This window comes from Gymnoscopelus braueri, assembly GCF_963280865.1.
Source record: "Gymnoscopelus braueri genome assembly, chromosome: 24".
In the NCBI taxonomy this organism is placed as follows: Eukaryota; Metazoa; Chordata; class Actinopteri; order Myctophiformes; family Myctophidae; genus Gymnoscopelus; species Gymnoscopelus braueri.
The window spans coordinates 36,971,694-37,043,782 of record NC_137626.1 but is presented as its reverse complement, the minus strand read 5'-3'; the positions used below and the strand labels follow the sequence as shown (position 1 = coordinate 37,043,782).

The 72,089-nt window shown below is 41.4% G+C and overlaps 2 protein-coding genes across 2 annotated transcripts in view; both read right to left on the bottom strand.

Moving 5' to 3' along the window:
• The window catches only part of LOC308080344 (tripartite motif-containing protein 16-like), a 12,180-nt gene extending 984 nt beyond the window's left edge, over window positions 1-11,196 (bottom strand). Inside the window, exons 1-7 of the mRNA XM_080422165.1 lie at window positions 10,950-11,196; window positions 9,553-9,771; window positions 5,792-5,887; window positions 4,348-4,578; window positions 3,810-3,969; window positions 2,659-2,721; window positions 1-228 (exon numbers count right to left, since the gene is read on the bottom strand). The exon at window positions 1-228 is cut by the window's left edge and continues 984 nt beyond it. Of these exons, the coding sequence (XP_080278291.1) occupies window positions 1-228; window positions 2,659-2,721; window positions 3,810-3,969; window positions 4,348-4,578; window positions 5,792-5,887; window positions 9,553-9,771; window positions 10,950-11,186 (1,234 nt within the window). The 5' untranslated portion in view covers window positions 11,187-11,196. The remainder of the gene's footprint in view (window positions 229-2,658; window positions 2,722-3,809; window positions 3,970-4,347; window positions 4,579-5,791; window positions 5,888-9,552; window positions 9,772-10,949) is intronic.
• Window positions 11,197-24,023: 12,827 nt separating this feature from the next.
• LOC308080613 (tripartite motif-containing protein 16-like) lies at window positions 24,024-65,451 on the bottom strand (the record flags this gene model as incomplete). Its single annotated transcript, XM_080422506.1, has 7 exons — window positions 24,024-25,261; window positions 57,731-57,793; window positions 59,356-59,515; window positions 59,894-60,124; window positions 61,511-61,606; window positions 64,073-64,092; window positions 65,427-65,451. 7 exons carry the CDS (start codon window positions 65,449-65,451, stop codon window positions 24,705-24,707), a joined length of 1,152 nt encoding a protein of 383 aa, XP_080278632.1. The 3' UTR covers window positions 24,024-24,704.
• Between the last annotated feature and the right edge of the window lie 6,638 nt (window positions 65,452-72,089).

Genomic DNA, 72,089 nt, shown 5'->3' with positions numbered 1-72,089 from the left:
TGAATTCTCTGTAAATCACTGCTATGTCAACTGTTCCACTCCACTCTACCTCCCAGTAACAGCATCCAGTCAGACCCTTCGTACACATAACATATGTCTTGTCATCAAACCTGTCACGATGAGCAGGATACGACTGAGCCTGTCTCACCCATGTCACCTTTCTGTTGTTCTCAGACAGACGGAGGTTTCTGTGTGTTGTGTTTGTGTCCAGTGTGAGAGGATGGAAATCTGTTGAGAGAACAAGACAGTAAACATTTAAAACATCATTCACTGAGTGACACTCGCACGCACACACGCAATGGATCCATCATCCAATCATCATCAATATCACCATCATTCTATCATCTCAAAAACATCTCAAAACTCCGCCCCCTTCTAACCCTGTCAGATGCAGAGAAGCTTGTCCATGCCATTATCTCCTCTAGACTGGACTACTGCAACACACTCTTCATTGGGATTCCTGGCAAAAATATTCAGAAGCTGCAATACATCCAAAACAGCGCTGCCAGGATCCTAATGAGAGTGCGTAAGCATGATCATATAACACCGGTCCTATTCTCACTGCACTGGCTCCCCGTCTCAGCCAGAATCGACAACAAGGTCCTGCTGATCACCCACAACTGCATAAATGGACATGCCCCTCCCTACCTACAGAAATTAATTAGGCCCCCACAGAATTCCACCCGCACCCTCAGATCTACGAGCAGATTCCTCCTCGATGTCCCTGGTACAAATCTACGTACTATGGGGGACCGGGCCTTCTGCTCGGCAGTGCCGCACCTGTGGAACAGCCTTCCTATTGATCTGAGAGCACCACAGACCCTGGACTCTTTTAAAAAGTTTCAGAGGGCATTTTCGTGTTGAATTGTCTGTTTTTAAACCCTGCTTTTTTAACTTTATATGATTGATGATGTTTTACCATGTGGCACTCTGAGATTCCTTGTGAATGAAAAGTGTATTACAAATAAAATGTATTATTATTATTATCATCATCATCAACATCATCATCATCATCAACCTTTAACTGACCAAACAAATTCATGAAAGAAAACAATGTGACACGTGAGCCTGTAGATCAGCTATTTTTGCTATTTTTGAAATATAGCCGATCTACAATGCATCATGATGTAACACTGTAGGACGGCTATTTTTTAAGTACTAGATTTTCAGTCCACTACGCAGCCTTCAAATCCATATTGAGCTGATCAGAGCAATGGTCACCGAGTTATGGACATTTAAATGTTAGACACTGCTGTAACTGCTATAGTGTCCCATATGTGTGCAATTTAGTTTTTTTTTGGTGTGACACTTGTCATGGTATAGACCCCTGAACAGCATTTGTGCCAAGTTTGGTGAGGATTGGAGCAATGGTGTGCCTGTGGCCTCTGGGGGCCATATGGCCCCTGGTGAGACTATTGTTATGGCAGACCCCTGAACAGTGTTTGTGCCAAGTTTGGTGCAGATCAGAGCAACGGTGCGCCTCGCAAGTCTGCATGTTACGTTTGTGACATCCACCACTGTCGACCCACCCTCTAGGCAATTTTAAACGGATTGCTAGCTTAGCCTTGTAAACCCCCCTTCTCATTCTCATTTGTATTTGATTTCAGGAATTTGGTCTGGACTGAGAGCTTATCTGGGCGTTTCTGTGTCGTCCACAAAATGGAAATATAGTCGATCTACAAGCTCACAATGCATCAAAATGTTACACATCGTGGGCTTGTAGATTGGCAATTTTTACGTTTGAAATATAGTCGATCTACAAGCTCACAATGTTTTGCAATGCGACATGTTATGAGCTTGTAGATCTCATATTTGTTGCTATTTTTGAAATATAGCCGATCTACAAGCTCAAAACGTTGTGTGATGAGACACGCGTTGAGCTTGCAGATCGGCTATTTTTAAAATACTGCCAATCTACAAGCTCACAACCAGTCACAATGCAATGTGTTACAGTATGAGCTTGTAGATTGGCTATTTTTAAATATTTTAGATCTACAACCCATTACAATGATTGTGAGGTTGTAGATTGTCGTTGTGAGGTTGCAGATTGGCTAGTTTGGAAATATACCTGATCTACAAGGTCACCACACATTACGATGCAACGTGCTGAGAGCTTGTAGATCGGCTCTATTGCTATGTTTGAAATGTAGCCAATCTTAAAGCTCAATGTGAGCTTTAAGATTGGCTACTTTTGCAGTATAGCAGATCTACAGGCTCACAACTCACCATGATGTGACGCGTTGTGAGCTTGTAGGTCTTCTATTTTTGCTTTATATTAAATAATATATACGTGCGTGTGTGTGCGTGTGCGTGTGCGTGTGTGTGTGTGTGTTCTGCAGTCATCACTACACTACGGGGCGGCAGTGGCTCAGGGGTAGAGTGGCCGGGTAGAGTGAACTGGAAACCGCAAGGTTCCCAGTTCGATCTCGGCCTGGGGGGCTCCCCCAGAGTTAGTGTCGAAGTGTCCCTGAGCAAGACGCTGAACCCCTAATTGCTCCGGATGAGCAGGTTGGTGCCTTGCATGGTTTCCTCCGCCATCGGTGTATGAATGTGTGTGTGAATGGGTGAATGTAATGCACAATCTATGTAAAGCGCTTTGGATAAAAGCGCTACACAAATGCACCATTTACCATTTACTACTGATCCATATGTACTCACATTGTAAAAAGTCCTTTCTGGTCTGAGGCTTCAGTGAGTCAGCTTGCCACCTCGAAAGTACACCTGTGTTCAAAGAAGAACTCACATTAATAAAAACATTATCACACTGCCATTTCCTTTATATACATGCTTGAAAAGGCAACACTTCATGAAACAAATTTTACAGGGGAAATCTTAAACATTGTGTACATCATGTCATGGTTTTAATTTGTTTTGGTAAAATAGTCTTTAGCAATATATTAGAAAATGAAGTGTTTATTCTACACAAACTAAGAACTATAAATAAACTATTCTTGTTGTCTAACCCATACAATAATGTGTGCTGGGCTATGTTGTCAAGCTATTAGTCAATGTCAAATTTGATCATACGATGAGATGACACAGTAGGCATGCATAATCTGAATGTCAAAGGTCTACATTGACAAGCTGAGCAGTGAGCACATTTGCAAGCAGAGCGATCATGCCTTTTTCTGAAGAGTTTTATCACAACTATAAAAGCTGGTATAACAACTTCTGGATTTGGTACACTCTGATATTGGATTGTGCTTGCTGTGAGCAATGTTGCAGTCTGCAGTCCACCCAATGAATGAGGATTTTGCACAATACAAGGCTTGTTGAATGCAGTTCAACATGTTCTTTTTCCCATAACAGCTATAATTATATAATAAATCATTTAGGCCGTTTATTTGATTGGCCGTGATCTATTTACTGTATGTTACTGTGTGTCAGAGCACTATCCAAGACGCTGAATTCTAATCTCTCTACCCCTCTGACTCACGCAATACAATAGCCTACTGTAAGTAACTCATTCAAATTTGACTGTAACATCTAACTCAATGTTGGTCAAATATAGGTAAGCCTAATGGTTAGTGTGCATGTACTTGCGCACTCGTGAGCTTCATAACTAGTTACTAGCATAGCACTGAGAAGGTGGGGGCTTATCATAAATAACCTGCACTGGGGCATGCTGTAACTAAATTAGGCCACTGGATGTATTATATAGGGGTACTTAAGTTGAAACTTTGAGACAGAAGATGTTCAGCACAACAACAAAAAATTGACCCTTTGGCAGCAAATTAATTGTGACTTTTGCCACTGTTTAGTACGATGACTGGTGGACCTATACAGACACAGAACATGTTCATCTCCACCTCTGTCTGATATCTGTGGCCAAGTTGTCTTCAGGATGTCTTCTAGTTCGTCTCTTAGACCAGACACAGCATCACTCACATCTATGAAGGACGCCAGAGGACGCAGAACGATACTGGGCAAGACTGGAGATACAGTGGACATAGAGAGAGACCGGAAGCTCTGGAGAGAGACAAGCAGAGAGACACAAAGAAGAGTACAGACAGGATGGAAGAGATCAATAAGTCATAAGTGTCTACTGTCTTGTAACCTGTGCTTCGTGCATAGCCGCGGGAAGACCTTTTAGGTTAAGGGTGCGGTAGCGCACGCATGTGGACCCCCCGCGCGCGTCACGAGGGGGGTCCGTGAATTTTTCACGGTTCTGGGCGGATTGGGTTTGTTTTTTTCCCAGTTTTTGGTTTCTTTATTTCGGTTTTAGGGTTAGGATTAGGGTTAGGTTAGAGTTATGTTATTTAATTCTTATTTTTGCCTGATTTTACCGATTAATTATTTTGTTAGTTTGTGTGTGGGTTATGATTGACAAAAAAAAAAGAGTTGAACCTGAATGAAATGGACATCATCAGTGCTGGACAACTCCTCCAGCTCAGCATTTCTCCTCTCCAGCTGGGCTATCTGCTCCTCCAGCTGCCTCTGGAGTCCCTCAGCATGAGCCACTGCAGTCTGCCCCTGATCTCTGATCAGGTCTTTAACCTCACTGCGCCTTCTCTCCACTGAAGCGATCATCGCACAGAAGATCTCGTCACTGGCATCCACTGCTGCTTCTGCAGAACTCTAGTTGACACAGCGAGTTACAGAAATTACACATACACATGCACGCATACACACACAAACAGACACACACAAACACACACACACACACACACACACAGACACATTATAGGCGCTCGGGAGGCACAGTGGTAAAGTCCCTACCCACCACCACAGAGGTTCTGGGTTCGAATCCACCGTAGTACATCTGGCTCGGTCGGGCGTTTATGGGAACACAATTGGCCCGTGTTCGGGAGAGGGAAGCCGGGCAGGGTGATATTTGTCACTGCATGTATCCCTGCAGGCTGGGGGCAGCACCTGCCAGAAGGGAGTGTTGGGAGGGAAGAGTAGGACGAAGGCCCTACGTGGTGAAACATGTATCCAACCCTAGTGATGACGCTGCACAAAAGTAGGCCTAGAATTGCCCTGGCCATGACAGGTAAGCAAGCTACAGTGAGTCTTAAAGAGGTGGTACCATGGTTTTGCACTTTTTCTGTTTTTCATGTGTCTATGCCCCCTGGTGGTGTTTTTATGGTGTTTTATGTCTTCTCTGACTATTTTGAGTTTCTACCTGGAGGCTGAAACCTTGAGGGTCAAACGTGCCAATAGAAAAACAGCCCTTTAGTGACATAGTAAAAATATACCCCCCCCTCATTATCATAACACAACAGGTGTGGGCATGAGGAGGAGGAGGGACTAGGACAGGTGGGTGGTGCTAAGGTGGTGGAGGAGGTGCTAAGGTGAGAACCAGGTATACTTAATGAACTGGAGGCGTGTCCACATAAAAACATAATTTTAACAATTTCTGTACACTTTTTTGAAAAAAAATCTTCCTCCTAGTATAACCATAATACCTGATGATTATGTTTTAGGGGGGGGGGGATCACTGAAAATCACGGCACCCCGTCTTTAAACAATACTCAGCAAGTGCCCGGTAGCCTACAAAACAAGTGGTGATTTATCAGATATTAACATTATTTCTCACGGTTTAGTATGGCTTGTGAGAACTTGAGGAAACTCAGTCTCTAGCCAAAGCTATGGCATGATATGCAAGAGATTCTTTAGGGTGATTCTGGGTACTTTTACTGTTTCTGGTGACACTGGGTATAGTGTCTCATCCTAGCATCACCATCTTTCCTCCAGCCACAGTAAATTACACAATGTCAGGAACTATAAGCTTTCAGCATCTTCAGGGTCTCGGACCGGCTCAGATATTTCAGTTCCTTCATGAACTCACCTTCAGAGTCTCTATGGACGGTCTCAGGTTGTTCAGTTCCTTCTTTCTCTCCTGGATCTTCTGCTGGACTTTCTGCTGACTCGTCACCACCTGTTTCTGCAAGGAATCAATGTAAGAAGAGTTTGATTTCTACCTTTTTAAATAAACTTTATTGAAATTATTCAGGGTTTACAATATATTGACATTTACATTACATGGTAATAAGCATCTAAATACAAACAATATAGCAAAAAGCGTGTTCTGTAATTGACTGACCACAGTACACACAACAGACCAATGGAACTCCTGATCCATGGTAGACATTCTTTCAAAAGCCCCATAAATTGCAACATTATATGTGTAATTTACATTAAAACCGATTTGTGTCATCTCCCCCAAACGTACTGTGACCTCTGACAGTCTACAAGCATAAAGTTTGATTTCCATCCACGCATCATCTGAAGTCAACATACTAACTTAACCAAAATAAATGTAAAAAAGGTCTGGGACATGAAATGTGATTTACATCACATTCTCTTTGGCTTTTCAGTGGGTCCAAAATCCCTATACTTCAACCGTAAGTATTTATATATATATATATATTATTTTTTTTTACGTCATTGTTCTGCATGAGTCTAGCCATCTACTGTATGAGAGGGGTGTCTGTTTGTGTCTCTCTGTCTGTGTGTCTCTCTGTCTGTGAGCTAATCTCACTAACCGCTGGACCGATCACAACCAAATTCATTGTGCACACTGCCAGTAGGCTAATTTACTAACTCCACTAATTATATATTTATTTCACATAATGTTTCATACAAACACTTTAATTTCATAAATAAATGGGGCTCCGATTGGGCTGGGGCTCCGATTGGGCTGGGGCTCCGATTGGGCTGAAACTGTTGAGTCATATGTCATAGATGACCAACAGTGGTGGACAGTAACAGAGTAAATGTACTTGAGTACTGTACTTAAGTACAGATTCTGAGGATCTGTACTTCATTTGAGTATTAGATTTTTTTGATACTTACTGTATTACCTACTTGAGTACATTTCCGAGACAAATATTTTACTTTTACTCAAGTACATTTCTAACAAGGCTGTAAAGTACTGACTGCTTTTAGTTTGGCTGTTTCTTTTTTTCCACACTTCTGCTCTCACACTAGCATGTTTCTGGCTTCCCTCTCCGCTCGCCTCTTTGTTACATATTGTATGGTTGTATAGGAGTAAAAGTATTTAGTTCTGGTTCCTCAGTCATTTCTATTTTCATTTTTATAGGTGTTTCTGCAGGCTTTGTATAACGTAGTGGTTCTACAAGCACATCAGTGCATGCAGTGCAGGTGGTTTCAGAGAGTTACTTCTCTGAAACAAGAGTTGTGAGATCTACTTAGAGGCACGATGTAACTTTTTTTTAATGAATGAAATGTAATTTAGTTGAATCTGTATGGTAGAGTATGTTAATAGAATATAACTTATCCAATTGGGGCGGTTATATTTTGTCTCCCTGCTCTTCTATTGAGACATTTAGATTGTGTCAAAGGTCATGTCTCACCAAGACACAGGATCTGACATGAATTGTGACCTGATGTGTCAGTATAGGAAATCAAAGGTAGTTTGTGTGGAGACCAAGCAAGTCGACTTGTCTGTCTGCCATCTTGTTTTGACAGGGTCAAGTTCACCGCTGTGCATGTCGGCACCATCTTGTTTTGACAAGGTGAAGTTAACGGTTGTGCGTGTGGGTAGATATGAAACATCCTCTGCTCTTGTGCGTGTGGGTAGGTATGAAACATCCTCTGCTCTCACGAGAGCAGAGGATGTGGTCACAAAGAACAACATTTCTTGCAAACAACACCTGCCTCTCTGCAACCACCATCTCTGCAGGCATGGAATGCCGATTTATGTTGGGTGGGTAGGGTACTCAACAACAAGTCACACACACATCAACCAAGTTTTAACCCCATAATCAGAAATACCTGATGAATGTCAGTTGGAAACATTGTACTCGCAATAAAAAACTTTTTTTGCTGTAAGTGAAGACAGTGTGCAGGATCATCATTCTTTCCTGTCTCATGCACTGGCTGCCTGCTCCTACGCACCTGTCCCAGTAGGTGTGCAAAAGGACCTTTTTTTTACTACATTTCAAGTCATACAATTTGATTATTGGCTGATTATGAAACCATAACTGGTATAAGGACTTTGCAGATTACAGGGAGAGAGTTTGAATGACAGAAATCTGTTCACAATAACACACGGTATCAGAGCGGGTACATCATGCATCCTGTGCACGTTACAAAGCAGCACGTTACAAAGCATCACACAATAGTCATCCGACCGACACATTTCCTGTGGGTGCTCGGCTTTCTCATTGGGTGCTCGGGCTCCTCGGCACCCACAAGATTGGCGCTAGTGTCTGCAGGTCTCTGCACAAACATACACTGAACAGAGAGAATGTTCTGTTTTCTATGTCACCTGTATGCATGCAGAATTAGCCTGTAAGGTAATCACCAGATGTTACTTATAATCTAATGAAGAAATATGTGTAATCACGGTAATCAAAACGCCCTTCATGAGAGTTACTCTATGCATTTATTATTATTTTTTTTTATAGGACAGATGGCCGCAGTTTAAAGTTAGCTCCATGTCCTAATCGTTGAAGCTGAATATTATTGTATCTTGACAAAAAGGTCACAGTTGATGGCCCTGGATCTGAGAATTTGTACCAAATAGATTGTCTTTACCACCAAAGTACATTAAGAACTGGAATATAATTAATGTGATCTGAGTGCAGCTTTCTCAGCGATGTGTCACTCATGTGTGACTCCTGTTATTTCCTCATGAGAAAATAATTCTCTTTTGAGGCATTGGGGTTCACACTGGTCCCGAGGAAGACTAAGCTGACCGCGCTTTTGTGGTGGCCCACATCAGATCTGCTCCATCGAGATTTTTAAGTCCTTACAAAAGAACTCACCTTCTCTCTGGCTTTTAACAACATCCACTCCTAAATATTCCTATTTGAACTCCTATCTAATGTTTTCTACCTTCTGTGTACATACTGTAGGTGTAAATGAACAATCTCGCTCTATGTCTGTGTCTCCTATATGCATGCATGTTATGTGTTTTCATACATGTTTTTGTTTTTCTGTTTTTGTTCTTTGATTTGATGTATTGCTTTTCTTTTACCTGTGCAGCACTTTGGTCAACTAAGGTTGTGTGAAAATGTGCTCTATAAATACAGTTTGATTGATTGATTGATAAGCTAGTAACTCCCATCATGATGACTGACTATCAGATGACATTACCTGAGTCTCAGACACAGCAGAGAATGTAAGGGAACTACTACTGGCAGTAGAAATGGAGTGCAGGAAGATCTGCCTCAAGCTCTATAACAAGACAACTAAAGTATCGGTATTTAACACAGAGGACATCATTGCCACTGCCGACGGGACAGTGCTCGAGGTAGTCGAGGACTTCAAAGGACTTTTACTTTTACTTTAATTATTTTTAAAAGCATGTACTTTTGAATACTTAAGTATATTTAAAAGCAATTACTTTCTTACTCTTACTTGAGTAACATTTTGACTGAGCTACTTTTACTTGTAGTGGAGTAAATTTGACCAGGAGTATCTGTACTCTTAGACTTAGACAACTGACTTCAGAGGCTGGCCACATGTAGTCTGAGTTCCAAATTATCCACATGTTGTTCCTGCGGATTCCAAGATTCACATGATCTATAATATAATAGTCCTAAATGACATGATTTAAAAAAAAAATGAGTGTGGTCCTACCTGTTTGTCAGTCCTCTCTGCTATAACTGACACAGTGTCATGTCCTTTATGCTGATCCATGGCACACAGAATGCAGATACACTGCTGGTCTGTGCGGCAGTAGACCTTTATTGGCTCATTATGAATGGAACACATCTCCTGCAGTCGGGCAGTGGCTCCAACCAGTTTGGCCTCAGCAGCAGAAGACTGACCTCCTGTTTGTCTCAGATTCTCCACAACCTGAAAGTAATCAGTAAAGGAGGGGGGGTCACTCACTGATGACAAAACAACAACAACAACAACAACAACAACAACAACAACAACAACAACGGGAATTATGAGGTTCATGATGAAATCACATTGAGAAATGATTGTGTTGACTGTGTATGTTATTGTACAGTGTCTTGCAAAGTATGCAGACCTTTAAAATAATCTTAATTTATTTTATGGCGTACAAATGATCAGCATGTTAAACGGTACATAAGAGTAGCATAATATCAGCAGACAGTTACATACAATGCATACGTATTAAAGCCCCAAATATTAACGTTCCTTCATTTGAATGTTCTTTCTCAGAGCGATATCATGATACAGTTGCTGTTTTCACCAAAAAAACATTTAACCCATTTAGACCTGAGGCCGATTTAAATAACTTCTAAATCCTAACCCAAGTTTTCTGAAAAACTAGATTTTTTTACCAGGTCTAAATGGGTTAACATTGCTTAATTCATACAGTGAAGTAAGCACTAATACTTGGTAGGAAGGAACTAGTCCATCCATACCCAGGGATGTGTGCACCCCAACTACAAGCAGACTTGGGAATGTGACTGCGACTACAGATCCCATAGCTTGTGGCAAACATGCTAATAAATATCTTACATTTGGGAAAAGTTTTAAATGAGGCCACATACAGTATGGCAATGATCAATATGCATGGGCAATCATGCCCATCCACTGAGACAGAGTTCACAAAGTTGCAACAGAAAAGAAAAACACCCGGCGAGGTGGTGGCTCAGCGCTTTCCGCTTTGTCTATATCTAATCACCACAAACAACGACACACAGCAGGCTAAAGCAAAAGCAAACTCATTTGAACTTTGGACACATCCTACACAAACAGAATGGATTCAGTGAGCTGTATTGTGAGTATATTTAAATTAGACATATTGTGTAAAGAAACACAGCTAATGGATAATTTAAATAGGGTCATGACATTACAACCATTTTTGACCAATACCTAGTAATTCATTGTTATTTTTTTTGCATTCATTTTTTTTTTTCTGGATTGTGGCAGTGGCATTCAAACATTTTGGACATTTATTTTTTTTGGCTCAAAAGTCTTGGGAGTAGGCCTACTCTTTCTCAGTCAGATCTAGCAACTTATGCTCAGTAAAGTAATGTTAGTACGAATCCGCTCACCTCAGCCAGTACGTTGTTCTTTCTCAGTACAGGTCTTGGACTGAAGGTCTCTCTGCACTGGGGACAGCTGTAGACTCTCCTCTCCTCACCCTGCTGGTCCCAGCAACCCTCAATACAGCTTCTACAGTAACTGTGTCCACAGGTTAGAGTCACTGGTTCCGTTAGAAGGTCCAGGCAGATAGAACAGCAGCAGTAGTGATCCTGGTTCGGAACAACTCCATGCTGCTGTTGTGCCATTTTACTGAGCACCACTGTCACACTGACATAGAAAAAAGGTTTTACTGAACACCACTGTCACCTCCTTCCTGGTTGTGTTCAGAAGGTGTGGCTTTAAAGACAGTGAAGAGGAAGTATTTTTCCAGACACACATCAGTGCATTGTATAGTGCAGTCATTTTAGATTATATAAATGGCATAGTGATTTTTCAAAAAAATACCTTTTACCAATTACGAGTCTTGTATTTTCTCCACATGTTTCAACATAAATGGCAGTGAACAAAAAAGGACCACAGCTCACTGGCACATCTGTGGGGTTCTTCGGTTCTTTTATAGCCTACAGTCTGGAATTCCTCCAATAGGGGGAGACAGAGATCTATCTCTGCCGTTTACAAGAAGTGGGACCATTTCTTGTAAATGCTGTGTGAGTACAGCCATGTCATGCCATGTGTAGCCTACAGAGAGCAACAACAATCTAAGTCATAGTATTCAGTGGTGTAAAGTAACTAAGTACATTTACTCAAGTATTGTATTTAAGTACAATTTTGAGGTACTTTTACTTTACTGGAGTATTTCCAATTTTCTATACTTTTACTTCTACTCCATTCCATCTCGGAGGCAAATATTGTACTTTTACACCACTACAATTACTTGAAAACTTTAGTGACTAGTTTCTTTGCAGATATAAATTAATACATTACGGCCTCCCCCTGGCCAGCCGGGGCGCCTGATGGAGGGGAAGGGAACTGGTTGGAATAACGTGTTCCTTCCACGCGCTACGTCCAACCAGGGAAACTCTCCCCTGTCAGGTGACAAGAAGGTCAGTTGGCTCTCATGCATTGAAGGAGGCATGAGCCCTGGCCTCCCTAGGTTGGCAGAGGGAAGGTAGTGCACAGGATTACATAGACAATTGGCACTGGGTGTAAAAAATAGGGTTACAAAATCGTGGGATAAAAAAAATATATATATATATATATATATGAATACATTATAAAACATAGATTAACCACTTTATTTTATACCTAGGCTATTTGAAAATAGCCGATCTACAAGCTCAGAACGTGTCGCGATGCGACGCGTTGTAAGCTTGTAGATCTGCTTTTTTCAAACATTTTAGTACTTTTACTTTTGGTATTTTAAGTACATTTCGATACCAATACTTTTGTACTTTTACTTACTTTACTTTACGGACTTTACTTACAGTTTTAATTACAGTATTGATACTTTTACTTAAGTAAAACATTTGAGTACTTTTTCCACCACTGATTGTATTCCGGTACCACTTTGTTATATGGTGTCTATTACATTTTGCATGTTTGTACTTTCTGCAACAATAAAGTAAAATTATATGATTGTATGACTTGTTTAAGGCTTATCAGTATCAAAGCACTCTAACAGTACCATAATGACATGACAAGTCAGTGTAACCTTTAGACAAGCAACACAATGACAGAGCAATGAATCCTAGCGTGGGCTGAACATTGCACAAAATAAGCTGATCTACAAGCTCACGCGCGGCGCGCTGTGAGATTAGATCGGCTATTTTTGCGGACTATATTTGGTATACCTTGGGAAAAGGAGGGGTTTAATTCAATTTAAAGGGCCCGAACAGCTGGCCTAGCGGTCCGGGCTTAGGGCCTAGGCTCTAATGTAGCCTGACAGCGCATTGCAGGTTTGAGTCCCGTTCCCTATCTCTCACTCCCTGTTTCCTGTTCATCTCCACTTTACACTATCATTAAAGGCAGAAAACCCCCCAAAAATATCTTTAAAAAACGAACCAATTCAAAGTGGCTTTATTGGCACGAGAAAACGTACATTTACATTGCCAAAGCAAAAGAGGAACAAAACCGTCAAGACAAAATAATGTACAGTTTGTACAATTAAACTCTCTGACTCGCTGTCCTCTTTCAAATGTTTACAACATGTTCTAAAAAATACAGTAATTTTATGTTCAACATAGTTGCTTATAGGACATGAGTGTGAGAATGACAGTTTGTCTTATAATAAAGACAATATGGTACAATCCCACCGCAAGATAACATATTTGTTTGAGCGGCGTGATTAACAAAAGCTTTCTATCGGAGCAGTTAGACAGGTTTTAATCAAATGGGACACTTTCTTCCTCTATTGTATCACACCACTGACTGTGTGTGTGTGCGTGTGCGCGTGTGCGTGTGTGCGTGTGTGTGTGTGTGCACTGCAGGCCTGCGCTTTAAGGGGGGCGCATGCTACCATTTTCGGTGATCACCCTCTTACCGCGGTGGTTTGAAAACTACAACATGACGTCACTGAGCCGCGGTGATAAGCCATTCACCGCTCACCTCAACACATCTCTCTGTTTTTACTAACCGAAATCACCGGCGTATGAGCGCCTAGTATCCAAACCACCGTTTCGATGGTCACAAACGGTTATAGGGTGACCACCTCATTTGGTAGCATCTGTCATCTGTTTGTCATTTCCATTCATGAAAATGTTAATTCAAATATCTAAAAAAATCTTTCAGAATTTCCATTTCTGCTAAGCAGCACACTTAGATAGGCTTCAACTATTCGATTCCTGGTAGGACTTTATTTGCGCGACTACAAATGCGAAAACAGAAGTGGAGGGTTGGCGGTACAGCACTTCCCATTGCACAGACTGTTAGGGTGGAGGCATTTGAAAATGTCAGTCTGTCTCCAGAGACTAGTATAGTGACCAGAAGCCAGTTGCACCACCTCACACTAAGTTAGCCTAGTTATAGCTTAAATGGCTTTTAAAAAGCCATTTAGACCGGGAAAGTATCTGTGTCATTTTTAGATTTCTTTGGCTATTCAAAAATAGCAGATCTACAAGCTCATAGCCTGTGAAAATTTGTGCAAATCTTTAAATATATATATTTTTAAGTGAACATTTGTAAAATATTTTTGTTCCAGGGACCTCCAGAAGCAAAGATTTGAGTTACAAATGTTCGCTTTAAAAAATATATATTCAAAGATTTGCACACATTTTCAAGTTTTTTTCAAAAATAGCAGATCTACAAGCTCATACCGTGGCACTAGGTGCCGCGCTATGAGCTTGTATATCTGCTATTTTTGAATAGCCAAAGAAATCTAAAATGACAGAGATGCGTTCCCAGACTGAATGAGTTACGGTAAGCTATACCTAGGCTAAGTTTGAACTTAGAGTTGCAACTGGCTCCAGTAGTCTAGTCCAGGGTACAATACCTGAGCTGTGGAGATATATATGTATATACGTTTGGTGTTCATCTCTTCGTCTCAGTAGCCGTAGCCTATCAGAAAAAGGTATTTATTAAATATAGTATAATATAATAAAATATTCTCTTTTTAGACACAGAATCAAATGTTTTATGGACATGATTCACCAGGAGCCTGGATGGCTTGATTCCAGGCTTAAAATAATTAATGCAAATATTTATGGAAATCTCTATGCGAAAAATGAATGGGCTTTCTGTTTGTGGAACCACAAAATGGCCACCACTGCTATGCTCTGTACAGGCCCTGCAGGCCAGGCCAAAGGGGCTTGACCATAGATATAGAAACCTAGATATCTCAATACAAGGCTCTTCCGCAGGGCAGTTTGACTACTGGCCAATCACAGTGCGTCTAACTGACTAGTTGCTGCGCGGCTGCCTCTTAAGAAAAGACCCGCCCCACCTGCCTCTGATTGGCCTACCGAACGCCCCCTTCTGTGACGGACACAGAAGTTTCCAGCTTGCCCTGCTGAAGCGGCAAGGAAGATTTTGAAAGGAAAGGACATACTTCCGTTCCGTTCTCTAGATATCTCCAGGGTGGCAAAACTCGCACCAGAAGTTCGATGAAATACGTTGCAGTGGATGGAGCCGGCTGGAGCAGCTCATGAACAAACATTATTTCTGAATGATTGAGACCATTGTAAAATAATCGCTTCAGGAAAATAAAAGAAAACATATCACACATTTTTTTCTGCTCTCTTGTTTTTCCATGTACACTCTACATCATTTTATTTAGGTATCCAAAGAGCAGAGAGAGTAAGATTCTCACTGGGCAGCCGGACTGATTGACAGTCACTGATTGACAGCTGTCTGCCACTCAATCAGTCAACACCTGTTGACAGCTCACACACGTGCCCAGTGGAGAGAAAAAGGGGGGGGAGAAAAGGGGGGAAGAGAGAGAGGAAGGGGGGGGGGGGGGGGAGAGAGAGAGAGAGAGAGAGAGAGAGAGAGAGAGAGAGAGAGAGAGAGAGAGAGAGAGACCCCCTCACATCACTACCAGGGGGGTCCTTGTGACTCGGGAGTGTTCTGGGGGTCCCCAGCAGTTTAACCACTTTAACCATATAGGTATTAGCCTATATCAGCTATTTGAAAATATCCAATCTACAAGCTCACAATGCAATGCATTGTGAGCTTGTAGATCTGCTATTTTCAAAAACATTTGACAAATTGTGAAAAACTTGGAATATCTCTGCAAACATTTTAACACCACAGATATTATATGGTGGTCCCTGGCACTAACCTCTGGTTGGACTGGACATGAATACAGTCAGTGGGAAAAAAGTACTCACATTTTTACTTAAGTAAAAGTATCAATACTGCAATGTAGAAATACTCTCTTACAAATAAAGTCCGGAATTAAAAATCTACTTGATTAAAAGTAGCCTACAAAAATATTGGTATAAAAATGTAGGCCTACTTAAAGTACCAAAAGTAGAAACTAGGCTACTCATTATGCAGAATGTCCCATTTCACAAGCTATTTTCGAATGGTGGGAGGGGCACGTGTGTGAGCTGTGTCGGTGTTGACTGATTGATTGGCAGACAGCTGTCAATCAGTGACTGTCAATCAGTCTGGCTGCCCAGTAAGAATCTTACTCTCTCTGCTCTTTGGATACCTAAATAAAATGATGTAGAGTGTACATGGAAAAACAAAAGAGCAGAAAAAAATGTGTGATATGTTTTCTTTTATTTTCCTGAAGCGATTATTTTACAATGGTCTCAATTATTCAGAAATAATGTTTGTTCATGAGCTGCTCCAGCCGGCTCCATCCACTGCAACGTATTTCATCGAACTTCCGGTGCGAGTTTTGCCACCCTGGAGATATCTAGAGAACGGAACGGAAGTATGTCCTTTCCTTTCAAAATCTTCCTTGTGAAGCGGAAGGAAGTGGAAGGCTAGCCCTGCCAATAATATAAGAGCCCTGCGGAACAAGGAAGCGCGCCCGAGATACGAACGCTTCAGAGCCGAAGGAGGCGTCTACCTTTATATGTCTATAGAGCGTCGCAGTTCCCGCCCACTTCCTGTTTTTTTTGGTGCCGGAAGAAAAAACTCAATGCATTTTTCCATTGACATTTCCAAAAATATTTATATCTATTAATTTAAGCCTCGAATCAAGCGAGAATCACGAGATGACATGAATCATGACCATAAAACGTTTTTTTCTGTGATTTTTTTTTATTTTATATTTAATTATATGATATACTATATTTAATAAATACCCTTTGTTTTGCCGTTTTCAACAAAAAAAAAATCACAGAATCAAACGTTTATGGTCATGATTCATGTCATGTCATGATGGCTTGATTCGAGGCTTAAATTAATAGATATAAATATTTTTGGAAATGTCAATGGAAAAATGCATTGAGTTTTTTCTTCCGGCACCAAAAAAAACAGGAAGTGGGCGGGAACTGCGACGCTCTATGGGCTTGACAGTGGAGACCATCTACAAGGTTATGTGCAGTGGTGGAAAGTAACTAAGTACATTTACTTAAGTACTCTACTTAAAGGCATACTAGGTAACGTTTTCAACAAAACTAAAGTTAAATTGTATATCTTTTGTGAGTGGCAAAAGTTTCACAACACCCACTCCATGAATTTCACCCCCGGAAGCCTTTTATTTATATATTTTATATTGAACGTGGACTGGGGGGACTTTCCCGGGGAAATGACGTCATCTGGCCGGAAAACGGAGGTGGAAATGCACTGGTTTCCTGTTTGGCCAGGAACTACCGCAACGGTTTCCTGTTTGGCCAGGAACTATCGCGCTAATAACAAAAAGGAACCTCACGCTGATTTTAAGAGAATGTAGGATTAGAAGATCGAAAAAGAACAGAAAAAGAAAGCACAGCTCATGGTAACTAATGCTCCACTGGCTAAGAGAAACGATCCGTAGATAGTATAAAACAATTAAAAGATCGCTTTTTGAAACGCTTCCGGCTTCCGGTGAAAACGAATGGAATTCTGGGTAATCGAGGACATGGAAATTGTATGCAGTGACGGTAGTGACCAGCAGAGGTTGCTAAAAATCGTTAGTTGTGAATTTGCATTGTACAACTTTCTAAGTACAATTTTAAGGTATTTTTACTTTACTTGAGTATTTCCAATTTCCAATACTTTTACTTCTACTCCACATCTCAGAGGCAAATATTGTACTTTTACTCCACTACAATTATTTGAAAACTTTAGTTACTAGTTACTTTTCAGATGTAAATTATGATATTATGGAACATATATTTACCACTTTAGCCCTATTTTATACATAGGCTATTTGAAAAAAGTCAGTCCTGGTGCCTGTTTTCTCACTGGCTTCATTTATTTTATTTTATTTTATTTATTATAGGCTTAACTGCAAATGTATTTAACTGGGTCTCGTCACTGGCAGGTGAGCCACTAGGATACAAAAGCAGTGCCAAGCAGTGGGAAGAATGAATTGGCATAATGACTAATCCCTCTTCTATCTATTTGTTAATTTTCTCTTTCTTTGTCTCTCCTTTTTCTCTTTGTCCTTATATTATAATCTTCAATGGATACATCCACATACTTTTCCATGCAACAAATATTTGATTTATAATTATTTATTTTTTGTGTATTAGTTATTATAGATTATATATTATTTACTTTATGTTTAATATTATTTATTATGATTATCATTATTATTATTTACATTATCCTTATTATATTCTTCTCATCCTTTCCTTTCTTATTATTTATGATGATATCGGGCTCCTAGTCTATGCTAATTGTGGCCTTGTCCTCAACCTCAGCCCACTGCTTTGTTTTGTGTTTTGTTTGTCTGTTGGGCAGCTCAAAAGGGAAAAAGGGAGGGGAAAGAGTGCATTGGTTCAACACTGTGTGTGTGTGTGTGTGTGTGTGTGTGTGTGTGTGTGTGTGTGTGTGTGTGTGTGTGTGTGTGTGTGTGTGTGTGTGTGTGTGTGTGTGTGTGTGTGTGTAATGTGGCGGTCCGCCCCCTGAGTTTTATTTTCACATCACGTTCATTCACTAGTTCCACTCCCCATTCACAAAACCGGTTACTCTATCACCTTCCTTCTGTCTCCGCACGCTCTCCACCCCGCTCCCTTTGAAGTGGCAGTGCACTCCAGGAAATCACCTCGCTGGCTCCGTCACTGTCTGTGTAGTTTCGCGTAGCCAGACAACTATTCCACAATCTCTGAATGCTATATAGAGTCTGGAACTACACCTCCCAAAATCCGAGAGAGGAAACTGGCACTTCCGTTCACGAAAATATCTTTTAAAATATCTTTACACTTTACTTTTTAATTTCCATTTCTGCTAAGCAGCAAGCTAAATATACTTAGATGATTTGTATTTATATTAGGATAAATTTGCGCGACTGTAAAGACGAAACGGAAATGGAGAGGAGGCTCCACATCCGGCTTATATTCTAATCATGATCAGAGCTTCCGTAGTCTCGCGTCACCAGACAACTATTCCACAATCTCTGAATGCTATATAGAGTCTGGAACTCCACTTCCCGAAAGCTGTTTAACGGATGCTACTCAGACCGGAAAGACATTCGACCAATCACGACACGGTGCCCGCGGACCTGTAGTCCCAGTGGAAACAGAACCGAGGCGGAAGCATAGAGTCATAGGAGCGGTAGATTCATGTTATTTGTGCGAGGATTGTTTATCACAGAAAACTGAGAAAAGTATCATGGAACTAGAAAAAGTGCTCCTCGGAGCACAGGTCTCCGCCAGGTCAGGTAGGCTATTGTGGCCTCCTGGTGGCGCTATAATAGGCCAACGTGAAAAGGGTGCCATTTCTTCTTAGGCCTTGCACGACAATCGGACACTGACTGCATTCATGATTTGAGGCATTTTGTTAAAAACATTTGTTTCGCTAGATTAGACCTGCTGGTGGCGCTATAACAGGCCAATGTTAAAAGGGTGGCATTTGTTCCTCAACATAGTGTGAATGTGCGTGCAAAGTTTGACCGCAATCGGACGGTGCGTTCATGATTTGCGGAATTTTGTTCAAAACAAGCCAATAATGCAAACTTTAGATATCAATCTTAGCCAATCAGTATGGAATATGAAAATCAAACACATCTGTCGTGATCACACGACATAGAGATCATGTGTACCGATTTGCGTGAAATTTGGATAAAATTGGAAGGAGTAGTATAAAATAATGTGTTTTACATAAGTCGGCCCCCTGGTGGCGCTATAAAAGGCAGATGTGAAAAATGCAGGGCAAAGGTTTTACACTGATCGGTGCAGTTATAGGTAAAAACACGAATCGGCCTGTTATAGCGTCACCATGAGGCTGATTTGAAAAAAATCAAATGGTAGTTATTCCTCGGCCTAATGGGAATGTGCGTGCAAAATTTCACGGAAATTGCATGCTGTGTTCATGATTTGACGCATTTTGTTCAAAACGGAGCAATCCTGCAAACTTTGGAAGTCATTTTTGGCCAATCAGGATGGAACATGAGAAATGTGAAAGACTCGTTTCGTTTAATGACTATAGAGATACTGTGTACCGATTTGCGTTTGGACAAAATCTGTAGGAGTACTGTCAAAAAATATGTTTTGCACAAATCGGCCTCCTGGTGGCGCTATAACAGGCGCATGAGAAGAATTTGGGGCAGAGGTTCTGAATTGGCATCCAAGGAGTGTGTGTGCACAGTTTCGCTGCGATCAAGCCAACGGTGGCGGAGATTAGCTGCTCACAGACGGACGGACGGACACACACACGGACGGACGGACGGACACACGGACGGACGGACAGGGGGTAAAACATACTCTCTCGCCATGCCTTTCGGCCTGGCGGAGACAATTAACGCCGAAAAAACTGTGAAAGAAGACACTAGTAGACATAAACGATGTTTATGAGATTCGTTGATTCCAGTCGGACTCCTTTGCGCCACTGCACAATGCTAAAACGGAAGTGGGTAGGGGAGGGGCTTCCGCTTTCCCCTTACACATGATCAGGTCTGGGTGTGACCTTGGACGATCAACTGTCGTTCTCGGCTAACATCGCATCAGTGACACGGTCCTGCAGATTCCTCCTCTACAACATCAGGAGGATTCGCCCCTTCCTCACGGAGAAGGCAGCCCAGGTGCTCATCCAGGCTCTTGTCATCTCCCGCCTGGACTACTGCAACTCCCTCCTTGCTGGTGCTCCGGCATCAGCCATCAGACCTCTGGAGCTTGTTCAGAAAGCTGCGGCTCGTCTGGTGTTCAACCGCCCCAAGTTCTCCCACACAACTATCCTTCTCCGTTCTCTGCACTGGCTCCCCGTAGCGGCTCGTATTCAGTTTAAAACCCTGGTGCTAGCCTATAGGGCAGTGAAAGGAACAGCTCCTTCTTACCTCCGGGCTATGGTCGATGCCTACACCCCTGCCCGACCACTTCGGTCTGCCACCTCGGGGCGACTGATTGCCTCGTCACTCAAGGGTCCTTCTGGTCGATCGACACGGTCACGACTTTTTTCTGTTCTGGCCCCACAGTGGTGGAATGAACTTCCCACTGATGTCAGGACAGCAGAGTCACTGCCCATCTTTCGCCGCAGGCTGAAAACCCACCTCTTCAGGAAACACTACCCTTCCTCTTTGCTTGGCCTACTTGTTGTTAACTAGTTGTACGAACTCTTGTTTTATTTTTGTATTGTTTTATTGGATCTTGTTTAGTTGATACACTTATTTGTTTTAACTCGTGCTCATTTGGTTTTGCTATTTTGTCTCATCTGTTTAAGAAAGTAGGTAGCTGATATATTGCACTTTTACCTTAGCGCTAGGTACACTCTTGGTTGCTTGTTTTTGCAGGAAATGCACTTAAGACTTCTGGTGATTAGTAGTTTTGTTCCCTACCTATGTTGAATGCACTTATTGTAAGTCACTTTGGATAAAAGCGTCTGCTAAATGACTGTAATGTAATGTAATGTAATCAGAGCTTCCGAGTCCCAGACTGTATGTCGGAAACATTTGTAAATTGTGGGAGAGGCAACAGTCTGGCCACGCGAGACTAGAGCTTCCGAGTCCCAGACTGTATGCCGGAAACATTTGAAAATTGTGGGAGGCAACAGTCTGGTAACGCGAGACTACTGTCTGTGTGTTTGTGTAATGTTTCACAACCTAAGAGGCTGCGACCGTTCGGTTTGTGTTTATTATAGCCATATGTTTTAAGTGGCTTTAGCGTCCGTGCGCCGCACGCGTTACAGTCCGCGTCGGGAGGACCGTTGGATCCGCGCAAAACGAAACAAACAATTCAACAAGTGGACATCGGCGAGGCGACAGCAACGGCGGATCAGGACCGGCCATTAATCCGGGATTCCACGCCATGGTACCAAAGGTAAAGGGGAGCCTGGTTGCTGGAGTTAAAGTTTTCATTGGAGCCTATTAACAGGCGGAGCGCGGAGGTTGGAGGAGTTTTGAAGGGGGTTATTTTTGTTTATTTTGGGCGTGGAACTGTTTCCTAAACAGGATTTATTTTGTTTGTTTTTTTGATTAAGGTGGAACTGTGGATATGTTTTGGTTTGAAGTGAAGAACTGAACTATAAACTGAGTAGGCCTAATGAATAAAATCCTAAAAGGTACTTTTTGATTTAAACAAGGACTGCGTGTTATTTTCTTTAATGTGAACTGTTTAGAAATATATGTCTTGATTTGAGACTATTCCCCTGTGACCAATTGAGACTGAAACGGTTTGGTGTTGAAATTATGGGTTCATGTTATACATGGCTGGTACATGTATCCTTGTAGTGGGTTCTCTTGAAAGTATTCACTCTAAAAATGTGTCGGTTGAAAAGCTCTGGCACCCCAAACAACGGTGAATTTAAAGGGTAAACCACTACACTGTGTGTGTGTGTGTGTGTGTGTGTGTGTGTGTGTGTGTGTGTGTGTGTGTGTGTGTGTGTGTGTGTGTGTGTGTGTGTGTTATGATGGTTTACATACTGATGTTATCCCTTCGTATGTAGCACCATCTGCAGGTCATTATGGAACACTGCAGGGATACCACCAGTGTGGTTATTACTGGTAAACTGGCACTGGTGTAGGCTACCTACTTACCTGCTAGCATCAGCACTTAGCACATAAGCATTCCAGAGCGAGTGTGTCAGCTCTTACAAATAACACCAGTTACTGCATTTCACTTTCCCCTCAGCTGTTTTAAGTTTTGTTCCAAGTTGTCTATGAATGAATTGCATTTGAAGTTGAACACATATGAGAATATTGATCAAGTTGAAGTTCAACAGTTGAGACATGAATTCATAGGCATAACACCACTTAAACCTCAGCAGCCACATTGTGGGAAAAAACTGTTGCAGAAAATAGTGTGAGCTTGTATATCGGCTATTTTCAGCGAAGAATAAGATATTTATTGTAACTCAAAATGCAATTTAAATAGATAGGATTCATTCAATCCAATTCATTCTATTAAATAATTCAGTTTTAAGTGAATATGACATTGACAAAACTGTCTTTAAACAGGACAGTACAGCGTGTTCTGTCAGTCACAATTATTTAATGTTACAATGCATTTCAGCATGTTAACTTGCTTTCTTTTAACATGACAGTGTCATGTGTGTTGTTTCACTATGTTTTAGTGTAAAATTGTTTATGTTAACTAAGTGATTGTGCCGATTGTTCTCCATTGTGTAGTATATCGTGCTATCATATATATTCCATATGCTTACATGGGTCTTCAACAGGGGGTCCGAGACCCCTAGGAGGTCCTCAGAGTTAATTTGCACAAGGATCATTCACCGAGAATAGCAGATTGAGCTTGTAGATCTGATATCTTTGGAAAAGAGGTTTGGTGTAGAGGGGAAAAGAACGGACCAAGTACAGGGCCAAAGGTCAAGCTCAATAAGTATTGAGGTTTTAAGTGGTTAAATGTCTGAAAATATTCATGAACATGAATCCAACATATAAATAGAAAAAAAGTATGTGTAAACAACCAAAGAAAAACATACATTTACACAACACTGATGATAGTGCTGTCAAACAAGTCTATGAAGCTGATCAATTAAATGTATTACAAATGTTACTCTGCAAGACAATTTTATGCAATATATAGTTGGGGTCCCTGATTCATCTCTCTCTAAGCCATACATGGTCAACTGGCAGCCCGGGGGCCATATGCGCCTCCCACCTTCACTTAATGCGGCCTGCAGGTTAATATCAGATTAATGATATATTATTGATTTCAGCTGTTACAATTCCAAATATGCAAACATGACCCGCTTTAATGACTTATGTCTATATTAATAACTTAATGACTAGTATTCAAATTCTATTGTCTTTTTTATGTCCAATGTATTTGTATTTAAGTTCATAAAGTTAAGTATAACTACATGCATTTGAAATAAAAAACATGTTTTTACTTTTCTGGATTCCAATTAAAAAATAGCAAAAATAGCAGATCTACAAGCTCACAAAGAAGTATAATGCAATGTGGCCCTCTGGAGTGGGTCTGGAAATATAGTGGCTCTCCCCATCATCAAAGTTGCCCACCCCTGCTCTAAGCTAAGGGGTCCTTGGGCCGAAAAACTTGAAGACCCGTCTCAGGTTTCTTGTGGTGTGTGCTCCTTATCATTACATTCTCTACACATTTAAAGATAACACGATTGCACTCAGCAAAACAAGGTGACTTTCTAATTGTGTTTATTTGAAACCATGTGACAAAGCAGATAGACTTTACACAGGATACTACAGTATAGCTGCTCAAAGCATTACATAAGTGTTAAGAAGCACACCATACAACCCATCTCACCACCCATCACACAACACATCAATACAATCATAATAATTATTTTACTGCATAGCATTTGATCAAATATACGGCTTTGGAAATAAATCAATAAACTCACTAGACGTATACCATTATAAGTATAATGAGCAACAAAGGCATTAAGACAATCTTACAAACAGTAATCATAATGATCAGTTCTACTATTATCCTACTATAGAATGAGGAAACCTCATGATTTGTTCTGACCTGGCCACTGGCATAAAAAGAGAGTAATTTTAATTTCCCCCAAATTTAACCACTTGAACCCCAGCATCCACATTCTGGAGGGAACATTAGACAAAAATAGCCAATCTACTAGCTCACAACATGCCGTGAGCTTGAGCTTGTCAGAGAGATGTATCATCTTAATAAGTAAGCTTAAACCAACCGCTTCACAAGAACAATGTTGGTGTAACTAAGGGATTTGCTTGGGCATCTATATTGTATATACACAGATTATTAAGTAAAACAAAATGGGGGAAGAGGGGGCTGGGATTGGCTAGACGCTAGTGCACTAGCTTTACACTGCTACTGTACCTACTCTATCTGACACAGAGACACTGAACCAGCAACTGCATTGGGCCAGCACCAGAACCCAGGGTAGAGGGGCTGAGTGAAATTGGACTCGAAGGTGTACAGGTGTGTCAGTGTGTCAGAGGACACTCTGTAGAAGGACAGAGTGCCAGCATATATGTCCATATATACTCCTACTCTGGAGTGGAGGACTGAGGGAAAGGGACGGACAGGGATGGCAGTCAAATTGCCATTGTGACGGACAGCGTATGTGTTGTTACCAGCAGAACATACCAGACTCCAGGACTTGGCATTGTATCCTAACACAGGGTCCATACCCAGACCTTTCCTGTTGATTCCTATGTATGTAACTGCTATGTCTACATCTCCACTCCACTCTACCTCCCAGTAACAGCGCCCAGTCAGACCCTCTCTACACAGAATCTGGTTCCAGTATTCAAATCTGTCTTCGTGCAAAGGATAGGACTGCTCTTCTGCCACACGTGTCACCTTTCTGTTGTTGTCATACAGAGCGAGGTTTCTTTGTGCTGTGTTTGGGTCCAGTGTGATTTGACACACATCTGATGAGAGAACAAGATACAATACAGCACTAGTTTATAATCAAATATAAAAAAAAGTATGTGATGATAATGTAGAAATATAATAATAATAGCTATAATAATAATAATAAAAATAATAATAAATATAGCAGGCAAGCAGCAATACGGGGGGCAAGAAATGCTATGTGCAATAAGCCATATAGAAACATAATAGACTGAACTTGAGAGAAATAATACCATGCAATTAACAAATGAGCATTGGAAACAGCCGAGCAGAGTTCTGAGGGATTGTAGATATTACAATGCATGTTGTGTTCATGATATCTAGGGCTCTATACAAGGCCGAAGTGGCTAAAGCCACTAATATGGGATTTAGGACTAGGCAAGGGGCGTTCCCCCACAAAAAAGGGACACCTGCCTTACCTGCAAAACACCTGCACTACCCGTTACATCGTGCATACTGTAGGTGTATGAGTTGTATATCACAAGCTCACAACGTGACACTGCAACTAATGTGAGCATGTACTGTAGATTGGCATTTGTTATTGTTGAAGCATGGCCGATCTACAAGCTGATCTACAAGCTCACAATGAGTGTGATGAAGACACATTGTAAGCTTTTAGATCGGCAATTTGTTTTTAATATTGACGATCTAAAGTACAAGCTCACAACCTGATACATTTTGATGCATTGTGAGCTTGTGGATTGGCTATTTTGGATATATAGTCGATCTACAAGCTCACAATGCATCATGATGTTACACGTCGTGGTCTTGTTGATCTGCATTTTTTATTAAATATAGCCGATCTACAGTACATGCTCACAACGCAGTGTGATGAGACACACTTTAAGCTTGCGGATCGATTTTTGAAATACTGCCAATCTATAGACAATCAGGGGGTTGCAGATTAGCTAGTTTGGAAATATATCTACAAGCTCACCACGCTGTGTGTGTGTGTGTGTGTGTGTGTGTGTGTGTGTGTGTGTGTGTGTGTGTGTGTGTGTGTGTGTGTGTGTGTGTGTGTTGTGTGTGTGTGTTTATGTGTTCAGCAGTCATCACTACACTACTGATCAATATGTACTCACATTTTAAAAAGTCATTTCTGGTCTGTGGCATGGTCCTCGGCATGTGACGCAATGGACCACCGCGGTCCCAAACCTTTTGGGACCTCTCAAGCTCCCGTCTCCTCTCCTCTTCTACTTGATTGGAACACGTCCTTAGCAGTCGGGCAGTGGCTCCAACCAGTTTTGCCTCAGCAGCAGAAGACTGACCTCCTGTATGCCTCAGATTCTCCACAACCTGAAAGTAATCAGTAAAGGAGGGGGTTCACTTACTGATGACAAAACAAAAACAACAACAGCAGCAACGGGAATTATGAGGTTCATGATTAAATCACATTGAGAAATGATAGAATGTGCTAGAAAATGGCTCTGACCTTTCCATACTATGGAGTGTTGACTGTTTATGCTGTTGTACAGTGTCTTGCAAAGTATGCAGACCCCTTTAAAATAATCGTAATATTGTTTTATGGAGTACAAATGATCAGTACGTTAAACGGTACATAACAGTAGCACAATATCAGCAGACAGTTACATAAACTGCATACGTATTAAAGCCCCAAATATTAACGTTCCTGGTACCACCAGTTCCTTCATTTGAATGTTCCTTCTCAGAGCAATATTATGATACCGTTGCTGTTTTCACCAAAAACCCATTTCACCCATTTAAACCTACAGTAAGGCCGATTTAAACAATGCCTTCTAAATCCTAACCCAAGTTTTCTGAAAAACATTATTTTTTCATTTTTACCAGGTCTAAATGGGTTAACATTGCTTAATTTATACAAAGTAAGCAATACTACTTGGTAGTATGGTATATCCAGGACTAAGAGTAGCATTTCAAACATGAGAACATGTATTTCCATGATATTCCATTTAATTGGTAAAACACTTGAAGGTTTGTATTTAGAACTGAGTTTGACCAAGTACTGGATTCTTGTTATATTCTTGCACTCAGGGAATAGTTATGGAATAGTCTTGTTCTTGTCTGATCAATGGACCATATACGACAGTAGGAAGGAAGGAACTAGTCCATACCCAAGGGTGTGTGCACCCCAGCTACATGACTTGGGAATGTGACTGTGACTACAGATCCCATAGCCTGTGGCAAAGATGCTAATGAATGTCTTAAATTTGGGGAAAGTTTTAAATGAGGCCACATATGGCAATGGTCAATATACATGGGCAATTTCAGATTACCCATCCAATGAGACAGGTAGAGTTCACAAATTTGCACACAAAAAAAAAAACACCCGGGGAGTTGCATGGTGGCTCAGCACTTTGTGTACCTAATTACCACAAGCAACGGCTGGCAAAAAAACCCCAAACTAGTTTGAACTTTGGACACATCCTACACAAGCAATGCAACTAATTAGATCTCCCCTTGTAAAGGGTATTTGAGCAACCGAGTTAGCGGACACAACTCAGACCTGTGTCTTTGATGGTTTTATTATACTAACCAGTAGCCAGTAGTAGTAGTAGTAGTAGTCACGTTATACACCTGAAAAAACTAAACAAAAACGTAATGACAAATTACTGACATGAAATATACACACAATACTATAAACCATATCAGAAATATATATATTTATCGTCGAGTAAGCCCGCTATCAATTCTTACCGTCAGTCTCTCGGAGCTCACAATGGAAAATGACGAACGCAGCAATAACACCCTGGTAACTAGTAACACTGGTGCATACATAGAACACTTGGTCCTGATAGTGAGCATCCACTCCATCATTTATATTGGTTTGGTCTACCCATGTGGGTGTAACCCTCTGTTGATTAATCATGTGACTTGTGTAATGACTTTAGCACTGTTCTTAACAGTAGCCACTTTACCCCAGCTCCTCATCTGACCTAATCAATCAACCTGCCCTCATGTGACACTCAGGTTGATTGATTGATTGATGTAGTTTATTTAGAAAGACATGAGAATAGTACATGACAGTACATAACAGTACATGGAAGTACAAATTCACAATACAAGGTCTACTAAACTGGAAACCCTCATTAAGCACTAAGCTTGTTTAAGATGAGAACCCCATGCACACAAATCATGATGAAATATAAGAGGCAGGCAGATATACACACTACTATACAGAATGTCATACAATCAGCTTTCAGGTTACTGGTATGACGAGAGAGAAAAATATATATATACAAAAGAGGAAAATGAAGGAGGGGGGGGGGTAGGGGGGGGTAGGTTAAGACTTAGACAGGGGCCATTTTCGAATTGCAGCCTCCTGAAGGTGTATCTTTAGGGCAGTTTTGAAAGTGAGTAGGGTTTTACACTCCTTTACTCCTTTTGGTAGGGCATTCCACATTTTGTTGAATAGCTTGAGAACGAGTTCATACCCTTAGTTGAGCCAAATCTGGGTTGAACATGATCCGTGGAGCTGCCTCTGGTGTTATGATCATGGACTGCATTAACATTTTGGAAGTATTTTGACAAATACAGGGGGATCCCAATGTTGTGGTGTATCTTGAAGACCAGGCCCATAGCAAGTTGCTGTACTCTGTCCTCAACCCTAAGCCATCCAATCCTAGCAAAATGAGCAGGGGTTAGATGGGTTCTGTGATTGAGGCCAAGAAGTAGCCTTACAAGTTTGTTTTGGGATGTTTGGAGCCTTGTTTTTAAGGCCTTGGAGGTGTTGTGATACCATGAAGTGCATGCATAATCATAATGACCTTGAATGAGGGCCCCTGCAAGAATCTTCAGAGTATTCTTACTGACTAGGCGATCAATCCTCCACAAATAGCGTGTTGTTTGGTTGACAATTGTGATCACTTTTTCGGCGTTTTTGTTACCAGAGAGGTTTGCCTCCAAGATGGAGCCCAGGTAGGTAATTTCATCCTTTCTTTGGATGACATCATCACCCACTTTGATCGTGAAACTCTCTGCCTTGCTAAGGTTAGGACTGGACCCAAAGAGGATGGATTCAGTTTTACCCAGGTGTAATGAAAGTTTGTTGTCAGAGAGCCAGATGCAGATCTTGTTGAGTTCGGAGGTGAGAGTTTTCTCAACCTGCAGCCTGTCCCTGTCCGAGACTAGCAGGGCCGAGTCATCTGCGAACAGGAACAGCTTGCAGTCGCAGGCCGATGACATGTCATTCACATATATCAGGAACAGTAAAGGTCCTAGTATACTTCCTTGTGGGACACCACAAGTCACAGGGAGGGGGGGGGGACTGGGTGCCGTTTACTTCCACCACTTGCTCCCTCCCTTCCAGGTAGGATCTCATCCAGTTCACTGACGTATCATCAAAACCTATTGCTTTGAGCTTATTGATCATAATTGGGTGATTGACGGTGTCAAAGGCCTTCTGGAGGTCCAGCATGACCATGCCGCAATATTTGCCCTTGTCGACATCTTGTTTGATAGAGTCGTTCAAATAGAGAAGGCATGTGTCAGTGGAGTGGTTTGTTCTGAAACCAGATTGGAATTTGTAGATTAGATTTTTTTCGGCAAGATACTTATCGACCTGTTCATAGACTATTTTCTCCATGACTTTTGAAATGGAGCTAAGAATAGAAATAGGGCGGTAGTTGCCAGGGTCTAATTTGTTTCCTTTTTTGTACAGAGGGGTCACCCTTGCTTTTTTGAAATCGTTAGGGACCCGTCCCTGTATGATGGAGAGGTTTATTATGTGGGTAATGATTGGAGCAATGGAGGCGGCTGAGTCTTTTAGAAATTTGGCGGGGATATTGTCGAGGCCTGTGGCTTTGTGTTGATGAAGAGCACTACATTTTTTAAACACCTCTTCTGTTTTCACAGGGGAGAGTTTAAAATCATCTTTGCGTACACCCTGTTTTTTGTAAAATGAGTCAATATGCTCTTCACCATAGCACCCAGAGTGAGGGGGTAGTTTTTCAACCAAATCTGAGGTTATGGTCGTGAAGAATATGTTGAGGATTTTACTCACTTCATGTTTGGATGTGAAGAGAGTGTCATTCACCTTGAGGCTTATGTTTGTAAACCTGGTTTTCAATTTCTTGCTGCAGCTTAGTAGGTTGTTGAATAGCTTCCAAAGCTCTCGTGGTTTGCTTTTATTTTCCTCAATTTTGTCATCGAGGAAGCTTTTTTCTGCTAATTCGAGCATGCCATTAACCTTGTTTCTTAGCTTGTTTCTTTCTTTTACAAGTTTAGCTACGTGGGATTCGAGACCTTTGTTAAAACACCTGGCGAGTTTGATCCTACCTTTATGAAGCTCAGAACACTTTTTGTTTCTGACCTTCATGGCAGTAAGGATGTCCGAATTCATCCATGGTACCGGGCGGGTTTTGACCCTGATGGTTTTCATGGGAGCCACACTGTCCAAAATTTGAATGAATTTGGTTTTGAAACCAAGCCAAGATTCGTCTACCTGTGTGCTGTTTAGTACGTCGGACCAGTCCAGTTCCTCTAGCCTGTGATCTAAGTCCTCACTCTTATAGTTTTTGAGGTCTCTGATTGTGACTGATTTGTGGTAACCGGTCTTAGGTTTACGTTTCTTTCTGGTGCAGAAGATCATGTTGTGATCAGATATGCCACAGGTAGAAACACCACTATTGAGGATTTTGTCCTTGTCCGTTGTTAGAATGAGATCTATGGTAGTTTGAGTGGTAGCACACAGCCTTGTGGGCTGAGTGATCAGCTGGTGGAGTGAGTGCCGATGACAAAACCCCCTGAATGACTTATACACTGACGCTTCCTTACGGAGCATGTCTGTGTTAAAGTCACCAAGAAGTATCGTCTCCGCACACTCCACCTTAGCTAAACACTCTCAAGTCTTTCATAGAAATCAGTCTGGTTAGGAGGTCTGTATATGGTACCGACTAGCACAGGATTGGCATTTTTTAAAATGATCTTGACCCACACAGCTTCAATGGCTGCATCCTTCAGGTCTTCGCGAAGGACGCAGTCATTGTCCTTATGTACATACATGCATACACCACCTCCGTTTGGTGACATGTGTAAAGTCAACTGCTGTGCTGTGGTTTTTAGAATTTGTATATATTTGTACCTTCGGATTACAACTTCAATTTATAACTCCAAATAAGCAGTATTAACCTTCATATAAGCATATATCAATTCCTAGAATAATAACTCGGCCTATCACTCCGGTATAAGATCCTAAATAAGCAGGAAATACACACATAATTATAATCACAATAATAACCGCAAACTTCAGGCGCTGGAAGGCCCTGGATAATTATACAGTGATCTTATGCAAGGAGCTTTTTTTTTTTTTTTTTTTTTTAATGTACAGTATTAACACACAAAGATTGTAAAATATAGTGTTCTGTTACATATGTTTAAAGTGATATTCAGAACATTTTACGGTAGAAATGTAAAATGTTTTAAGAAAGGCGTTGAACAAAAGTTAAAATAAATAAATAATAATATGAATAATGCCCAATATCCTATGGACAATTTAATAACCTGCTCTCAAATCTCCCTACCTCACAAAGTAACTGTTTTTAATTTACTAGTTTTCTGTTTTGATCTTATTCAGTTGTTTCTGTGTCTTAATTGATTTTGTGTGTGTAAATCTCGACAGCATTGCAAATGAAGGTAAACCTCAATTCTCTTTTCGAGAATAAATACAGGTTTCAATCAATTGATTAAATTACATTTAAAAAACGATTAGATGTCTGACATTTGGTTCCCATGGCTTGAGAGCCACTAGCATAGTAATCTCTCAAGAACAGATTCTGCTCTCCGCTTGAATCTCTGCTGCTCCATTTAGCTCTCCCCAGAGCCAAGTGAAAGAGTAAAAAACAGCGGACTCTGCTGTTTTCCTTTTTATTTGGCGATGGGTTCCCAGATTGCTAGCATAGAGACGTTGGCACATGCAGTATCTCTGTGGCATCAGTGATAAAGAGTCTCAGTGGTTGCCAGTCAGTGTGGGAAAATGACTGAATTTGATGACAAAGTTTGATCATGACTGAGCAGAGCTTCTGTCTGATTTCCGGTACTTGTCAGAATCTAGATGTATAAACACATCCCATTATATTTTTATCCAACTATGCTGCCAAGTACCAGAAAAGACGCGCTGTGATTGGCCAGTAGTCAGGAAGCTTGCCTTCTCCAAAATGGCGCCCGATATACAGACGCCTCAGAGCCGGAGGAGGCGTCTACCTTTATATGTTTATGTTTGCTTCCATCAGCAGAGCTGGTGTGATTGTGGAAAGGGAAGACGCAGTGCGACCTCTAGTGGCTAAACGTCACCTTTAACATTAATCATACAAATACCTTGACAATTGGCTAGATAATAATCTAATTTAGAATACTGTACATTGATTTGTTGCTTTCTTTAAAATCTGCATATTTTTTCACTTTCTTCATGTAAACAGTCGGTTAACAGGTAATGTCTCTATCCCAGCTTAATTATGGTGACGCTTTTTACAGATTTGCTTTAACTACTTTAAAACACTATCCAAACTCGATCTTCTCTATCATGTTGCATTGAGATTCATCCCTAACTCTGCCTGCAGGACTCATCATTGCACACTTTATATGCATTAGTTGGTTGGTCTTCTTTAACCTCACGCAGGATGCAGCACTGGTATGTTTTACTTTATAAAGCCATGCTAGAAAATCTCCCCTCTTGTATTTGCTTTAAATTTGTTCTGCTTTAAAAATGACCTAAACATAAGATCCAACACCTGGTTGCACTATACCATGCCTCCACTGCGGACCGAGGCAGGTTTTTTAAATTTCACTCAGGAGTTTCAAAAACATTACTGCTGCCCTCACCAGTAAATGTTCCTGCTTTGAGGTGTAGCCTTTTTTTATTGTTTTAATTTGTTGCATCTCAGTGTATTAGTTGTATTTTACCTTTTTAATCTTTGGATTTTTTTTATCATGCGTCTGCATGTGCAATCTTTGTGTGTGTGCGTGTGCGTGTGCGTGTGCGTGTGCGTGCGTGCACTGAGGCCTGTAGCTACGCTACACCACTGGTGACACGTCAGCTCATCGTATCTCTTCATCATGTGGTTTCTTGTTGACAGGAAGCTAAAGCTCAAGCTGCCCTACATAGTGAGTGTGAGCTCTGAGGGGCTGCAGCATGAAGACAAAGACACATATTTATTTATTTATATTTTCTTATCTTACTTTTTTCCAGTTTCAGAAGATTTTCAGAAATACCTCCTAAAGAAAGTTTTAATGACCATTAACACATTGAGTGCCAGTCGCGTAGATCTACGCGAACCTATTTAAAGCCGCCACGTGCCAGTCGCGTAGTTCTAGTATTGAACTGGTGCTCAATTTTCTATACGGCACATTTCATTGTAACACCACCGGAAGCGGAATTATTCGGGATCCCGTTTTGCCGATCCCGTCGGCCTCCATTCTAAAGCGCACACTAAAACGCCATTTTCTCGTTTGTTCAGAGTGATAGCATGAGAGCGTGACACGAGTATGACCGTGTTGAAGTGTGATAGGATCACAGCATGGCTGACAGCATGGCAGGGTGGCAGCATAGCAGGGTGGCATACAGTGTAACACCAGGGATTAAAACCTGGGTCTCATGCGAGAAGGAACACTAAAGCCAAACATCTTATCCACTAGCCTAAAGGGGAATCCCTGGGGGACATATTAGCCTTTTGGCCTTCAGGCAGAGGCTCTGAGCCACTCTGCTACAACAGCATGGGTGGCAATATGACAGGGTGACAATATGACAGGGTGACAATACAGTATGACAGGGTGACAATATGACAGGGTGACAGCATGACAGGGTGACAATACAGTATGACAGGGTGACAATATGACAGGGTGACAGCATGACAGAGTGTCAATATGACAGTGTGACTTATTTGTATAGCACATTTCAACAACTAGAAAAATGTGCTCCTCGGAGCACAGGTCTCCGCCAGGCCAGGTAGTACAAGTCAATCTTAGCCAATCAGAGGATATTCTCAAAGTCACTAATATAATCTTTAATTATAGAGCACCTTTCAGACAAACATGTACTGTAAGTGCTTTACATTCAAGTTAAAAACACAGGTTAAACAAAGCAATACGTTAAAATCTAGTCAAGAGTAAAATTAAAACAGTGAAATTAAAAGGGGGGGAAAAACAGTTAAAAGGAAATCAGTTAAAATAAATGTCATAGAAGTGTTTTTTTATCTGCCTCTTAAAGCCATCAACCGAGGTTGTCTGTCTGATATGCAGGGGGAGTAAGCTCAGGGGGGAGTCCTTGGTGCATAGCTACCAAAGGCAGCATCACCATGTGTCTTGCCATTTGTCGATTTGCTCCGTCAGCAGTCCAGCACGAGTGACCTGTGGGGCGGAGTGGGACGTACTTCTGCAGGCAATCCGACAAATAGGAAGGTGCTAGACCGACCATTCACGACTTTAAAAACAAGTAAAAGAACTTTAAAATCTATCCTAAACGTCACAGGGATCCAGTGCAAGGACACAAGTACAGGGGTAATGTGGTCCCTTTTCCTGGTGTTGGTTAGGATTCTGGCTGCTGCATTTTGGATAAGTTGCAGCCGCTCAGTAGTTTTCTTAGACAAGCCTGTGTAAAGTGCGTTACAGGTCAATAGTACTCTGGAATGCTCTGCCCAAAATCATCTTATCTTAAAACAAATAAATCAAGAGATATCTTGCCAAGGCACTTGTCAAGTATATAACTGTTATTTGAGTATTTGTTTAATTTGACTGGACTGTTGGATTTGAATTTGTTTTGTATTGATCTTTGTTACGGGGCCAGAGCTCAGCTCTGGACCTGTTTTAATGTTGTCTGTATTCTTCTGTTTCTGCCACTTTTCGCAGTTCTGGCTGAACCGTGCTGTCGCTTTTTACGAAACTCTGCCATATGGTAGATGGTCATGAAAAACTATCAAGAAATAAATCTCACAATCTTTCGTCAAAAGGTGGCGCTATAGCACTCAATTGAAAATGCCAACTTTGAACAGGTACAACTCATGCCCTGTTTGACCTACAACCATGAAACTTCAATACACATATGCGTCTACTCATGATGAACAACTTTCACACTCTGACTTTTGACCTCTAGATCTCCCACCATTTTGAATTATATGAAAAACAGTTAAAACCTATCTCTTCCTGGGATTTTTGAGTAATCTGCACGAAACCTCTTACACATGAACTTTGGACCTATGCCGACTCAACGATGCAGCGGATTTTCCATAAGTGAAAAAATGAAGCTTTAATGAGCCAATGAATATTGAAGTTTTATGACAATTATTCATCTGCCCCTAACACATACATGCAAACTCACATTTCTTTGAAACTTTGGGGTAATGTTGAGGGTCATTCCAAATATCACTGAAACCAATCTTACTCCAATTGGTCAAAGGGGGGCGCTATAGCATTTTTTTTTAAATGCAAACTTTAAACAGGCAAAAGTCATGCCTCGTTTGGCCGACAGCCATTAAACCTGCTTACACATGTGCCTTGACTCATGAGGAACACATGTATCATGTTGACCAGTAAGCTCCGCCCTTGGATTGTCCGCAATTTTGAGCAGTTTGAAAAACACTTAAACCCAGGATTTTTCAGCTATTTGCGTGAAACTGTATCATCTCTCTGATCTCTTTTTTCACAGATCTTGTCTGTTGGTCCAATGGCTTCTCCCTTAAGCGAGTGCCTCACGACCGCAAGGTTGCCGGTTGAAGCCTCACTTGATGCAGACTCATTTAAATTGAATTGCAAAAAACATGACTGTATCAATGAATACATGTGAACGGTAAAGATAACATGAAATGCTTATTTGAGAGGGTATGTTTTTGCAATGTATGACATACTTCATTCTGAAAATAGCCGATCTACAATCTCAAAACTTTTCAGATAGCAACGTGTTTCTGAGCTTGTAGATCGGCTGCTTTCACTGGTTCACTTTTATCTTCAACAGACAACCTCAGCCTATACAAAGCTATAGCACTATAGGTAGTGTTGCAGCCTGTCAATCCGAAGGTTGAGAGTGCGAATCCTGTTAATGGCAATAGGTTGAGACGTCCAATCAATCCATTCTGCTTCCATCTTTCTCTCTCTTCAATCTATTATGTTTCCATGTCTCTCTCTCTTCAATCTATTCCGTTTCCATGTCTCTCTCTCCGCCCTTAGATTGTCCGCAATTTTGAGCAGTTTGAAAAACACTTAAACCCAGGATTGTTCAGTTATTTGCGTGAAATGGTATCATCTGTCTGACCTCCATTTTCACTAGATCAGGTCTGTTGGTCCAATGGCTTCCCGCTTAAGTGAATGTTTCACAACATTCCTGTTAATAGCAATAGGTTGAGATGTCCAATCAATCCATTCTGCTTCCATCTCTCTCTCTCTTCAATCTATTATGTTTCCATGTCTCTCTCTCTCTTCAATCTATTCTGTTTCCATGTCTCTCTCTCTCTCTCTCTTCAATCTATTCCGTTTCCATGTCTCTCTCTTCAATCTATTCGGTTTCTATGTCTCTCTCTCTCTCTCTCTCTCTCTCTCTCTCTTGAGGGGCGGCCATAGCTGAGTGGTTAGTGAGCCCGCCTAGGGAGCCAGAGGCCCTAGTTGCCCCAGGTACGATTCCAGGCCAGGCCAGCAAATGCGTCGATGAAATGAAATTTGTCCCTGAGCAAGCCTCTTAACCCCTAATTGCTCACAGGCCCTCATTGGAAAGAAGACCGCAAGGACTTTCATGAACGGACCTGTTAAAGGAATTATCCTTATCTCTTCAATCTATTCCGTTTCCATCTCTCTCTCTCTCTCTCTGTGGGTGAGAGGTGGCATTGCAAAAAACATGACCTTAAGCTCAGTCTTCTATGTTTCTATGCCTTATTGTGCATATTACTTATAGTTTTGTCTCTCTTTTAATGTATGACATACTTCATTGTGAAAATAGCCGATCTACAATCTCACAACTTTTCAGATAGCAACGTTTTGTGAGCTTGTAGATCGGCTACTTTCACTAGTTTTCGTTCCGAGGAGACACAAAAATGTCTTTATTGGTAAATGGTTTGTGAACCAGTGATCTAGAGTAGTTCGAGACACAGAGGCCTGGTTCAAAATGGACGGAAACAATTATAAATATCAACAGACACTATCAGGGAGGCCATATATCTAGCTCAATGAGAAGAAAGGCAGTCTTGGAGTCCGTAGGTCGCTGGTTCGATCCCTGTCCACGACAATGTATTGGTGATCATGATTTGGCATTATTCGGATAACACATAGTGTTTCTTCAGGATAGGCTTAGGCGTTGTTTTACTGAGGTTAGGGTTAGTGAAGGATTAAAATGCTCATGTTAATTGCATGGTCTTCTTTCTCTCAAGTCAAGGTCTTCTATGTTTCAATGGCTTATTGTGCATATTACTTATCATTGCTTCTTTCTTTTTTCTCTCTTCATTCCCTGGCCCCGCTTATCGCTGCTTGCAGCTATATTTTTATAGTTGTTTTTTTCACTTTCATTTGTATTTTTAGTTGTACATCTGTATTATCTTTGCTTTGTTCAGGACCCCAGGAAGACTAGAGGCTCATTCATGTGTCTCTAATGGGTATCCTTTAATAAACATAAACATAAACATGTGAAGTGTCATTGCTCTATTGCAGCTCTACATGTAACCATGTTTCTCTCTGTAACCTGGACAGTGCAAAATGTAACCTCTTAAACCCTATACAGTATATATTTAGAAAAAAAACGTAAAAGGTTGCCGACAAGTTTTCCACTTCATTATAATGGACTCAACTAAAGTATAGTTACAGTCTGGCGGCTGCTTTGTTGTAATGATGTAGTTACAAAGCTCATCACATCCCTACATGAAGCATCCTGGAGTCCTGTTTAACCCATTTAAACCGGGAAAGCATCTTGTGTCATTTTAAGATGTCTTTGGGCTATTCAAAAATAGCAGATATACAAGCTCATAGCGCGGTACCGAGTGCCGCGCTATGAGCTTGTGCAAATCTTATATACCGTAATTTTCGCACTATAAGCCGCACCTGAATATAAGCCGCAGCAGCTAAATTGAATGATTTGTACATATATAAGCCGCACTGGACTATAAGCCGCGGGTGTAAAATCCATAGATTTAGGAGGTCCCATAGTGGCCGTTAGCTGTAAAAATCCATAGATAAGCCGCACCGTTATATAAGCCGCAGGGTCGAAAAATAGGAAAAAAGTCCCGGCTTATAGTCCGAAATTTACGGTATAGGTTTTAAAGCTTCTGGGGGGGGGGTCCCTGGAATAACATATTTTGAGATGGGGGGTCCACTGTCAAATACCTAAACTGTTACAATGTCGGAGGCGTGCCGTTTCTGGCGGACTGGAGCAACGTCATGCAGGCATCGCCAAGCGAGCCGTTAGGCAAGCGAGTCGCTGTGCGAACCGACTCAGCGACAAAATAGTAAATTATCGCCCCCCCCTAGGCAATACCAGCGCCAAACACTATTTTCCACCACGGAGGACAGCCGGCCAGTGCAGTGCTGTCCTACTGGAATGTGAAGCATGACTAGGGGCGAAGCAGTTCCGCGTGCGTCACAGAAGGGGGCGTAACACAGAAGTTACTGAGACCGGGGGTAATAACACCGGTCGCTTGTGCACGCGTGCGTGTCTGTGTGTGGGGCGGACTTACCACTAGGCAAGGTTAGGCGACTGCCTGGGGCCTCAACAGTCAGGGGGCTTCATGAGATTTCCTCAATAAAAAAAAAAATATATAAATAAACAGTTTTTCATTCCCATTGAGGCCCCTCAAAAATCATGTTTGTGTTAAAATCGTGTTAAAATGTACCAGGAGCACCTATTTAATATACGCGTCAATGTCCACAAAGTCCACAATGCAGTGGACTATGCCATTATGCCATTGGTCAATTGCAAGCAGAGCTGCCAAGAACGTCGCGTCACATTCCAGGAACTAAAGAGGGAGCGAACAGTTTTGACGGCAGAGAGGGAGACAGAGAGAGAGAGATAATGGTCCGATCGATTTAAAAAAAAGAGAAGACACTTTGAAAGCGGCTCACAAGGAAGGAGGACAAATCAGTTCTTCATAAATAAACTTCCAAACTGAAACTGATTTTTTTTTGTGCCAGGGACCCCTGTACAAGATTTGTGTTGTTAAAATGTTTTAAAAATATTCCAAGATTTTGGGGAAATAGCTGATCTACAAGCTCACAATGCGTCGTGATCTTGCACAGTAGATCAGCTATTTTCACATAGCCGATGTACAGTTTAAGGTTAAAGTGGTTAAAATGATTTTGATGATAGTATAATATTAACTAATTTTGCAGGGGACCCCCTGGAACATTACATTACATTACAGTCATTTAGCAGACGCTTTTATCCAAAGCGACTTACAATAAGTGTATTCAACATAGGTAGGGAACGAAAACTACTAATCACCAGAAGTCTTTAGTGCATTTTCTGCAAAGACAAGCAACCAAGAGTATACCTAGCGCTAAGGTAAAAGTGCAATATATCAGCTACCTATTTCCTTAAACAGATGAGACAAAATAGCTAAATCAAATGAGCATGAGCTAAAACAAATAAGTGTATCGACTAAACAAGATCCAATAAACAATCCAATAAACAATACAGCAATAGAAAACAAGCGTTCGTACAACTAGTTAACAACAAGTAGGTCAGGCAGAGAGGAAGGGTAGTGTTTCCTGAAGAGGTGAGTTTTCAGCCTGCGGCGAAATATGGGCAGTGACTCTGCTGTCCTAACATCAGTGGGAAGTTCATTCCACCACTGTGGGGCCAGAACAGAAAAGAGTCGTGACCGTGTGGATCGGCCAGAAGGACCCTTGAGTGACGAGGCAATCAGTCGCCCCGAGGTGGCAGACCGAAGTGGTCGAGCAGGTGTGGTTGTGAGCCTGTGTGGTTCTGACACAGACCCTCTCAGCATCACCTGGAACCCCCTGGAACCACCTTGAAACCCCCTGAAACCACCTGGAACCATCACCTGGAACCCCCTCAAGGGCCCCTGGGGGTCCCCGGACCCCACTTTGAGAACCACTGACTTAAATAAAATCGACCCCCTCAATCCCTGCATAAGCCACCGCCGGGGGCTCATACTAGGGTTCACCCAGGGCCTCCAAATCACTAAGCCCGCCACACTGTGTGTGTGTGTGTGTGTGTGTGGTAAGCCCGCCACAGTGTGTGTGTGTGTGTGTGGTAAGCCCGCCACAGTGTGTGTGTGTGTGTGTGTGTGTGTGTGTGTGTGTGTGTGTGTGTGTGTGTGTGTGTGTGTGTGTGTGTGTGTGTGTGTATGTGTGTGGCAGCGCAGGGTGACACATCAGTGCTTATCTCTTCATCATGTGGTTTCTTGTTGACAGGAAGCTAAAGCTCAAGCTGCCCTATACATCAAAATGGAGACCACTGAACTTATAGAAAATAAAACATGGAGGACAAACAGACAAACACACAGGGAACACATGTGGAATCTCTATGCTGAGAGTCTGATAATTAGACCACTACACTGCCCACTACTGACCACTACTCTGGGAGCAACTGAGAGATACTCAGTTGCTCCCGATGGTCCTCCAGTACCTTGATGGCATGGCACGTGAACCTGCAAACTGTTTGTAGCAGAGGCAACCGATCAAGCACACCACACTATTAAGGCAGCTTTGGGCCTTCTAATGTTTTTGAGTTTTTCTTTTGCATTCTAGCCTTGACAATTCCAAAGTACTCCAACATTGAACCACAGGAGGACATGGATTTGAACATGGAATCTCTGTGCTGAAAGTTAGATCATTAGACTACATAAAAGTTCAGGTGGGTGTTTTTTTGTTTGTCATTACGCCCCAACTTTACTGTCTGGAAAGAGCGGGGAGCAACACTGCTCCACCACTGTACATTAGCACATCAATGATGAGTATAGGCTTCGGTGCCTCCCTAGGCTGGAATTTAACCTGTGGCCGTGGTCGCCGTGTGGCCCTATTTGCCAAAGACCACAGAGGTGTCCACCAACTATCCGCTGCCCTACGGCCAGAGCCGTCTGGGAGAAATGCGGGGCCCTGTGCGAAGTGGCGTGCGCGCGCGATTTTTTGGCGGTTTTGGGCGGATATTTCCAAGTTTTTGGTGGTTATTTGCGGTTATTTCTCGGTATAACTCTTACTAAACGTGAATCTGTTCACTAAAAAAAGAAAAAAAAAAAATTCTTTTTTTTTTTTCTTTTTTTTTGCGGGGCTCCCCCAAGCGCGGGGCCCTGTGCGACCGCACCGTTCGCACTACCCTTCCTGCGGCCCTGCCTACGGCACCTCCACACATTTACACATGTTTATTTTACTGCTTTTAAGTGTAGTTTCTGGATGTTAGTGTTCAAAACATGCTTCACAGTAAAGAAGCAGGGGGATCCTGCACCCACAACATTTGAATTGTGTAGGCAGTGTCTTAACAAAGTGACCTACCATGCTGCCTGCTCCTGTTTATGGAGTTTGAGCACAATGGAAACAAGCCTCTGTTTTTTTGTGATGAATTCATTTGTCTTCTTATGAGTAACACGTTTCCTAGTTAACTGTGTAAAGACACTCTCTACGTGATCCATAGGTCCTGGGTTCAAATCCAACAAATACTACATTTTGAAGAATCTTGATTTTTTTTTTTACCATTTTTTAATACTTTTGAACAAATCTTTCTTATGGGGCCTTATGAGTATGTGTACTTTACCTTTTCTTTTTCAACTTAAACCCTATTTCAAATATAACAAACATAACATATTCAAAACTGTACAGATGTAAACATGTCTACACGAAAACAGAAATTCAGGTGAGGTGATTTGAGCACAGGTGGCATCAGCCTCTACACTGAAGTTGTGTTGAATTTAGCAATGTGCCAATTAGATTGAGTGAGAACATTTCAGGTAAACAACAGGACAAAGGTAAACAGCCATCAGGGCACTGCAGGGAGTTGCACCCTGTCCCGGTAAACCAGGAGCCTTTTTGCTTTTTGACACCATGTATTTACTTGCATATGAATACAGTTTTTACTGTAAAGGATGAATAACCTGTATTGCAGCAACTTGATGAAGAATCATCACAGCTCTCCTTCAGTGTTTACTGATGGGCCTGTAATCAAAGCATACAACAGCACAGTGATTCTCAATGTAAGGTCCAGCGGTCCCCGGGGGTCCTTAAGAGGGTTCCACAGGGATTAGGGTTAGGGTTCCTAACCTCAGCAAAATTGTTAATATAGCATAAAAATCTGTTTAGCCACTTTAAACCTATGTACCAGCCAATGCAAAAATAGCTGATCTAAGCTTGCAACAATATCATCACCACAATATTGACAGTCAATTACTTGAGTACTTTTGAAGTTTTTTTATATGTTAACATTGAAAACCTCACAGCACTTTTGCATTCAACTACAGTAGGTCTGGGACCTGAAAATGGAAGTTCAGTGCTGAGTGTTTGCGCATTAGTCCACTACACCAACACATCTTTGATGTGTAGAAGTTGTCTTCTAGTGCTTTTGAAGTGTTCTTTTGGACTGACCAGCAAAGCCCAGCTTACCAGCAGAATCCAGCTTAGCCTGACTGGGTGACCAACTGATCAACTATAATAAAACAAACCAGCAAGACCAGCCTTGTAAACCAGTTAAACCAGCCTAAGACCAGCTAAAACCAGCAACCATCATAATCTGTTTTTTCCCCCAGTTTTTTTCAGCTGGGTAAACATCAACAGTGCTATTCCACCTGCGTTGTTTAGCATCTAACGCTCTCTGAGGCTAACGCTAAACATCCATGCTAATGCTATTCCAGTTAAACCTGCATTGTTTAGCATCTAACGCTCTCTAAGGCTAACGATAAAAATCCATGCTAATGCTATTCCAGTTGAACTTCCGCTGTTTAGCACCCAAACGCTCTCAGAGGCTAACGCTTAACATCCATGCTAATGCTATTCCAGGCAACCTCTCTTGTTTCCATAACAACTCAAGGTGTGCGTGTGTGGGGAGGGGGGGGCTAACTTGGATCCTAGCCACCAGTGGGAACATGTCTCCTATGAACAGCTAGACACACTCCTTGAACCGCACACACACGCACACACAGAGTTGTTATGTTCCACTCCCAGGTGTGTTCATGGGGGCAGGAGTGTGTGTGTTGTGTGTCCTCCTCTGAGAGCTATTACAGTTACAAATAATCCCACCATGACTACTATTCCAAACAGTTTCACAGCATAAAGACCGGATATTGATTTGATATTTACATGTGTGTGTGTGTGTGTGTGTGTGTGTGTGTGTGTGTGTGTGTGTGTGTGTGTGTGTTTATGTGCACGTGCGTGTGCATGTGCTTGTGTGTGTGTGTGTGTGCGTGTGTGTGGGGGGGGGCGGTTGGACTCAATTCTTTCTTGTTGGACACCGTGTATTCATGGAAAGCAGTGCTGAGTCTGTCTGTCTGTGTGCGTGCGTGCGTGTGTGTGTGTGTGTGTGTGTGTGTGTGTGTGTGTGTGCGTGTGTGTGTGTGTGTGTCTGTGTGTGTGTGTGTGTGTGCGTGCATGCGTGCGTGTGTGTGTGCGTATGCATACGAACAGTATGTGTGTGGCCTCGGTCGTGGGAAGAAAGTCTTTTGTGTGTCTTGCTTATTGTGTTAAATATGTATTTACAGGACTCCCCTCTCGCGCCCCAGTAGACCATCACTGTCGGGGGGGGGGGGGGGGGGGCGGGGGGGGTCTCAAAGGGTGTCAGCTGAAGCTTGAGAAGGCCTGATAAGACAAACCGAGCTGCTTCCTATTTGTCCCGTTTTGTCACAAGCGGCGCAGAAAGAAACCACAGACATTGATCAGCCACATTTTATAGCTGTACAACGGTGTCATTCAAGTAGCTGAATGATGCCGTTGTGAGCTTCCAGATCTGTTATTGTTGCGATTTTTCAATGTGTTGAATATTTGCATTAGGGATGCCACGTCTAAATTGTTTTATTTGAATAGAGTAAACAAGGATTCAAGAGGCAGAAAATATATCACCTTTTTATTGCCCATAAAATAGCATCCCCTCTCCCTTCCTCTGTCTCATTCTCTCCATTTCTTTCTTATGTCCCATCTGGCCTCCCAGTTTAATCATTGTGTTTTTGCATGAATGTTTTGATGGTGACAGCAATGACCAGAGGCGTTACATTTCTGGGTTGACTGCCCTCCGTCCGTCCGTCCGTCTGTCCATCCAACATTGTGAACATGATATTTCAAGAACACCTTTTGATTTTTAATTGATTGATTGATTGAATACTTTTATTTATGTATTAACACGTTGCAAATAGTACAACAAGTACAATTAAACACGTTATGCTAAAAGAATAACACAAAAAGCCCTGGGGGATTGTTTCCATTGTGGTCCTATGTATTACATTTTTCATCAAGACATACAATACTAATAATCAACAATATCAGGTGCAGAAATGTACAGAAAAGGTGTGTGTGTGGGGGGGTGGGGGGGGGTGCAGAGGAAGACTCCCTCAGCTTGCTGACGGAGTGTGATTGTTTACTCCCTAGGGGCTAGTAGACTTATCTAGGCTCAGTTGTAATTTCCGGACAGCTGCTTTTTTAGGGCGGGAATTGCAAAGTTTGATGGCTGGTGGTGGGGCGTCCGTGAAGCATACAACCCTGATGCGGGATTTCTAGTTTTTAATGTGACCGTGGCTATGCAGAAAACTCGGGATTTTGCACATTGCCGTTTGAAGTTCATCGAAGTTCACGCTAAAACACCAGCACATGAGAAAAATTTGAGGAATAATTACAGCTAAATGACTCGAACCGCAAAAAAAGAAAGGAAAACGATGTCCACAACATCACTCAGCAATTATACAGTTGAGTACGTGTGTGTGTGTGTGTGTGTGTGTGTGTGTGTGTGTGTGTGTGTGTGTGTGTGTGTGTGTGTGTGTGTGTGTGTGCGTGCGTGCGTGCGTGCGTGCGTGCGTGCGTGCGTGCGTGCGTGTGTGTGTGTGTGTGCGTGTAGTTGAATGGGGCGGTAAATCCGGTCTCTCCTGAGTGTACTTACTCCCAGCACTGTGCTACAGAACTATCTCTCAGGGAGAGACATTGCGCACACACACACACACACACACACACACACACACACACACACACGCACACACGCACACACACACACACACACACACACACACACACACACACACACACACACACACACGCACGTGCGATGGATAGCCTTCTGCTCTCAGTAATGCGCAAACACATTATCCATCCCCCCCGGTGCCCAGGGGAAAATACATGCTCTTTTAAAATTGACACTCGTCTCCCTGGCAGCTTCCCCACCTCACTGTGAGGAACCCATCCTGTCTGGTCTGGAGACCTGTACCCACCCCGCTGTCCCCCCTGGATGGAGGGTCTGGTCGCAGCTTCCCTAGCTCGCTGTGAGGAACTCGTCCTGGCTACAAATCCTGGCTACAAAGAGCCTGTGAACTTCACCTCACAAAAGTTGTCATCTGTTTGTCATTTCCATTCATGAAAATATAATTTGCAAGATCTTAAAACATATATTTCAGAAGTTCCATTTCTGCTAAGCAGCAGGCTTCAACTAATTTGATTTACAGCAGGACGTTCGGCGGTTACTTGTGGTTTATTTCCAGTGGTGGAAAAAAGTATACTCAAATGTTTTACTTAAGTAAAAGTATCAATTCTGCAATGTAGAAATACTCTTGTTATAAGTAAAAGTCTGGAATTCAAAATTTACTTGAGTAAAAGTACAGAAGTATTGGTATCAAAATAGACTTAAAGTACCAAAAGGAGAAAGTATTCATTAAGCAGAATGTCCCATTTCATAAAATAAAATGTATAAAAATCCTTTGAAAATAGCAGATCTACAAGTCCACAATGCGTCGCGATGCGACACATTGTGAGCTTGTAGATCGGCTATTTTCGAAAGACCAAAATGTGTATACGTATAGGGCTGAAGTGGTTATTGTACGTACGTGTTTTGTAATAATAATCAAAATCTACAAAGTAACTAAAGTTCTCAAATAATTGTAGTGGAGTAAAAGTACAATATTTGCCTCTGAGATGTAGTGGAGTAGAAGTAAAAGTATTGAAAATTCGTAATACACCGGGAAAGTAAAAGTACCTCAAAACTTTACTTGAGTACAATACTTGAGTAAATGCACTTGTAGCACTTCCCGTTGCACAGACTGTTAGGTGGAGGCATTTGAAAATGTCAGTCTGTCTCCAGAGACTAGTATAGTGACCAGTAGTCCAGTCCAGGGTACAATACCGGAGCTGTGGAGATGGTACGTTTGGTGTTCATCTGTCACACATACACCAATACACTCACTGCCTCGCACCATTACCTTACTTTCTCTCACCATGTTATCTCCAGTCATCTCTCTCTGCTATTATTCTCTCTCTCTCTCTCTCTCTCTCTCTCTCTCTCTCTCTCTCTCTCTCTCTCTCTCTCTCTCTCTCTCTCTCTCTCTCTCTCTCTCTCTCTCTCTCTCTCTCTCTCTCTCTCTCTCCTCCCATCTTCCACCCTCTCTATCTATCAGTCTATCTAGAGGAGTGTGACAGTGGACTGAGTTCCTTTGTGTTTGTCAAGGAGCAGGTTGACAGAAGGAGATGGTATCCCATACTCCTGTGCTCTCCACCACCACAGAAGAAGGCAGATAAAAGCCACCAGGCTCTCTCAACAGGACAGGGCAAGCCGGGAAGAGGGAAATAGCAAGAGTCACGATCTCCGGTTTACTTCCCGTATCTGCGTGACGTAGGTGGACGCCTTTTTAGGAGACAGGAAGCAGGTTGGAGTCTATTCATTCCAATCATTCCGAGTGAACGTGAACACAGCTTCTGAACCATTCTTTAGCTCCATGGTCATTGAACTAAATATTGGACCCGATCGTCACAATATGTACAAGATTTTCAAACTAAAATTGCTTTTTTTTTAGACACAAATGAGGAGAAAATCAACTTTGTTATCGACTTTTCTCTATCCCAGCAACACACTCTCGTGAGATTTGGGAAGATATCTGAAGAGTCCATCGGCAGTCTGACGGGCGAGACATAGAGGGGTCTGTCCCTTATATTATATTTGTATTATTATATTAGATGTTAACTCTATGCTCTATAGTACGTGAAGCCGTTATGGACATATTGGACATTATGGACATATTAAAAATTAAATAAAATGTGTGTTACGATGCTCAATTATAATATCATTTTCCATTATTAACTGTCTTGGTTGATGGGGTATGATATGACGCCTTTTTAGGAGACAGGAAGCAGGTTGGAGTCTATTCATTCCAATGGGAGAGTGAACGTGAACACAGCTTCTGAACCATTCTTTAGCTCCATGGTCATTGAACTAAATATTGGACCAGATCGTCACAAGACACACAATATGTACAAGATTTTCATACTAAAATTGCCTTTTTTGGAGACACAAATGAGGAGAAAATCAACTTTGTTATCGACTTTTCTCTATCCCAGCAACACACTCTCGTGAGATTTGGGAAGATATCTGAAGAGTCCATCTGCAGTCTGACGGGCGAGACATAGAGGGGTCTGTCCCTTATATTATATTTGTATTATTATATTAGATGTTAACTCTATGCTCTATAGTACGTGAAGCCGTTATGGACATATTGGACATTATGGACAAATAAAATGTGTGTTACAATGCTCAATTATAATATCATTTTCCATTATTAACTGTCTTGGTTGATGGGGTATGATTTGGGAATCATGACATTTTGCTAAACATTCATGCTAAACACAATATATAGTCTATAGTGGTCAAATATATAACTTAAAAATAAAAGGCATGTTACGATGTTGAGCAGAAACAGGAGCACATCTAGCATAAGACTGAATAATACGTGTGTGTTTGTGGGGGAATTTTATGGGTTTCATATAACAGTAACAGTGCACTTTCAATCACGTAAAGCATTTATTTTCTTTAATGAAGAAAATACACAAATGCACATCAACATGACGTTGTCAGGGGAGGGTGGTGGGATGGTCGGGGGAGAAGCAAACCATGTCTACTTAGGAGACCATTTGTAGGATTTGTGTACTATTTCGCCTCTAGTGGCTCCAATTGAGATTGTGTATCTTCGTATATTAACAGTCTTTGGTAGGACGCTTGTAAAAAGGTGTGTAGAGTGTAGATCCCATGGCCCAGAGGGATGACCACTTTGGATGGTACGTCATCAAGACAATCCTGTTACCATGAAGACAGCCATCAACAAGGTGATGTGTTACCATGGTGTCATAACCGGGCCCGTAGGGCCATGACAAACTGAGGAGGATGGTGCAACAATTAATAATAACTTGATTTACAAAAGTAACTAAATTCAACATGTAAAGGGTATGAGGTCTGTATAAGTCAACAAAATCAGTGATGTCAGCAATGTGTGGATTTGTGATCAATGTAATGTGGGGTGTTGTAGTGCAGTGGTTCCCAAACGTTTAGCTCAAGACCCAAAGGGACCCAAACTACTGAAAATAGCAGATCTACAAGCTCACAACGCGTCGCAATGCAATGTGTTGTGAGCTTGTAGATCTGCTATTTATTTATGGAAATTATTAGATTTCTTAATTTTATTTATTGTCTTTAATTGATGAAAAGTGTTTTTTTTTTAATCTTTTGAAATTATATATATATGTATTTATTCTTTAAATGTAAGCAATGGAAGAAACAAAAAATAATTAAGATATTTACTTGCAACACATAAAAATGAGTTGCAAAGATGGGTCCCAACCCACTGTTTGGGAAACAGTGTTGTAGAGTGTGTAAACTCAACCAAAGTAAACTAAAGAGGAACAGAGAAAAGTTACTGTCATCTGGGAGAGAGAGAGAGAGAGAGGGTCTTTTATAAGGACCCTGGGAGCACTGTTTGTTCAGGTGCTCCCAATATACCCAATTGGAAACCCCAAGTTGGCCCGGTGGGAGAAACACGGACAGGGGAGTACACAGTACACAAACACAATAGAGCATAGCAGGGGCAGCCATTTTGTGGTTCCACAGATAGAAAGGCCATTATTTTTTCCCATTGAGATTTCCGAAAATATTCATATTAGTTATTTGAAGCCTGGAACCAAGTCATCCCGGGTTCTTGTGAATCATGACCATCAAAAATGTGTCAACTTTTTTTTTTTTAACGCATATTTTGTATTAAATATAGTATATAATATAATCAAATATTCAAATATTTAATTTGTACAAAGAATAATAGAAGGCATAAGTGTTTAAGAAAATGTTAATTTTGTAATTTTTAAGTTACAAAGGGAAGCCGGCTATACCAGCTGAGCAGTCTGCTCAGGTGGTGCAGAGGTAGAGTATCTGCCCACCACCACAGACTCTATGGGTTAGAATCCACCGTGGTGCATCTGGCTTGGCCGTGTCTACATGAACACATTTGGCACGTGTTCGGGGGAGGGAAGCCGGGCAGGGGGGGGTGAACTTTGTTGCTGCTACTCCTACGGGCGGCACCTTATAGGTGCCACGTCCTCCCGTTGGGGACTCCTCACAGGCAGTGGCAAACAGTGGGAATAATTAATTGCCATACTGACTACATTGTGTAGAAAAGGGAGTAAAAAAAAAGGGTTACTCTAAATAAATAAAAATAGGTGAACCAGTGAACTGGTAGGCAGTAAGAGGGCTTTATATCCCCCACCAGCTGTATGTGCTGTTCTTGTATAATATACCTGTGTGTAGCACCATCTACAGTTCATTATGGAACACTGCAGGGATACCATAAGCTGTGTGTCTGTTTATGATGGTTTATACTGAGGTTATCCCTCTGTATGTAGCACCATCTACAGGTCATTATGGAACACTGCAGGGATGACACCAGTGTGGTTATTACTGGTAAACTGGCACTGGTGTAGGCTACCTAGGAAATACCTCAAACCATTTACAGGCTAAACTGTATTATAGCGTGGAAACTACACATTACATTGATAGGATTCATTCAATTCATTTCTTTCATTTAATTAATTCAGTTTTAAGTGAATATGACATCGAAATGACTGTCTTTAAACAAGACAGTAAAATGTGTGCTGTCGTAGTACCTTTATTTAATGTTGCAATATATTTCAGCATGTTAACTTCATGCTTTCTTTAAACATGACAGTGTCATGTGTGTTTAGTGTAATATTGCTGTTGTTAACTTAGTGATTGTGCCGATTGTTCTCCATTGTGTAGTATATCATGTCATTCCATAATACACTATGCTTACATTAGAACATGGGTTTTAAAAAGGGGATCCGAGGCCCCGGGGCTTTATTATTATAACTTTTTACATTAACCGCTTGAACCCTAGCATCGCTATTCTGGGGGTAACCTTCACAGATAATAGCAGATTGAGCTTGTAGATCTGCTATTTTTGGAGAAGAGGTTTGGTGTAGAGGGAAAAAAGAGCAGACCTAGTACAAAGCCAAGGTCAAGTATTGGTATTTAAGTGGTTAAATGTCTGAACATACACATGAACATGGATCCAACATATTAATAGAACAAATTATGTATAAATAACCACACAAAAAAACATCAATTTACACAACACTGATGATAGTGCTGTCAAACAAGTCTATAAAGCTGATCTATGAAACAAAAACATGTATCTGTATCTGCAAGACAATGTTATGCAGTATGTAGTGGGGGTCCCTGTTGCATCTCTCTCTCAGCTAAGGGGTACTTGGCCCGAAACATGTTTAAGGCCCCTGCATTAGAATGCATTTAAGTCTCAGGTTTATTGTGGTGTGTGCTCCTTATCCTTACATTCTCTTATAAAGGATTGCACTCAGCAAAACAAGGTGACTTTCTAATTGTGTTTATTTGAAACCATGTGACAAAGCAGGTAGACTTTACACAGGTTACCATAGGGCTGCACAAAGAATTACATAAGAATTAATGAGCACAACATTGTACAACCCATCTCACCATCCATCACACAACACATAAATACAATCATATGTTAGTACTACTATAGCATTTGATCAAATATATGGCTTTGATAAGTACAATACACGAATACAATCACAGATCATTGCATAGCATTTGATCAAATATATTGCTTTGATAAACACAATAAACTCACAAGCCATTACGTACCATTTTATCAAATATATGCCTTTGATAAGTACAATGAGAAACAAAGGCATTAAGAAAATCTTACAAACAGAAATCATAATGATCAGTTCTACTATTATCCTACTATAGAATGAGGAAACCTCATGTCTGTCTGTCTGTCTGTCTGTCTGTCTGTCTGTCTGTCCTGTCCCCATCCATTTTTCTCCTCAGTGGGTTGACCAATTTGTTCTGACCTGGCCATTGGCATATGAAGAGAGTAATTTAAATTTCCCCCAAATTTAACCACTTGAACCCCAGTATCCATATTCTGGGGGGAACATTAACCAAAAATAGACAATCTACAAGCTCTACAAGGTGTCTTGAGCTTGTTGAAAAAAATCAAGAATAAAGAAAAATGATTAATCAGACTCTGTTCTGTTCGTATTTGCGCTTGAGTATAACATGTGTGCATATCCAAGCATCATGAATGAAGCCCATTATCTCTACTGACACAGAGACACTGAGGAATTACGAGCATTAAACGCTGGGTAGAGGGGTTGAGTGAATGTGTTCTGGAAACTGTACAGGTGTGTCAGTGTGTCAGAGGACACTCTGTAGAAGGACAAAGCCCCAGCAGGCCAGTCCAAATACACTGCTACTCTGTGGGAGCCAGAGGGGCGGACAGGGAGGTCAGTGTGCCTACTATTGTGTCTGACAGTGTATTTGTTAGAATCATGGTAACATTCCAGAGTCCAGGACTTGTCATTGCATCCAATATAGCATTCATGATCTCTTCCTTTCCTGTTGAATTCTCTGTAAATCACTGCTACGTCAACTGTTTCACTCCACTCTACCTCCCAATAACAGCGTCCAGTCAGACCCTTTGTACACATAACATATGGCTGGTCATCAAACCTGTCACGATGAGCAGGATACGACTGAGCCTGTCTCACCCATGTCACCTTTCTGTTGTTCTCAGACAGACGGAGGTTTCTGTGTGTTGTGTTTGTGTCCAGTGTGAGAGGATGGAAATCTGTTGAGAGAACAAGACAGTAAACATTTAAAACATCATTCACTGAGTGACGCTCGCACGCACACACGCAATGGATCCATCATCCAATCATCATCAATATCACCATCATTCTATCATCTCAAAAACATCTCAACATCCTGCATCCTGTCAGATGCAAGGCAAGCTTGTCCATGCCTTTATCTCCTCTAGACTGGACTACTGCAACACACTCTTCATTGGGATTCCTGGCAAAAGTATTCAGAAGCTGCAATACATCCAAAACAGCGCTGCCAGGATCCTAATGAGAGTGCGTAAGCATGATCATATAACACCAGTCCTATTCTCACTGCACTGGCTCCCCGTCTCAGCCAACAACAAGGTCCTGCTGATCACCCACAACTGCATAAATGGACATGCCCCTCCCTACCTACAGAAATTAATTAGGCCCCCACAGAATTCCACCCGCACCCTCAGATCTACGAGCAGATTCCTCCTCGATGTCCCTGGTACAAATCTACGTACTATGGGGGACCGGGCCTTCTGCTCGGCAGTGCCGCACCTGTGGAACAGCCTTCCTATTGATCTGAGAGCACCACAGACCCTGGACTCTTTTAAAATAGGCCTGAAAATGTTATTGTTTCAGAGGGCATTTTCGTGTTGAATTGTTGTTTAGTCACATCTGTTTTTAAACCCTGCTTTTTTTACTTTATATGATTGATGATGTTTTACCATGTGGCACTCTGAGATTCCTTGTGAATGAAAAGTGCATTACAAATAAAATGTATTATTATTATCATCATCATCATCATCAACCTTTAACTGACCAAACAAATTCATGAAAGAAAACAATGTGACACGTGAGCCTGTAGATCAGCTATTTTTGCTATTTTTGAAATATAGCCGATCTACAAGTTCACAATGCATCATGATGCAACACTGCAGGTCGGCTATTTTTTAAGTACTAGATTTTCAGGCCACTACCCAGCCTTCAAATCCATATTGAGCTGATCAGAGCAATGGTCACCGAGTTATGGACATTTAAATGTTAGACACTGCTGTAACTGCTATAGTGTCCCATATGTGTGCAATTTAGTTTTTTTTGGTGTGACACTTGTCATGGTATAGACCCCTGAACAGCATTTGTGCCAAGTTTGGTGAGGATTGGAGCAATGGTGTGCCTGTGGCCTCTGGGGGCCATATGGCCCCTGGTGAGACTATTGTTATGGCAGACCCCTGAACAGTGTTTGTGCCAAGTTTGGTGCAGATCAGAGCAACGGTGCGCCTCGCAAGTCTGCATGTTACGTTTGTGACATCCACCACTGTCGACCCACCCTCTAGGCAATTTTAAAAGGATTGCTAGCTTAGCCTGGTAAACCCCCCCTTCTCATTTGCATTTGATTTCAGGAATTTGGTCTGGACTGAGAGCTTATCTGGGCGTTTCTGTGTCGTCCACAAAATGGACTAGCCTATCACAGCGTCCTCGTTCATTGTTCTGTGATTGACAGCAAACGTTAGCCAATCAGGTGGAACCCGAGTGAACCCGTTTTAAAACTTCAAAGCGCTCTCAAACTTCTTTTTTGTGGCTCGGAATTTACTTTTAAGATGTTTTTCGGATAGCATTTAGTTGTTTAACTCCATATATGTGGTCAATTAATCATGACAGAGCCCATTTAAAAATACAAATTCAGAGAACCGGCAGGGGTGGGCAGTGACACACATGTATCCGAATAAAGCAACCTATTTTCGGCATGGCCCTTTCAAAAGTCCCCTTGTGTCACGTTGCTCTGGTGGGGGTGGAATGAACTGCTGATTGGCTGAAGGGGAACGAACTGCTGATTGGCTGAAGGGGTTGTCAACGGTATTACTCCCGCCCAGCTCCAGCCCACAGCCAAAAAGCCAAACAGGCCCTCATGCCAGACTCACTACTGAAATCAAATACAAATGAGATTTCCGGAGGGAGGGTTTACCAGGCTAGATCTAGCTCACAGCATGTCACAATGTGACATGCAGTGAGCTTAATAGATCGGCTGTTTATATGTTTGAAATATAGCCGATCGACAAGCTCACAACCAGTCACAATGCTACACATTTTTGGGCGGTGAAACCGCCCCTATAAGTGAGATTTGGAAAAATGTACAAATATCTTGGGCAGTGAAACCGGCCCTAAAAGTTTGTAGAATTATCCTGCGCTGTGATTGGCCAATCACAATCTATTCAGGACTGTGATTGGCCAGTGTCACATGACACATGTGCATAGCCCTATGTGATTGGCCAGTGTCACATGACACATGTGCATAGCCCTATATAAGCAACCATAACTTCAAAAAAACCAAATTATGGTTTTTTTGAAGTTATGGTTTTGTCCATCATAAAGTGTGTTTTACAAAAGATAAATGTATTTATCTTTTGTACATGATTGATCGACTCCATTCAGTATTGTGATTAGCTAGCAAGACACATGCTGACACTAAGTGGCTCTTTCAGATCAAAGCATATATATTGGTTGACTCCATTCAGTATTGTGGTTAGCTAGGAAGACACCGCCCACTTCACACAGGGTGTGATTTTTTTTTATATTGCCGATATACAGTACAAGCTCACAACCTGTTACGATGCTTGTTCATTGGCTATTTTGGAAATATAGTCGATCTACAAGCTCACAATGCATCAAAATGTTACACATCGTGGGCTTGTAGATTGGCCATTTTTACGTTTGAAATATAGTCGATCTACAAGCTCACAATGTTTTGCAATGCGACATGTTATGAGCTTGTAGATCTCATATGTTTTGCTATTTTTGAAATATAGCCAATCTACAAGCTCAAAACGCTGTGTGATGAGACACGCGTTGAGCTTGCAGATCGGCTATTTTTGAAATACTGCCAATCTACAAGCTCACAACCAGTCACAATGCAATGTGTTACAGTATGAGCTTGTAGATTGGCTATTTTTTAATATTTTAGATCTACAAGCTCACAACCCATTACAATGATTGTGAGGTTGTAGATTGTCGTTGTGAGGTTGCAGGTTGGCTAGTTTGGAAATATACCTGATCTACAAGGTCACCACACATTACGATGCAACGCGCTGAGAGCTTGTAGATCGGCTCTATTGCTATGTTTGAAATGTAGCCAATCTTAAAGCTCAATGTGAGCTTTAAGATTGGCTACTTTTGCAATATAGCAGATCTACAGGCTCACAACTCACCATGATGTGACGCGTTGTGAGCTTGTAGGTCTGTAGGTCTATTTTTGCTTTATATTAAATAATGTATACGTGCGTGCGTGTGTGTGTGTGTGCGTGTGCGTGTGCCAGAGATGTCCACGAGTCTCTGAGCTCGAGTCCGAGTCAAGTCTCAAGTCTTTGAGGCTCGAGTCGAGTCAAGTCTCAAGTCTTTGAGGGTTGAGTCGAGTCGAGTCCGAGTCAAGTCTTAAGTCTTTGAGGCTCGAGTCGAGTCAAGTCTCAAGTCTTTGAGGGTCGAGTCAGAGTCAAGTCTCGAGTCTTTGAGGGTCGAGTCCTCGAGTCTTTGAGGGTCGCGTCCAAGTCAAGGCTCAAGTCTTTTCGAGTCTCAAAACTTAAAAAAAAAAAAAAAAAAAAATTGGGGGGGGGTTGGGGGGGGGATTCTATTCTTAATTTATTTTATTGTGTATTTATATGATGTAGCCTAAGGCTGAAATACAGTTATTATGGTCCACAAACCCAACCCGAAATGAGAAATGCACAGAATGAATGTTTATCAAAATAGTAGGATACATTCATTTAGGCTCCTTTGCGTCTTATAGCGCAGCTATCACACACACACACACACACACACACACACACACACACACACACACACACACACACACACACACACGAAGGCATAGATGTAAAAGTATAGACAGGTCATAATAAATCACATTAGATTCACAGATTAGAGATTTTATGTATTTTCCCCACAATTTATTTTCATTCAAATGAAATGTGATTGAACTTGCACTAATAATGACTTTAGCTGATTTTTCACTCTTTAAAATATAGTATTTCTTAATTATTAATAATTACAGCTTGTAGATTGGCTATTTTCACGATTTTAAATTGTTTTTAAATAATAATAAAAAAGGAACATACAAGATTTCCACCCGACAGCGATAATATATAGCCAATATGGTTCTGTATCAGTATATGAGTCAGTTTTTGCAGATTTCATTCTAATTGGCTACTATGCCTGCATATGAATTTCATGGGCCTGGGTAGGTCACCCTGGCTTGGCGGAGATATGCCCTTTTGCGCACACTCCGCACAGCAGTCCAACAGCAGAGCAGGTGAAAGCAATTCACTTAAACGAGGGCTGTGTTGCGCACCAAAAAACGGACTCAACCTGTGGGTCGGGACCACAACAGGAGCTCACAATGCCTCGCAAGCTTGTAGATCTGCTATTTTCACAATATTTATCTGTGGAACCGAGTCAAACTAAATGTGGATCCCCAGTTCAAATATGATTCTTTTGGGGGGTCACGGCCTGAAAAGGTTTGAGAACCACAGCTTTTATGCAGTGAACATTACATGAGCGTAGCGTTTACCGTGGTGAAGTGTTGAATATTCACCCAGCTGGGTTTAACGAAATGAAAATCCGATGTTTCCTAAACGTGCTGTCACAGATGATCCGACTATCTTATAAAAAATGTAAGCATATGCCAAGATAACTGAGGTTATATAGCTGATTCTGAGCTAAACATATTTGTTTAATTTTGAAGTTTTTATATTTAAACTTTATGATGAAAGGCCGCGGCGGCCACACACATAGCAGCTGTTGCGCTCGCCTCTCCATGTTTACGTTAATGAGCAGCACGAAACAGCTTGACTGAAGCCGGCTCCGAGCAGCGCGCACTGGAGCGGAGGTTTCTTTGCGGGGGGGGACAGGGGAGTGGAAGTTTTTTGGGCATTTCATTCATTTATTTGTCAAAAAAAAAAACATAAAATAAAGATTGTCCACGAGTCTTTGAGGCTCGAGTCGAGTCAAGTCTGAAGTCTTTGAGGCTCGAGTCGAGTCAAGTCTCAAGTCTTTGAGGGGCGAGTCAGAGTCGAGTCGAGAGTCTCATTATTGGCTACTCGAGTGCGACTCGAGTCCGAGTCCCTAACTCGAGTCCCCATCTCTGGCGTGTGCGTGTGTGTGTTCTGCAGTCATCACTACACTACGGGCGGCAGTGGCTCAGGGGTAGAGTGGCCGGGTAGAGTGAACTGGAAACCGCAAGGTTCCCAGTTCGATCCCGGCCTGGGGGGCTCCCCCAGAGTTAGTGTCAAAGTGTCCCTGAGCAAGACGCTGAACCCCTAATTGCTCCCGATGAGCAGGTTGGTGCCTTGCATGGTTTCCTCCGCAATCGGTGTATGAATGTGTGTGTGAATGGGTGAATGTAATGCACAATCTATGTAAAGCGCTTTGGATAAAAGCGCTATACAAATGCACCATTTACCATTTACTACTGATCAATATGTACTCACATTGTAAAAAGTCCTTTCTGGTCTGAGGCTTCAGTGAGTCAGCTTGCCACCTCGAAAGTACACCTGTGTTCAAAGAAGAACTCATATTAATAAAAACATTATCACACTGCCATTTCCTTTATATACATGCTTGAAAAGACAAACGTAAAGTAAGAACATCAAGAGCAGCGATATTAACACTTCATGAAACAAATTTTACAGAGGAAATCTTAAACATTGTGTACATCATGTCATGGTTTTAATTTGTTTTGGTAAAATAGTCTTTAGCAATATATTAGAAAATGAAGTGTTTATTCTACACAAACTAAGAACTATAAATAAACTATTCTTGTTGTCTAACCCATACAATAATGTGTGCTGGGCTATGTTGTCAAGTTATTAGTCAATGTCAAATTTGATCATACGATGAGATGACACAGTAGGCATGCATAATCTGAATGTCAAAGGTCTACATTGACAAGCTGATAAACTATAACTATAAAAGCTGGTATAACAACTTCTGGATTTGGTACACTCTGATATTGGATTGTGCTTGCTGTGAGCAATGTTGCAGTCTGCAGTCCACCCAATGAATGTTCTTTTTCCCATAACAGCTATAATTATATAATAAATCATTTAGGCCGTTGATTTGATTGGCCGTGATCTATTTACTGTATGTTACTGTGTGTCAGAGCACTATCCAAGACGCTGAATTCTAATCTCTCTACCCCTCTGACTCACGCCCTACTGTAAGTAACTCATTCAAATTTGACTGTAACATCTAACTCAATGTTGGTCAAATATAGGTAAGCCTAATGGTTAGTGTGCGTGTACTTGCGCACTCGTGAGCTTCATAACTAGTTACTAGCATAGCACTGAGAAGGTGGGGGCTTATCATAAATAACCTGCACTGGGGCATGCTGTAACTAAATTAGGCCACTGGATGTATTATATAGGGGTACTTAAGTTGAAACTTTGAGACAGAAGATGTTCAGCACAACAAAAAAAAGTTGACCCTTTGGCAGCAAATTAATTGTGACTTTTGCCACTGTTTAGTACGATGACTGGTGCAGAAGGAGCGAGTGCATTCTCCGGCAGCGGCAACAGCCGCGGAACGTCCGCGGAACTTCCGGTGGAGGAGCGGCAGCTCCCGGCAGTGACTGCCGGCGGTGGAGCGTCAGCTGCCGGCGGAGCAGCGGAACTGCCGCGGAAACTGCCGGTGGAGGAGCGGCAGTCGCGGAACTGCCGGTGGAGGAGCGGCAGTCAACTTCTTTTTCCGCCGATAAAGTATAGTTTTGGACCATGACGGAGCCGCGCCGAATCAGCAGACCTTGAGGCCAAGGAGTCGCGCCCGAGCGCCTCCAGGCGCGAGTGCCCGCGACGACCGGCCGATGGTCTGCTATTCGACTAAGCGGCGTCCGAGTTATGTACCGATAGGCACAGAATCGTAAATAATATTAGTGGGGACTGCGTTACACAAACGCAGCACACTCCCAAAGCTGACGCCACCGGCAGCTCCAGCCGCCGCCGCCGCCACCGCCGCCGCCGCCACCGCCGCCGCCACCGGCAGCAGCCGCTGCCGGAAAATGCACTCGCTGTCCCTCGACTGGTGGACCTATACAGACACAGAACATGTTCATCTCCACCTCTGTCTGATATCTGTGGCCAAGTTGTCTTCAGGATGTCTTCTAGTTCGTCTCTTAGACCAGACACAGCATCACTCACATCTGTGAAGGACGCCAGAGGACGCAGAACGATACTGGGCAAGACTGGAGATACAGTGGACATAGAGAGAGACCGGAAGCTCTGGAGAGAGACAAGCAGAGAGACACAAAGAAGAGTACAGACAGGATGGAAGAGATCAATAAGTCATAAGTGTCTACTGTCTTGTAACCTGTGCTTCGTGCATAGCCGCGGGAAGACCTTTTAGGTTAAGGGTGCGGTAGCGCACGCGTGTGGACCCCCCGCGCACGTCACGAGGGGGGTCCGTGAATTTTTCACGGTTCTGGGCGGATTGGGTTAGTTTTTTTCCCAGTTTTTGGTTTCTTTATTTCGGCTTTAGGGTTAGGATTAGGGTTAGGTTAGAGTTATGTTATTTAATTCTTATTTTTGCCTGATTTTACCGATTAATTCTTTTGTTAGTTTGTGTGTGGGTTATGATTGACAAAAAAAAAAGAGTTGAACCTGAATGAAATGGACATCATCAGTGCTGGACAACTCCTCCAGCTCAGCATTTCTCCTCTCCAGCTGGGCTATCTGCTCCTCCAGCTGCCTCTGGAGTCCCTCAGCATGAGCCACTGCAGTCTGCCCCTGATCTCTGATCAGGTCTTTAACCTCACTGCGCCTTCTCTCCACTGAGGCGATCATCGCACAGAAGATCTCGTCACTGGCATCCACTGCTGCTTCTGCAGAACTCTAGTTGACACAGCGAGTTACAGAAATTACACATACACATGCACGCATACACACACAAACACACACACACACACACACACACACACACACACACACACACACACACACACACACACACACACACGGCGCTCGGGAGGCACAGTGGTAAAGTCCCTGCCCACCACCACAGAGGTTCTGGGTTCGAATCCACTGTAGTGCATCCGGCTCGGTCGGGCGTTTATGGGAACACAATTGGCCCGTGTTCGGGAGAGGGAAGCCGGGCAGGGTGATATTTGTCACTGCATGTATCCCTGCAGGCTGGGGGCAGCACCTCCCAGAAGGGAGTGTTGGGAGGGAAGAGTAGGACGAAGGCCCTACGTGGTGAAACATGTATCCAACCCTAGTGATGACGCTGCACAAAAGTAGGCCTAGAATTGCCCTGGCCATGACAGGTAAGCAAGCTACAGTGAGTGAGTCTTAAGCGTGCGTCTTAAGCGAGCGTCGCCGAGGACACTGGATTGTCTGATGAGCTATTCCTGATTGGGTCTATGTTGTTCACTCTGGAAGGGTTAAGACTGGGTCTAATGCCGATGATGAGATTAGATCAACCCTGACATACGGCTTGTTTTATACCACTGAGGGTGGCTCCTGACATCACGGCGGTGATGTCAGGTGGTGTCAGGCATTCCCACATATGGAGCTGGCTATTTCTGTCATGCCCAAACCGGGGACTATGATGTCAGTCCTGGATGGTTCCGGTTATCTCCGTATATGGGGTTTCTAGAAGGAGTGTTCTGATGTCAGAGCTAGGTATGTTTTAGGAATCTCCTTTTCTAACTATTCTATACTGTCAGACTTTGTCTCCATTTATGGGGATAGGCGAGTATGGGTGACTATGCCCTGAATGTTCGTAACAGGTATACTTAATGAACTGGAGGCGTGTCCACATAAAAACATAATTTTAACAATTTCTGTACACTTTTCTGAAAAAAAATCTTCCTCCTAGTATAACCATAATACCTGATGATTATGTTTTAGGGGGGGGGGAATCACTGAAAATCACGGCACCCCGTCTTTAAACAATACTCAGCAAGTGCCCGGTAGCCTACAAAACAAGTGGTGATTTATCAGATATTAACATTATTTCTCACGGTTTAGTATGGCTTGTGAGAACTTGAGGAAACTCAGTCTCTAGCCAAAGCTATGGCATGATATGCAAGAGATTCTTTAGGGTGATTCTGGGTACTTTTACTGTTTCTGGTGACACTGGGTATAGTGTCTCATCCTAGCATTACCATCTTTCCTCCATCCACAGTAAATTACACAATGTCAGGAACTATAAGCATGATTTCAGCATCTTCAGGGTCTCGGACCGGCTCAGATATTTCAGTTCCTTCATGAACTCACCTTCAGAGTCTCTATGGACGGTCTCAGGTCGTTCAGTTCCTTCTTTCTCTCCTGGATCTTCTGCTGGACTTTCTGCTGACTCGTCACCACCTGTTTCTGCAAGGAATCAATGTAAGAAGAGTTTGATTTCTACCTTTTTAAATAAACTTTATTGAAATTATTCAGGGTTTACAATATATTGACATTTACATTACATGGTAATAAGCATCTAAATACAAACAATATAGCAAAAGGCGTGTTCTGTAATTGACTGACACAGTACACACAACAGACCAATGGAACTCCTGATCCATGGTAGACATTCTTTCAAAAGCCCCATACATTGCAACATTATACGTGTAATTTACATTAAAACCGATTTGTGTCATCTCCCCCAAACGTACTGTGACCTCTGACAGTCTACAAGCATAAAGTTTGATTTCCATCCACGCATCATCTGAAGTCAACATACTAACTTAACCAAAATAAATGTAAAAAAGGTCTGGGACATGAAATGTGATTTACATCACATTCTCTTTGGCTCTTCAGTGGGTCCAAAATCCCAATACTTCAACCGTAAGTACTTTTTTACGTCATTGTTCTGCATGAGTCTAGCCATCTACTGTATGAGAGGGGTGTCTGTTTGTGTCTCTCTGTCTGTGTGTCTCTCTGTCTGTGAGCTAATCTCACTAACCGCTGGACCGATCACAACCAAATTCATTGTGCACACTGCCAGTAGGCTAATTTACTAACTCCACTAATTCATTTCACATAATGTTTCATACAAACACTTTAATTTCATAAATAAATGGGGCTCCGATTGGGCTGGGGCTCCGATTGGGCTGAAACTGTTGAGTCATATGTCATAGATGACCAACAGTGGTGGACAGTAACAGAGTAAATGTACTTGAGTACTGTACTTAAGTACAGATTCTGAGGATCTGTACTTCACTTGAGTATTGGATTTTTTTGATACTTACTGTATTACTCTTACTTGAGTACATTTCCGAGACAAATATTTTACTTTTACTCGAGTACATTTCTAACAAGGCTGTAAAGTACTGAGTGCTTTTAGGTTGGCTGTTTCTTTTTTCCACACTTCTGCTCTCACACTAGCATGTTTCTGGCTTCCCTCTCCGCTCACCTCTTTGTTACATATTGTATGGTTGTATAGGAGTAAAAGTATTTAGTTCTGGTTCCTCAGTCATTTCTATTTTCATTTTTATAGGTGTTTCTGCAGGCTTTGTATAACGTAGTGGTTCTACAAGCACATCAGTGCATGCAGTGCAGGTGGTTTCAGAGAGTTACTTCTCTGAAACAAGAGTTATGAGATCTACTTAACACATAGACTGCCAATCGCGCAGATCTACGCAAACCTATTTAAAGCCGCAGCGTGCCAATCGCGTAGATCTACGCGAAGTGGTCTTTTTTGTGTCTTACATTAGATGAAGTCCTTCCCTACATTGTCAAGAAATTTCATCCATCTAGACCACAGAAAAGTTGTAAAATCTCACGATCTGGTCAAGTGATCACATAAAAACATGTTATTACAAAACACTGAAGTCGCATAATGTCAGGGGGTCCGCCAATCCACTCATATCAAACCGAAAGTTTGATCCGAGCGGCTGCCTGTGTGAGGGAAGCACGGGGAAACATGCAGCACCGGCGGAAAACATGAAAAAACGTGCATGTCACATGTGCACATGCACGTCACATGCTTGCGCTTGTAATGTGCACGCGCGGCTGCCTGTGATCAGTGGGAGAGGGGGAGCATGCATGCAGCACCGGGGGGAAGCATCCGTGTGCACGTCACATGCTTGCGCTCGTAATGTGCACGAGTATGCTCATACACGCTCGGGGATGCACTTTCCCTGACCCCATACACATCAGCCAAGCCGAGTGATGTGATCGCCTCGCCATCATTGTTTTGAAACAAATAAAGCCAACATCAGCCAAGCCGAGTGATGTGGTCGCCTCGCCATCATTGTTTTGAAACAAATAAAGCCGACATCAGCCAAGCCGAGTGATGTGGTCGCCTGTAGTCACCGTCCCTGGGCACGGAGGTGGAAACCAGGAAACCAGGGACCCCCGGGGGTCCCTGGTTTCCTGGTTCCTCTTCTCTCTCTCTCCAGAGGCTCGACGCCACCGTCCCAGGGCACGGAGGGTGTGTGTGTGTGTGTGTGTGTGTGTGTGTGTGCGTGCGTGCGTGTAGTTGCCGATCGCTGTAGTCGCCGATCGCGTTGTTGTTTGAAACAAAGAGAAACAAAGTGGAAACAACATTGTTGTTTGAAACAAAGAGAAAAAGTTACGCTTGTGTTTGTGTGTGCGCGCGCGCCTCACACAGACGCACACAAGAGTTGCCGATCGCTAGTTGTTGTTATGAAACAATCAAAGAAAAACGTGGGCGTGTGCATGTGCGTGTGCGTGTGCGTGTGTGTGTGAGGCTGCACAGACGCGTGCTCACACACACACAGTTAGTCTTAGTGAACAATTACCATTTTGGATTTAGCTGGTTCCGGCCGAACAGCAGAGATATAATAGTCCTAAATGACATGATAAAAAAAAAAAAGAGTGTGGTCCTACCTGTTTGTCAGTCCTCTCTGCTATAACTTTTTTTTTCAGTTCAGTTCAGTTTTATTTTCAGTTCCTTTGGACAAGTATACAAAATACAAAAAATATATATATATATATATAAAAATATATATGTACATACAGTCAATTCATTTGGTTAATATATTACACTAGTATTCATAATAATGATAGTATCAATCGTAACAGTTGTCCAAGTCCCTGAAAAAGGGTTTGGGAGAAGCCTTAAGCTTGTCGAGCCCAACCCTTAATAATTTTCAACGAAAAACAAACAAACAAAATAAAAAAAACAAAAACAAAAACAAAAAACAGATCAGAATACAATGAAAATAAATAATAATAACAAAAGAATAACAATAATATTATTATTTCTTTTCTTTTCTCTTTTTTCCTCTCTGTCCATGTTTTTTTTTTTTCTTTCTTTCCTCTCTATTTTATCTATTCCCTTTTTTTTCTTTCATTTTTTTTTTTTTTTTTTTCCATGAAATATCATGAAATTACGCGCCTCAAAGCGCACACAGTCTATGTACACACGCAAAAATATAGAGCGTAATATATATATATATACACACACACACACACATGTACATACATACATACATACATGCATGTACATACATACACACAGACACACAGTATGCAGCGTATAACGATACCCTTAAACATACATTGTACACATTTATGCACTAATGCAATACACCAATGTCCACTTTAAGTCATTTATTGGGGCTATTTATTGGGGCTAAGATGGCGAGCATCCCATGGTATGTTATAATAATCTATAAAATATACATATACACCCACCCAACATACTTTCATACATTTTGTAGAGCCTCTTCCTCCCGTCTGTACCTTTCGAAGATAGATTGTTTTAGTCTATATTTGAATTGATTAATATTTGTACTATATTGTATTTCCTCATCTAAATCATTCCATATTGTTACACCATATGAGGATATACACATTATTTTCAGATTAGTTCGCATCACATGTTTCTTAAAGTTAAGGGGTCTCCTGAGGTTGTATCCCCCCTCCTTATCTAGAAACTTGTTTTGTACGTTTACAGGAAGTTGTTTATATCTAGCTCTATACATAACCTGCAGAGTTTTAAAGTTGACTATGTCCCTGAACTTCAAGACATGTGATGCCAGAAACAATCTATGTGTGTGGTCCCGATAGCCTACGTTGTTTATTAGTCTTATTGCTCTTTTTTGTAGTATAACTAGTGAATTTATTGTTGTCTTATATGTATTGCCCCATACTTCCGAGCAGTAGTGCATATATGGTAAGATCATTGCACAGTAGAGGGTGTGCAATGACATGGGATTAAGTATGTCTCTCGCTCTACCTATAACTGAAATGCTCTTCGCCATCTTAGCCCTCACATACTCTATATGGGGTTTCCAGCATAGCTTATGGTCTATAATTACCCCTAAAAATTTGTTTTCATATACTCTTTCTATTGTAATATTGTCTATCATCAACCGGATGTCTATTTCTATCTGCCGATTACCAAACACCATGCATTTTGTTTTATTTAAATTTAGGGATAACTTATTTTTATTGAACCAACATTTTAATTTACTCATTTCTATTGTTACGACCTCCATAAGCTGCTCAATGTCTTCCCCTGTACAGAATATGTTTGTGTCATCAGCAAATAGGACACATTTCAGTACATTTGATACCCGGCACAAGTCATTAATATATAGAATGAAAAGTTTTGGCCCCAAGACCGACCCTTGAGGGACGCCACATGTAATTGTTCTACAGCTTGATTTGCAGTTTCCAATTTGGACAAATTGTTCTCTGTCTTTTATGTAGGTTTTAAGCCAATTTGACACAACCCCTCTGAAACCATATTTTTCCATTTTCTTTAGGAGGATATTGTGATCTATCGTGTCAAAGGCTTTTTTTAAGTCAACGAAAACTCCTACTGTATACATCTTATTATCAATATTACTAGTTATTTCTTCTGTTAATTCAATTAGTGCCATTGCGGGCGATCTGTTGGCTCGGAAACCGTATTGATTCTCTGTTAAGAGGTTATTTCTTTCCACAAAGTGATCCAATCTGTCCCCAAATAATTTTTCTAGGATTTTTGAGAACTGTGATAGCAATGAGATTGGTCTATAATTTGTAAATAGTTTTTTATCCCCGGCTTTATGAATTGGGATGACTTTTGCCGTTTTCATTTGATTTGGAAAAACGCCGTTTCTAAATGATAAGTTGCATATATAAGTAAAGGGTTTTATGATGGTATCTATAATTTTTTTGACAAGTAACATGCTTACATCATTATAGTCAGTGGATGTCTTGTTGTTGCATTTGCTAACAATGTCAATGACTTCTTGTTCCTCCACTGCTTTTAGAAATACAGAGTTTTGGTTACTGAAACCCCACTCCTCAGCAGGACTGCTGTCCTCCAGTGGTGATGTTATAATTTCATTTGCCAGAGCGGGTCCTATATTAACAAAGAAGTTGTTGAAACCATTTACTATTTCATTTAGGCTGGTAATAGTTTTGTCATTGTCTTTAAAGCATTGTGGGTAATTTGTGGACAGTGATCCTTTCTTTATAATTTTATTTAGAATACCCCATAATCCCTTAGCATTATTTTTATGACTTTCTAACAGGTTATTATAATAATGTTTTTTACTATTTCTGATCATAAAAGTTAATTTATTTTTATATCTTTTATATTTACTTTCTGTTTCAGCTGTTCTATGTCTTATAAATTCCTTATATAATGTGTTCTTTTTCATGCAGGCATTTTTTAATTTTGGAGAGATCCAGGGTTTCTTTATTTCAGTTCTCTTTTCTTTACATTTATGGATAGGGCAGTTTTTATCATATAACTTCATAAATATACTAAGGAAGGAATCATATGCTATATTTGTGTTATTTTCACTATATATATTGTTCCAGGTTTGAGCCAACAGATCCTGCTTAAGGGCCGCCATGGTCACTTCCGTTATTAATCGTTTATATCTAGGAGTAGCAGTTTCGTTTTTATCGTCATAATCACATTTATATATTGCAAACACTGGCAGGTGGTCAGTAATGTCGGTTACTAGAATTCCACTCTCTATATTCTTTCCAACACATGGACACAGTGTCATGTCCTTTATGCTGATCCATGGCACACATAATGCAGATACACTGCTGGTCTGTGCGGCAGTAGACCTTTATTGGCTCATCATGAATGGAACACATCTCCTGCAGTCGGGCAGTGGCTCCAACCAGTTTGGCCTCAGCAGCAGAAGACTGACCTCCTGTTTGTCTCAGATTCTCCACAACCTGAAAGTAATCAGTAAAGGAGGGGGGGTCACTGATGACAAAACAACAACAACAACAACAACAACAACAACAACAACAACAGCAGCAACAACAACGGGAATTATGAGGTTCATGATGAAATCACATTGAGAAATGATAGAATGTGCTAGAATCTGAACACTGTGGCTCTGACCTTTCAATTCCATACTGTGGAGTGTTGACTGTTTATGTTGTTGTACAGTGTCTTGCAAAGAATGCAGACCTTTAAAATAATCTTAATTTATTTTATGGCGTACAAATGATCAGCATGTTAAACGGTATATAACAGTAGCATAATATCAGCAGACAGTTACATACAATGCATACGTATTAAAGCCCCAAATATTAACGTTCCTTTATTTGACTGTTCTTTCTCAGAGCAATATCATGATACAGTTGCTGTTTTCACGAAAAACCCATTTAACCCATTTAGACCGATTTTAAACAACGCCTTCTAAATCCTAACCTAAGTTTTCTGAAAAACTTGATTTTTTACAAGGTCTAAATGGGTTAACATTGCTTAATTCATACAGTGAAGTAAGCACTAATACTTGGTAGGAAGGAACTATACCCAGGGATGTGTGCACCCCAACAACAAGCAGACTTGGGAATGTGACTGCGACTACAGATCCCATAGCTTGTGGCAAACATGCTAATAAATATCTTAATTTTGGGAAATGTTTTAAATGAGGCCACATATGGCAATGGTCAATATATGCATGGGCAATATGCCCATCCACTGAGACAGAGTTCACAAAGTAGCAACAGAAAAAATAAAACACCCGGAGAGGTGGTGGCTCAGCGCTTTGAATCACCACAAGCAACGACACACAGGCTGGCAAAAGCAAACTCATTTGAACTTTGGACACATCCTACACAAACAGAATGGATTCAGTGAGCTGTATTGTGAGTATATTTAAATTAGACATATTGTGTAAAGAAACACAGCTAATGGGTAATTAAAATAGAGTCATGACATTACAACCATTGTTGACCAATACCTAGTAATTCATTTCTGGATTGTGGCAGTGGTATTCAAACATTTTGGACATTTATTTTTTGGGCTCAAAAGTCTTGGGAGTAGGCCTACTCTTTCTCAGTCAGATTAAGCCACTTATGCTCAGTAAAGTAATGTTAGTACGAATCCACTCACCTCAGCCAGTACGTTGTTCTTTCTCAGTACAGGTCTTGGTTTGAAGGTCTCTCTGCACTGGGGACAGCTGTAGACTCTCCTCTCCTCACCCTGCTGGTCCCAGCAACCCTCAATACAGCTTCTACAGTAACTGTGTCCACAGGGTAGAGTCACTGGTTCCGTTAGAAGGTCCAGGCAGATAGAACAGCAGCAGTAGTGATCCTGGTTCGGAACAACTCCATGCCGCGGTTGTGCCATTTTACTGAGCACTACTGGCACACTGACAGAGAAAAAAAGGTTTTACTGAACACCACTGTCACACTAACACTGACACTGACAGGCTTCCTGGTTGTGTTTAGGAGGCGTGGCTTTAAAGACAGTGAAGTGAAGAGGAAGTATGTTTCCAGACACACATCAATGCCTTTTAGTGCAGTCATTTTAGATTAAATAAATGGCATAGTGATTTTCAAAAGGATGATTGACCTTTACCTTCAGAGTCTTGTATTTTTTCCACATGTTTCAACATAAATGGCGGTGAATGATGTTTAAACATGTAGACTGAGATCTACTAAAACAGGGGCGCAGGGGTCTTCAACATGTCCGTACACAGACAAACATGTCCGTACACGGACAAACATGTCTGTGGCAAGACATGTCTATGTCTGTGTCTCATTTTTTATATTGAAAAGAAATTCTAGATATAGCCTATATATTGTCTTCATTATAATGTAGAAACATATAAAAATGCGTTTGAATAACTTTGGTGACTCGTAAAGTAACATGCTCATTACATGAGTTGCAGGAGATTTTTAGTAGGCCTATTGCACATGGTACCTGTACACACAATTGACAACAAGACAGCTAAAAGAAATTATCATCAATGACCTCAATTCTGTGAAAATAGCAAAATGAGCTTTAAAAAAAGGTAATATTGCCAAAATCTCAAAGTAAATATATAATAATGGACTTCTGATGTGCCATATTTTCTAATCTATTCCACAGCACTACACATTTTAAAACAAGCCACTTATCAAATAAATAAATAATATATTATTTTGGGAGGAACACCGATCTACAAGCTCACAACATGTTGTGAGCTTGTAGGTCAGTAATTTTCTTATCTTTTTAGCCTATAATGAGATTCCCTAAATTGGGATGTCAGGGTTAAAGTGGTAGCTATACTTTCGAAAACCTGGAGACTGGGAAGTTATCCACTGTATACTGACAGGTGGCAGTCCTGAGACAGGCATTACATGTGGCAAGTATATTCAATGTTTGGGATTTCCATAACTTGGTCTTATCAGTACAGACAGTGCTTCCATCTTACATTGCAGGAGCAAAAGGGCCACACTTGAGGACAGGAAGAGATTAAGTTCTACCAGCTAAACTCGTTTTTTGTGTGTCAACTTTAATAGTTGTGGTTTCCATTAAGGTGAACAGGTACTAGCTATGTTGATAAGAAAGTCTAAGGTATGCCAAATGAAACAATGATTTGAGAGTCAAAACAGATTATTATGAACAGTCCATGATGAATGCTTAATGAAGGGCATGACGATTGAAAGGAATGCAGTGTCACAATAGTTTGATGCAAAGGTGATGCAACTTTGAACAGAGGTGAGTGAGGAGGAGGTCTGATGGTGAGGCTGTGGATCAAGGGTTTCCATGGATTATGATTGTCGAGTGTTACTATGGTTATTTTTAGCATTATTGGACACTTTAAAACGCTTTCTCTCAACTGACATAAATGAACTTCTGTTTTTGCTCTTTTCCTGCACCATTTTTCACTGTGGTCACTCACATTACCGTTGACTTTAATTGTTTCATTGTCTAACACACCTCATACACTCCATTATTCCATTAGTCTTAACAAATGAAAATACTAGTATGTAGTATCCCACAAAGGGTTGAACGGATGTTTTGAAATTTTCAGGGAGTCTTGTTGTCTTGTTGTTATGGTATATCCAGGACTAAAGTATCGTTTCAAATATATTTCTATGATTTTCCATTTAATTGGTAAAACAAGGTTTGTATTTAGGACTGAGTTTGACCTTTGGTCAAATAATGTAAGCCAGAGAGAGATTTCACCCAACTTAGTGTGGGCTCAGCTGTAATGCAATCAGTTCAGAGTTCCTGGCCTTTGTAGAGCACAACAGTCACTTTGATAAACCTTTTGTTTCATGGTTCAGAGGCATTGACACCCTCTGTCTTGTTTTGATTATCAGAAGAAGTCTTTTGTATTCATTTAAACTAATCAGAGTAATCATTGTTCCTTCCTGGGCAATCAGCTACAGACAGGATATGTGTAGTGAATGGTTGGAAGCCAGGTCAAGATGACAGTAAAGTATATACACTTTTATTATTCTTCAGTCTTAGGTCTGCAGTGTGTAGTTAAGATGATTAAAGTCTTGACAACTATGACTTGTGTTGTTAACAAAGAGAGATGTCATTTAAGGAAAATATTCAGTCTTAAAGTAACTGCAACTTTGTTGATTCATTGTATTTCTAACTGCTGTTTGCAATTGTGAATGTATAATGTGTGTGGACTTAATTTGAAGTTAATAAGATGTTAAACAAAGATTTCATAATATGAGCTTGTGTAAAAGTATAGTTTTATAGATAAGGGTTAAAGTAAATTGTCACATGTTTAAAACTAGGCGGATGCTAATTCCTTGTGATGACTGAGAGAGGCGGGCCAAGAAGCCTTTTGTTTCTAAAAGCTTGTTTGTGAGTGGTCAAGAAGGAGGACTGGGAGGAGGTCCTAAAGTCAAATGTCTGTCTGTATAAAGTATGATGTTTGGTGATTTAAGTGACACTCTGTGATTGGCAATGCAGATGTCAACGTCTATGGAAATAAATACATTTCTGTGGACAAACCCTCTTTCAAACTGGATCCTTGTTCTTCTTGCACTTAGGGAATAGTTAGGGAATAGTGATTTTCCTGTCTGATCAATGGATCATATACGACATTGTCCTCACATGATGCAATCATGTATGGGTACAATACAATACCACAAATCTCCTGCAACATATTAATGAGAATGTCATCCCGACACTTAATGAGTCACCAACATTATTCAAACACATTCTTTTAAGATTCAATTGTGTATTTTAGAATACGTTTTTACATTATAATGAAAAATATGTATTTATATATATATTTCTACAAACAAAATGAAAAAAAAAGAGTGCCACGGACATAGACAAGTTTTGCCACGGACATATTTGTCCATGTACGGACATTTGATGTTGACAGTTGATGACCCCTGCTATGGATTCAATGAGTGAGTGATGGATTGTGCAGGTTGTTCCAGCAAGGGAGCTGACTGGGCTCAGCCCTTCTAGCAGGGACTTTAAGGCACTGTATTGGGCTCAGCCCTTCTAGCAGGGACTTTAAGGCACTGTATGACTTTTAAAGTTGTCAAGGAGTCATTGTTATGCATTTAACACTACACGCGTCTCTTCTTGAAATGTATACCGTTTTAACCTCAAAGCTGTTTCGTCAAGTTGTGTGCTCACTGGTTTTATGTCATTTAGATTACTTCTCAGTTGTCATCTGCGTCT